The sequence below is a fragment of the Symsagittifera roscoffensis genome, chromosome 2 (genome assembly GCF_963678635.1).
Source record: "Symsagittifera roscoffensis chromosome 2, txSymRosc1.1, whole genome shotgun sequence".
In the NCBI taxonomy this organism is placed as follows: Eukaryota; Metazoa; Xenacoelomorpha; order Acoela; family Convolutidae; genus Symsagittifera; species Symsagittifera roscoffensis.
In genome coordinates this window covers 15,447,230-15,519,318 of record NC_087063.1, presented here as the reverse complement: position 1 = coordinate 15,519,318, position 72,089 = coordinate 15,447,230, and the positions used below count along the sequence as shown (strand labels likewise).

Genomic DNA, 72,089 nt, shown 5'->3' with positions numbered 1-72,089 from the left:
TTTTAAATTTAAAACTATGGCATACCCTGAATTAATTCGTAAGCGCCCTAGAAAGTAAATTCGAATTAATTCGTAGCAGCCATAGACTCAAATTTGAAGCTATTAAAATCAGTTCTTAAATCATTTCTTTACTAAATTTGTGGATTTACTCTTTTACAATTTCAAATTTGATTGAAAACGGCCATTTTGATTTTTTTAAAATAAGTTTTCCTATGTGTATCATAAAAAGGGTTTTCGGACCCATTCTGCTCTTAAACCATTCTGCTTATTGATCCGCCTCCCATAAATAATTATTGATATATCCCAGCAAATCTTTGTAGCCGTGTCAAAAACAGTCATGCTTGCGGCTTAACGCAACCAAATGGAACTGTCAAACCAATAATTCGACTTGTTAAATTGCATAATTAATTAACAAAATGCCAAGGGATAAAAATTTTTTAACAATGTTGTTGATTTTGGTTTATGTATTAGCTGTTATTGTAAGAACTGATTCCATTTTCATTAAAGGATGGATTAACAGTGAAAACTAATCGTAGTTTTAAATTTTAAACTTCGGCATAATACGAATCACTTCGTTAACGCCCTAGAATGGAGCAGAGGACGGATACGAAGACGCGGTGATGGACTCCTGTTCAGATTCGGACATCCGACTGGCAAAGATTATCTATGGAAATCGATCAACCCCAATCTTCTCCTCAGATTCAGACATCCCACTTGCAAGGATTACCCATGGAAGTCGAGCAACCCCAATCTTCTCCTCAGACTCGGGCATCCCACTGGCAAAAACTACCCATGGAAGTCGAGCAACCCCAATCCCAATATGTAATCGGAAACGGCCTTCTCTAGCGAAATTGGCCACTGCTGGAAGTAACCTTTTTTATTGTATTGGAAAATCGTATTTTAATCCATTTAAGGGAGGCGATTGTTGATTCTTTGAACCACGCGGTCACTTTGGAAAATGGACATATTTAAGCCGGAACGAGGAAATCATCCCCTACCCAGAAATCAATCAGAGCCAACCCTCAGAAAAAAACACCAGTGGGAAGTTGACTGGCGGAAACCCGACGCTCATACAAACGACCACAAATTCGTCGACAGAAGTTATCGTCATTCCAGAAATCCCTCAGAAATCGTCTCAAGACAGCAGTCTTCCTGAACCATCATCATCCGGATCCGCTTTAGAGCCAATTTTGCTGGACAGCACACCAGAGGAAACGCATCCTGTTGCCACACAGCCCAGATCTACAATCAGACCGCCTACTTTCTTGTGCTGGTCACCTTCTGGTTTCCTCATTCCCCTCGCGAAATTGGGGTACGTTCAGATATCGCGGAAGTCTTCCATCGGGAATTCACCCATCAAAGTCGCAGAGCAAGATTCCGGGAGCGAAATATTGTCGACGATAAATCAGGGCGTACAACAAGCTTTAGAAGAATTTGACGCCGATGCGTTTGTCCAGATGCCACCCTCATGATTACTCGATGTGTGGAAACAGATCTTCGTAAAATGGCACAAAAAATAATCGATGATATGCATCCTCACAAAAAGTTTGCCGTTCAGCGCTTTGAGGAAAATTTGACCAGACGTGGGGCGAAAAAGCCATTTTTTCATTTCACCACTGTCTCGATAGGAGGAACAGACAAAGCTGGCAAAGTGGTTGCAGTCTCCCTTTCTGGAATCTGTGCGCTGACTGTCATCGCTGAGAAGTACGAAGTGAAAGAGGCTAGCACAGAAATTGAAGATCTCTTTGAAGTAGTAAGGAAAAAAGAAGTTGTTGTTCGCCCCAAAGAAAATACAGATACGTCCGCTAAGTCTGTAAAAGTGCTACAAGCCATCTACCCGAGTCTCGTCTCAAATTTCCTGGAAAGACCCTCGGGTGCATCACCACTAAAGATGCCAGTGAACTTTTGAGAAAGAGCTCGAATGAATGCACGCAATTACTAAGAGCAAGAGGTGATTTTAACGCTATAGAGTACAAAAAATGGGCTGAAATTTACTATCAAGTTTCAGTGCTTATCTTTGGAGAACAAGGATTGACTCCCTACAAACTAAAATTACTCCTAATGCCACAGCTTGTAGTAGACAATTTTATACGAAGTCCCTGGGCACATTTGTGCGAAGCTCTCGAAAAATCCAATCACCATGCGAACAAGGACTTTCAAAGAAGGACACTGCGAGGCGGAGGAAGATTGCATAACCAAGGCACATTATTCCTCGAAATGTTTTTTTTTCATTCTGCAAGTTCATCAAATCTGACAAGTGCACATGTAGTTTTCTAAACAATGCGGGAGACGTCTTGGGAGGAACCAGTCCTAACCCGTCGTAATTACAAATATGTCAAAAAAATCTCGAATTTCGGAAGTTGCCGTCGGTGATAAGCGTCCATCTAGTCTGCTGCTTTTTGGTTTGCGATTTTATGTGTTGGGTACTTTCGGATGTACAGCGGCAGCAGATGCGGGAAAGAAAGCAAAACCGAATCTAGCACCACAAGCTTTGGTGGAAAAATGGATCCATGATTTAGGAGGTACTGTCCTAACCAAAGACAATGCTCAAACCATTCTTTGAGGACATTCCAAGACACCTAACTGCTTTCTTCTGCTGAAAGATGACAAAGATTTGATCAAAGGAACGATGACTGTAGAGGAACGGTTGCAAAACCGAGTAGCTTAACACGAGTCAACAACTGATTTGGAATTTAGTGATACTGGGCATCCGAGCTATAAATTTTCAGCTACATTTCGTCAATAACAAGCGACCACTTTTGGTGAAGCAATGTCAAACTAGCAATGAAAGTAAGGTTTCTGCAATTGTGCCTCTAAGGAAACATGAAGCTGAAAAATCACCGCAGATTCTAAATACTGAACCCCAAGTACTCCCGTCGTGTAGCTGAACAAACTCAGCTCACATAGTACTCAGCTCACAACAGAACAACCAAACGAGAGATCAATTTCGACGAGTTCAGTGTTAAAACGACGTTCAAGTAACCCACACTAGTGGTATGCCCTACATAACCCGTCGGGGGCCTTTCTTGGGATCCTTTCGTGGGTTCATGGACAACAAGTCGACGTGACTTCAAGCCGAACGGACTTCAGGCCGAAATTGAAACTTTACAAGCACCTCAAATTGCTATTTGAATTATCCGGCTTGAAGTTTCTAACTTTATGTTTCGGCTTGAAGTCCCATCGGCTTGACGTCCGGCACCCCTTTCGTGAACCTTAGTATCTTACTTGTACTTGTGCTTTTTCGGGCGACAATGAGTCTGGGTGGCTCCCAGATGATACCCTCAATGCCGGTTCGTTCTCACCTCTGGAAAAGGTGGGGGGACCCGCGCAGCTAATTTATATGATCTCACGTAAAATAAATTTGTATTTGAGGTTGACAGTTTGTTTTTATTGATTCCGCAAACTGATAGCGGATTCCGCAGATTGTAAGTGAGATATCCGGCAATAACCAGCTTTAACAGGACATCTAGGACAACGAGCTAGGACAACGAATGCGGAAATTACCAATAAAAACTTAACCATTGTCTGTGGAATCCACTCGCTAGGACAACGAATGCGGAAATTACCAATAAAAACTTAACCATTGTCTGTGGAATCCACGAACAAATCTTAAATCATTACTTAAATAAATTCCTGGATATACCCTTTTAGAAATTGAATATAAAATTAGAGATCTGAAAGAAATGGCCATTTCGATTTGTAAATCCGTAATTTGATAACCCAGCAACCTTGAGCAATGAATATAGCTAGAAGCTAGAACAACGAATGCAGAATTTACGAACAAAGACTTAACTATTGTCTGTGGAATCCATGAACAAATCTTTAATCATTACTCAACTAAATTCGTGAATATACTCTTTTAGAATTTAACTTCTTTGTAGCCATGTCAAAAACAGTCATGCTTTTGGCTTAACGGAACCATCTGAAACTGTCAAACCAAATAATTCATTTAGTTAAATTGCATAATTAATTAACAAAATGCTTAGGGATACAAACTTTTTTTAACCATTTTGTTGATTTTGATTTAACTCGGCCAAACAAAGTTTTATGTATTAGCTGTTATTGTAAGAACTGATTCCATTTTCATTATAGTAAGGATTAACAGTGACAATTAATCGTAGTTTTAAAAATAAAACTATGGCATACCCCGAATTAATCGTAAACACCCTAGAATGTAAGTTCGAATTAATTCGTAGCGGCCATAGATTCAAATTTGAAGCTATTAAAATCAGTTCGTAAATCATTGCTTCACTAAATTTGTAGATTTACCCTTTTAAAATTTCAAATTTGATTAAAAACGGCCATTTTGATTTTTAAAATTAGTTTTCCTATGTGTATCATAAAAAGGGTTTTGGGACCCATTCTGCTCTTAAACCATTCTGCTTATTGATCCGCTTCCCATAAATAATTATTGACATATCCCAGCAAATCTTTGTAGCCGTGTCAAAAACTGTAATGCTTGCGGCTTAACGCAACCAAATGAAACTGTCAAACCAAATAATTTGATTTGTTAAATTGCATAATTAATTAACAAAATGCCAAGAGGAAAATTTTTTTAAACAATGTTGTTGATTTTGGTTTAAATCGGCTGAAAGAAATTTTATGTATTAGCTGTTATTGTAAAAACTGATTCCATTTTCATTATAGGATGAATTAACAGTGACAACTAATCGTAGTTTTAAATTTTAAACTACGGCATAATACGAATCCCTTCGTGAACGCCCTAGAATGCAAATTCAAATTGGTTCGTAGCAGCCATAGATTCAAATTTGAAGCTATTAAAATAAGGCTTAACGTCAACTTTTCATAGGAGTTAAACGTCAAAAACATAGCCTATGCCGAATTTCAACGTCAACTTGCACAATTGATCCCTATGAAAGTTGACATTCAACCTTGTGGTAGATTCTGGTTGAAATTATGGTTTTCACAATTGTAGCCATCGCAGCAATTTTCCCATTCCAGCTCTACAGTTATATTTTCTATTAAAAAACGGTCAAAAAAACTGGTCGTTTTAAATAGAATAAAATTAGACCGACCGTCGGTCGCTGTAAATTTAATTGTAAACACTTTTCTCCCGTCGGGAACGAGTAATTCAAGCGACGTGATTGGTCATATTCGATTCGATAGCTCTTTAGCTCATTTAATCATTTAATTATTGCTGCTATTATTTACCGCTAGATAATTCGCTTTTCAGCTAAACAATCTTTTCGTTTTCGGCCCTACTATAATTCATAATGCTGAACGATAGTTTGCATCCCAAAAAGATTGAATACCACGGGAACTTCATCATCGAAACTTTCTGAACCTTTAGTAATCGTGCCTGATTGGTCTGCTAAACGACCGGTCCCCGTATCAGAGGAACACAATATTGCTTTGAAATTTAAAGACGACCTACTTAACAATGACTACTTCAACTTATTGAAACACTACAAAGCTAACTTATCTTTACCTTCTTCCCCAATTATACCAGAAAATCATTGCTCCAAGAAGTTACTACAACTAATGACCAAGGATGACAAAGTCTTATGGTATCTAATCACAACAATGAAGACAGGACGCCCACTGGAATTCATGGATTCTACATGAAAAACTATCAGAAGGACCTGCACACAAGAGATGATCTACTTTTCCTGGACAACAAAGTAATAATACCAGCTGCGACACGAGGCGCATTCAGCTCGATGTTACACGAATCCCATCCAGGCCAGTTTGGCATGTAGTTTCTGGCTGAATTTATCTGTTGGCCACATTTTTATAGGGAAATATATCACCACGGCAAATCTTGCAAACAATGTTCAAAAGCCGGTAAGAACCTTAAGGTGTTGTTGGGATCGGAGCAAATACCGGAACTTTCCTTAACGATAAAAGATTAATTGAGATTTCGCCGGCCCTTTGGACTCTTTCTGATCTATTTTGATAATCGTTTAGATCAAGGAAAGTCAATCATATCAGACCGCCGGGCAAAGAGTTGGGAGCTACACGATGGAGCAGAGAACGGACACGAAGACGCAGTGATGGACTCCTACTCGGACTCGGACATCCCACTGGCAAAGATTATCTATGGAAGTCGAGCAACCCCAATCTTCTCCTCAGATTCGGACATCCCACTTGCAAGGATTACCCATGGAAGTCGAGCAACCCCAATCTTCTCCTCAGACTCGGACAACCCACTGGCAAAGATTACCCATGGAAGTCGAGCAACCCCAATCCCAATCTGTAATCGGAAACGGCCTTCTCTAGCGAATTTGGCCACTGCTGGAAGTAACCTTTTTTTATGTATTGGAGAATCGTATTTTGATCCCTTTAATGAGGCGATTGTTGATTCTTCGAAACACGCGGTCACTTTGGAAAAGGGACATATTTAAGCCGGAACGAGGAAATCATCCCCTACCCAGAAATCAACCAGAGCCAACCCTCAGAAAAAAAGACCAGTGGGAAGTTGACTGGCGGAAACCCGACGCTCATACAAACGACCACAAATTCGTCGACAGAAGTTATCGTCACTCCAGATTCCCCTCAGAAATCGTCTCAAGACAGCAGTCTTCCTGAACCATCATCCTCCGGATCCGCTCTAGAGCCAGTTTTGCTGGACAGCACACCAGAGGAAACGCATCCTGTTGCCACACAGCCCAGATCTACAATCAGACCGCCTGCTTTCTTGTGCTGGTCACCTTCTGGTTTCCTCATTCCCCTCGCGAAATCGGGGTACGTTCAGATATCGCGGAAGTCTTCCATCGGGAATTTACCCATCAAAGTCGAAGAGCAAGATTTCGGGAGCGAAATATTGTCGACGATAAATCAGGACGCACAAAAAACTTTAGAAGACTTTGACGCTGAATATATTTAAAACTCACTGAGGTCATTAAAACTCTACTTTCCAATTTCTTTATTTTACGATTTGTAGAGTTTTTAGACTTCGTTTTAGCTAATTTAGCACTAATTAGATACGTGCTAAGTATGTTTCTTATCGACCATCGGTCGATCATTCACTTTTTAATGTTGCTTTAGATTAAGACGTTCGTAATTCATTCTTAATTATGTTATTCTCTCAATTTCTTAGTCGATCAATTTGAAGCGTCGATCAATCGCCCTGTAACATTTTTGGGCGACAATGATTTTTTATGATCTCACGTAAAAGTTACTAATAAATTTATATTGAGCGCGACGGTTTGTTATTATTGCTTCCACAAACTGTTAGCGGATTCCGCAGATTGTAAGTGAGATATCCAACACTAACCAGCTTGAACAATGGCTAGCTAGAACAACGTATGCAGAAATTACAATTAAATGTTGGAATCCGCTAACAACTCTTAAACCATTACTTAACTAAATTCAAGGATATACTCTTTTAGATTTTAAACATTTGATTGAAAACGGCTATTATGATTTTTCAGTTTAGTTCGATCATTCACTTTTTAATGTTAATTCATTCCTGATCACGTTTTTTTCTCATTTACTTAGTAAAAGCACATAAATGTATATATTCAGGGTTTATTATTAGAAAATTTAATTTGTAAAGTTGAACAAAAATTAACATAGTTTCAAAATATGAAATCATGAACACAAACGCACTCTTATAAATTGTAAATTGATTCGAAAATTGATAAAACAATTCCCGGAGCGAATTGAGTGTTCAAGTTTTTTAGAATACCCAAAATCCATTTAACTGCTGTCGTTAAACAACGCTTGAGCAATTTTTTCTCCATAGTCAAAGCGCAGTTGCTCGAAAGGTGCAATGACTCTCCTGGCTTTTAGGATGACTATTTTTTCACCTATGCTGGAAAGTACAACTTTTACCATCTTCATATTGGCCTCCTTTTTCTTCTTGGTGGCGTGGTTCGCTGATCGATCCAGGCAAATGTTCCATTTGTGTAACGGGCCTTCCTCATTTGAAGCGTCGATCAATCGCCTAGGAGGAGCCGCAATTTACAATACGTATTCACTTAGAACTCCTGGTTGGAGACATTAATGGTCGGCATTGATGTTGGTGACTATTTGCCGTCGTCATAATACACCGACACCTCATGTTTCTTGAACGTTTGCAAAGCAATCAGACCTAGTAAAAAAGTAATCAATGATTGAAAAATGAACTGATTCAAAATTTACTGATTCAAAAACGAAATTTTATTAGTATGATATATTTATCGAGTTATTAAAATTAAAAAAGTACATCTTCCAAAGACGGGAAATATCACATTACATAGGCCGACCCAGCTCTGGGTCAATGCACGACTCTGCAACTCTTCCTGAGCCTCATATAGAAAACTCTCAATGTCGTTGGCGGTATTTTCAAGCGGCTGGTTTTCTCAAGCGGCTGAAACTTTCTGTTTGATCCATCATTGAACAGCTTCGCCACATGGGTTGAGCATCTTCAGGTCATGGGTTGCCCACTTCTACTTTGAGTAAAAGTTTGTAACTTTACTTGGCAGCTCATGGGAAGTCGTCATCTGCTGAACAAAGAAAACGTTGAGGATCTTGTTGGGATTGCACTGCTAACAGAACCTCTTCGTAGGTGTATTCGTCCAATTTCTGGTGAACTTCTGAAGCTTGCCTCTTCAGCTTTTCCATCTCGAACGTAGGGCTGGTAGACAAAGGCATAAGCTTTGCAACCTTACGTGCAAATTTTGATAAACAAGTCCCTTTGGAAGACATTGAAACTTTATATCGATTGATCTACCTGGCGTTTGAACTGATCAACTAGTGAAGCAACCCGGAACACCGAGTTCCCAAATGAATTGACAAAAAACAGTTGAGTCGTCACCATGTTTTTTGTGTCCCGAAAAACCCACTGAACACCTCATATTGCTCCTCTTTAAATGGGTTCTGGCCTCTGTATAAAACAATTTCATACCCTGTACTAGCCAGACTGGAATTCTGTGGGAGGCGCGAGAAGTTGACACTATAAAATTGAGTCATCAAATTGAGTCATCAGTGTTTTTTCATCAAATCGGTGTTTTAGATTCAAAAAGATACTTACAGGCTGCTAGTTCTATGCTCAGCTCCACGGTACTGTCTTCATTTTTCCTCTATGTAGACAATCGCCTGGACGAAAGCATGAAACGTGGTGTTGATGATCATTTTCTCGAGCATTCATGTGCACGTGAACAGAAACGTGACAATGGCCTTGAACAAGGTCAATTGTTCATTGTGGGTCAAGGTTCCGTTCCTTTTATCGCCGCAGTCATTCGACTTCTGGACATTCTGTAAAATGACTTCTTTCAGAGTCTCGTTTTATTATCGGATTTTCGGCTCGGGAGGCTTTTCCAGATTGCTAAAATTGAATATGATTTAATTTCAATATTTGGTTTACCAAAATTTTTAGGCTTGTGTAATGTGAAGCTATTTCTTCATTTTACAGTTTCGCCTACATTATCTGGCTCTGCATGATCTTTTTGCGGCTTTCTGTGGGCTCGTTGTTCATGTGGTCTTGTAATTTTGTGTGATCATGGGCTCGTTGTTCCGTGGGAGTGTAGGTTCGCCTCTCATGGTCATGCGGTTGTCTTTCAATTTCTCGTTAGTGGGGAAAAGCCGATGGCCATGGAGAATTCGTATACGGTGATACCGACATGTAGGAATCAGGGGTGTCGGGTTTTCGGCTCGGGAGGCTTTTCCAGGTTGCTAAAATTGAATTTGATTTAATTTCAATGTTTGTTTTACCAAATTTTTTAGGCTTGTGTAAAGTGAAGCTATTTCTTCATTTTACAGTTTCGCCTACATTATCTGGCTCTGCATGATCCCTTTTGCGGCTTTCTGTGGGCTCGTTGTTCATGTGGTCTTGTAATTTTGTGGGATCATGGGCTCGTTGTTCCGTGGGAGTGTAGGTTCGCCTCTCATGGTCATGTGGTTGTCTTTCAGTTTCTCGTTAGTGGGGAAAAGCCGATGGCCATGGAGAATTCGTATACGGTGATACCGACATGTAGGAATCCAGGTAGGCTGGATATGTCTGATACTGCTGAGGCCGGCACTGACGTGCCATCGAGGGGCCTGATGGGACATGGCGCAGAGGGGTATGTGGTTGCCCATTTGTCGGCGGAATTGGTTGGCTAGGCAAAAGGTCGCGGGGTTTCTCGCAAAGGGTTTACCGGTGTCAGGGGTGCAAATGATGTCGTCTCTGGAGCTGCGAGTGGCGACAGAGGCACAGGGATGTTAGAAGGCACTACAAATGGTGATAGAGAACTGGAAGGCATTGAACATGATTTTTCAGCGTTGGGCATTTACTTTGAGTCCGTAAGTTTTAACTAGATTGGGATGAAAAATGAGAGATGCAACCAATATTGAGCTCAAGATGAGGATAAACTGACTACAATTTAGCGGCAAAGCTTCCATCGAGCTATTAAAAAAAGATACTTCTTCCAAAGACGGGAATTATCACATCGCATCAAATCGGTGTTTCAGATTTAAAATGATACTTACAGGCTGCTGGTTCTATGCTCAGCTCCACGGTATCGTCTTCATCTTTTTCCTCTATGTTGACAATCGCCTGGACGACAGCATGTACCGTGGTGTCGATGATCATTTTCTCGAGCATCCATGTGCACGTGAACAGAAACGTGACAATGGCCTTGAACAAGGTCAATTGTTCTTCGTGGGTCAAGGTTGCATTTCGTTTATCGGCGCAGTCATTCGACTTCTGGACATTCTGTAAAATGACTTCTTTGAGAGTCTCGTTTATTATCGGGGGTTTTAGGCTCGGGAGGCTTTTCCAGGTTGCTAAAATTTAATATGACTTAATTTCAATATTTGTTTTACCAAAGTTTTTAGGCTTGTGTAATGTGAAGCTATTTCTCCATTTTACAGTTTCGCCTACATTATCTGGCTCTGCATGATCCCTTTTGCGGCTTTCTGTGGGCTCGTTGTTCATGTGGTCTTGTAATTTTGTGGGATCATGGGCTCGTTGTTCCGTGGGAGTGTAGGTTCGCCTCTCATGGTCATGCGGTTGTCTTTCAATTTCTCGTTAGTGGGGAAATGCCGATGGCCATGGAGAATTCGTATACGGTGATACCGACATGTAGGAATCCAGGTAGCCTGGATATGTCTGATACTGCTGAGGCTGGCACTGACGTGCCATGGAGGGGCCTGATGGGACATGGCGCAGAGGGGTATGTGGTTGCCCATTTGTCGGCGGAATTGGCGAGGCAAAAGGTCGCGGGATGCTCGCAAAGGGGTTACCGGTGTCAGGGGTGCAAATGATGTCGTCTCTGGAGCTGCGAGTGGCGACGGAGGCACAGGGATGTTAGAAGGCACTACAAATGGTGATAGAGAACTGGAAGGTACTGAACATGAGTTTTTCGGCGTTGGGCATTTACTTTGAGTCCGTAAGTTTTTACTAGAGTGGGATGAAAAATGAGAGATGCAAATAATATTGAGCTCATGATGAGGATGAACTGACTCCATTTTTGCCGCAAAGCTCTCATTGCTTATCAGCGCCAATTTATTCAAAACACCAGGATATCAAGATAAGAGTCCACCAAGGAACAGTTTCAACACTTTCCACTCTTTTTACCACACCAGATGACAGTAGCATCTATGCAATAACTACTGCCTAAAGAGTGCAGTTCTTATCAGTAAATCCGTCATTATCAGGAAAAACGGTCATTAGTAAATTCTTGAATCAAGGCTCATTTCATTTCAATCGTTCAATCGCTCCTCAGTTCAGCCATATATTAGAGTCTTTCATCCATGTCATCATGCTTAGTAGAATTTTTTGGGTAAAGGAAAAAATACAAGTCCTCGATGCCGTCACGTCCATCTGGGAAAGCAAATGTATCATTAATCATCGATTAGTGCGCAAAGATTAAATGGTCTGAGTGGCCGGGAAGTGCCATCTTTAAGAAAATTCCACGAACACAATGATACTTGTGTCATCAGCAGAAATCGGATTTCGAGAAAAGATAAATTATCGTTCAACCCCAGACGGCTGCACAGGGAATCGATGGTCTTTTTTGAACATACTGGGAGGGTCCCAGTGCACAGGTCGTTTGGTCGACAAACCTCAGGATACTACGAGAAATGGACCATCATGTAGTAGTAATTTATACGTTAGTCAGTCCGAGTTGAGAAACGAGTCACAAGGCGAGTCAAGGAAATGAGTCGCCGGAGAATCACTGCCATACAATTTCAAATAATTCATGATTACGGATGCTGAGAAATCTAGACCCGAACAAAAACCCTCAGAGCCCAAGGCCAAAAAAATCAAACAAGAAGGAACAACCGCAGGAAGATATTTTGAGTCGCCTTCTTTATTTTGAGTTGTCAGAGAGTGAACTTCCCTTGAAGTTTGCTCCATGCATCAACGGTGTAATACAGGTGAAATTATCTAATAACCAATCAAATGTGTAACTAATCTACTAATTAATCACATCCAACTAACCTTATATTCTGTATGATCATCGATTTCATCTGATATCCTGAAAATTGCATTTCCGGATGCAGCTGATTCTTATTTTTATCGGTATTTAAGTTACCGTATTCTTTTTATACACCGTATTCTATTTTGAGATTTTAGCTAGGTAGTTTTACGGTATTCTAATTATACACCGTATTCTTTTTTGTGATTTTAGCTAGGATCGACTATCTTGCGCGCCGGACAAAAGTTTTGTGTTGGTTATTTGTAATTCGATTGTTCGAAAAATTGAGCATTTGCTGGAATGAGTTCCATCGAAAATGCGGATGTCACCCCGAGAATTTTTTGGTCTGTGGCTGTTTAATTCATTTTTGTTGTTTTTACAAAAACAAATATGATTCATTCTTTTTTTCTCTTGTGCTTCGATTTAGAACAATTTTAGCTGCGATCTGAGTGATATTACTCACCCAATTGGCCTAACTTTTACGACATTTCCGGCAATAAAAAGATGCTATGGTTTGATGAGGAAAAAAAACAGGGCAAATTTTCATATTGGTTCCAGCTACACCAGTAACCAGAAAGGCCATTGGTTTGTGAAAGGCCATTGGTTTGAGTAAACTAATTTGAGTAAATCCATTTTAGATAAAAAAATATTAACAAAACTTGAACAACTACAGCAAAAATAAGTGGTTAATTGCAAAAAAAAATGTTCCCGAATATTTTGCCTTATCAAACTATATTTGAAAACACCTTAATTATTTTAATTGAATTAATTGATTGAAATGAATTGATTAGTTGTGATACGAGGTAACTCCATAAGTTTGTTCAATTTGCTCCTTTCGCAGGAATTGAGATTTATGGCAGGAATTGGGTTCGAAGTTAGGTTACAGGAATCGAGATCGAAGTTTGGTTTTAGGAATCGGGATCGAAGTTTGGTTACAGGATTCGGGATCGAAATTGGGTTACAGGAATTGGGATCGAAATTGGGTTACAGGAATTGAGATCGAAGTTGGTGATGAATTTGGTCAGATCGAAGTTGAGATCGAATTGAGACTGGTAGACGTCAGGTATTGTTGGTGAACTCTTGTTGGTGATCACCTGTAGTAAATAAAAGATATAAATTAAAACGTAACCACATATAAACATATATGTAATTTAAATCCGCAAACAAAATGCGGATTCCGTTTACAGTTTGCGGTTTCCACTTACAATTTGCGGATTCCACTTACAATTTGCGGATTCCACTTACAGTTGCGGATTCCACAACAGCTCAATGAAACGATACAAATGTTTTATCATTTGTTTGTGGATTCCACAAACTGTTCTGGATTCTACAAACACTGTTGCGGATTCCGTGAGTTCGCCTCTTTTTGGAGCGATTTTGAGCGGTACAATGATTTAGGTATTTGTTTGTGGAATCCAAAACAGCATAGAAGATCAAAGAAAAGTAGCAAAGTTGCGGATTCCGCGACAAATCTGATTTTGACCTGTTGCGGGTTCCGTTTACAATGCAGAGAATGCACAGTTTGGCCTCGTAATGAATCAAAATTATTTATCCAGAAAGGTAAGGACCAACATAGAAGCTATTCAGCTCATCGTGGATAACCGCCGGTGTGCCGCTGCTTAAGAAAAACCTACATGCATTTTTTGGTTATTTTATTGAATTGGATACCATTGCCTCACCCTCAAGCAACGAGCGTGGATCATCCGACTTTTTTTTGATTGAAAGACGTAACCATTTCACCTCTGCTTTCCAATGTTGTCGGATCCTATGATTTTACTTGATGTTGTCGGATCCTTCTGAAATATTTTCTGTGCATAGGAACTGGCTATTCATGTTCTTCTTTTTGTACAGTAACAACTGTGATTAATTGTGCCGTTCTTAACTGTGCTACCCGTACCCAGGGGATTTTCTGTGCAAGATCTGATATTCTTTATATCTTACATTAATTGATTCTCAGATCTGAAATTCTTTATTTTAAATCTTGATAAATGTTTGAAAACTTCACATCTGAAATTTGGATCCAAAATAAAAACTTGCAGATCTGAAATAACCTTGAAAAACATATTTTCAGATATGAAATTAGATCTGAGAAACTTTTTGTTAAGCTATACTTTATGCATTTCGAGCAAACATTGAGTTTTTTTTCGATGTTTCTGCAATACGCAATTATGTTTAGATCAACAAGCGGTAAAAAAAACTTCCGGATAATTTCTCAATTTTTTTCGAATTAACTTTTTTGTTCAACTGAGATGAAAAGTTTTCCAAATCTGTCAGAAGACCTATAAATTTTTTGGTTTAAATGCCCTACTTATGCATTTCCAATTTAAAATCTAAGAATAAACTAATCTAAGAAACAAAGAATTTCAGATCTTGTTTAGAAAGTACGTATGGTACGGGATATTCTTGCTACTTAGACAGACAAGCTTCGTGGGTAGAGATGATAGCTCAATTCAGATGCCGAAGCTGTTTTCATCTATTTTAATTACTTCTTTTTCGCTTGACTGGAGATTACTAAAATTTGGAAAATTTTGGAATCAATAGATTTAAATTTTTTATAATTCATAATTTTCACTAATATATACAAGAAAAGTTAACGCTTTTGGTGCAAGTTCACAAATTTTTCAGATGATTTTAGCAAGCTTAAGATTCACAGCAGAGAGAGAGAATGAATTTAAGCCTTCAACTAATTGTTCGATAACGTTATGTAGCATCAGAAAAGACGACTTGGAGAGGACAGACATCGAGATCGTAGAATCCACCAAGCAGGCTTTCAATGAGCCAAATAATTCATCATTTTCACGCATTTATAAATTGATCATTTTGTTCAGTATTTTGTTCTCATTTTTTCTAACTGTTCATTTTGTTCATTTAATTTGTTCTCGATTTCTTAGCCATGTCAGTTTGTTCACTTTCAAATTCTGTTCAGATCAATTGCGAGCAGGTGTTATGTACTCGTTGCGCACGCTCGGCTTTCGTCCCTCTTCTTCCTCTTCGTCTTGTCCATCCTCTTTCTCATTTTTCTTCAGATTTTCAACGTCATCGTAATCCTGCTGCGTAATCTTCTTCATTAATTCGGCCATAAATTTTGTAGTAAATTCGAATTCCTACGTTTTAATTTCCTATTTCCTTCAATTTTTCTTAGTTTTTGAATCAAATTTTCGGCTCTAAAGAGCCAAAGCGCTGAAATAGAATGATATTTGCTTGAGTATAAGGTAATTTTAAAGAAAAATCAATTCACAGTTCACAATAAAAATTAACAATCAATTTTGTGGATACTGTTTTGAATTATTTTTGTCAATATAATTTTAATTTTGTTTTGAAATTTTAATATTGTTTTCCAATAAAATAAACTTTTAGGGCAACTTATTGACATCTAAAAATTCTTCGCGTTTATGAAAATACAGTTTCACAATATTCTTTTCTTGAAATTGTTGTTTAACTACAATAAAAGGTCGATAAATTTGATTATGGACTGAACCGCATTTGAATGAAAAATATTCTATTCCTGAAATTCTTCAAAAATAAAATGTTGACAAAAAAAGAAAAGCACATCAAAAGAAAAACTTTGAGTGAAACCAGGCGCGGATCTAGAAATTTCTCAAGTGAAGGGCGGATTTTCAAAAACATTTTGAAAATTTGGCGACCTTTTTTTAAATCCGCTTCTGTGTAAAACCCTAAATTGTTTCAGATGTGAATTTAACAAAGAAGACTGTCCTCCTGGGCGATTGGAATCAAGTACTCATTTGGCTGTGATGCCGGCTCGTTCTTTTGACCTTTGATTTCAGGTTCAAGGTATTCGTTACTCTTCAAAGGCAAGCATCCATCATCGTCAGAGTTATACTCTACTTTTTTATCCATTTCCTCATAAGCTTCGTTCTCGTAGATACTATCCGCGTCGCTCTTTAGGTCGGGGTTTACGTAGGCGGCCAATTCAACTCCTTCTTTCACTTTGTACTCGGCATATGGCTCATCCTCCCTATAAAAATTTTGAAACAGTAAACTCGTTGGAAAAGATTTTTTAAATAAGGCTATAAATATCTGCAAGCACCAATAAACAAAGCACTATTTCATGCAAAATGTACTGGTCTGAATCTAAATTTAAAATGGTTGTTCGGCAAAGGGTTAATCGTTGCTAGTGCAATAGAGGCCCGTGACTTATGCCCAGAATTTGACCAAATGTGGCATTTCCAGACATTCGCGGGAATGACACTGGCACGAACGAAAGTGCAATAACAAATTGAAACTCTCTCAAAACTGTTAATTTTTGGCAGATATTTGTATTTTTTGAGTGTGTTATGATTTTTTGAGTAAGCAATTTAAAATTTTGCTAACTGAGATTACGGCTAATGACAAGGAGCCCGCGCCGAGCGCCCATGGATCAGAATTGCTTATAGATTTTATAGAGTTTATAGATTTTAATAGAGTTGTTTATAGAGTTTATAGATTTTAATCTATATGGTTTGTCGATTTCAAACCATATGGACTATAATCCTAATATTTTATAATCCACTATTATTTTAAATAATAATAATCTACTATGATTGATAACAGACGCTTATGATGGATTCTTTGAGAGGTTGTTGATGAATTTTACCATTTGTACATAATTCATCTCATTTCCATGTTAAGGCATAGTTTTTAGGTAAACATTTCAAAATTTCTTATCTTTCACATTTATTTTTTTGAAAAGATTTTACAAAGTTATATATTTTGCACTTTTTCAATTGTCAGTTCATGGGAGCTTAACATTTTATTTAGTTTTTCTTTTTGCCAAAATCACGGGGGAGGTGGAGGGGCGTTTAATGGCGGTGGAAATGGGGGGGGGGGGGTGGGGGAAGGAGTTCAGGACTTAAGCGAGGGTTATGTAAACTGAGGGGTGGGGGTCGAAAAGTTTTTTTTCGAAAATTCGAGTCGATGCATTCATGACTGATTTTCTCGCTTCAATTGATTATCAGAAGTCAAAAACAGAGCAGCCAAGTTGACAATCGCGTGAAGTTCGGGCTACTCGCAATTGGCGTTTCCAGATAAATTCGAGAGAGTAGAGTTGTCTGCTTATTGACAGACAACATCGAGAGTGGCTACCATAGTGAACTGATGTAGTGTTACAAACTAGTAGAGCAATTATAAACTTCGTGAGTTAGCTAGTTGTCTTGATTTTGATTGAATTGCATACTGCAGTTAATTCCAGAGCATGCCCATCATGTCTTGAGTCATTGAATTGAATTATTACAGATTGTTTTGCCTGATTATGTTGAGACATGGTGAGTTGCTAGATTGATCCAACTAAGATGAATCCAACACACACTGTATAGTAAACAATACTAAAAAAGACAAAGTCCCGATCCTGTTTTTAATGGCGTTTGCGTGTATTAGTAAATTAGAGACCTGGCTATGGAGGCGTTCTTTTTTTAATTTCTAGATTGGGTTGTCATTTTGGTACTAGGCTTTTTAGTTGTCTAGTTGAATAATCTAGTTGTCTAGCTGAGTTCTATGTCTAGTTGAACTGTTCATTCGCTCCGACCGATTGAAATAAAAAAAGAACAAGAGATAGTGTCTCTGGCCCTTAAGCCAATGGCGTTGGAGCCTCTCATTGTTGATCTCAAAAGTGACATAAGCGAACGACTGTTACAACACTTGAAGACAAAATTAATCTAAATGTCTGGTTCAGTGTCGTACGACGCTGGTATCACAGCGAGTGTCGGTGTAACTAAGAAGTTGGAAGCAAACAAAGTCAAACTTCAAAATTTTAATTACTTCTCTATATTATAACACCTTGAAGTAGTCACAGTTTTTTACAAAAATTCGATATGAAATATAAAATGATTAAGGTGAGATTCGGTTGTTATTGAGTGGTCGCCAACTGCTTTTGGGAGATTCACAATTTTACTGGTTGTCCCGGGTTTCCCTATTTTCCTCTTTATTATCGCTAAAATTAGCTGAGCAAGATTTTGCATCTTCTCACCTTAGTTTCTATAAGCTTGCCATAAAAGCATGACAATTGTATACAAAGCATTTCTACCGATGACAAGTCGTTTGTCTTTTGTCTTTATCGTTATTTTTTGATGTCATTTTGTAAGCATCATATATTCTCAAATAAACTTCAGCTCTGACTTTGACTTTTCCTTAAAATAGTTTTGGGTTATGTTCTTAATTAATTTCAATTTCTTTGTGTCTCTACCAAACTTGGTAGAGACGCATATCTTGCTCAAATTGTCTCTATTGCTCATGCTAGGCTTCAACGCAATGTTTTTTAACGCTATGTTCGTTCACGCACATGGAAGAATTTGTCAAATTTGGGAGAATTTGTCGAGATTGGCTCTAGTGAGGTCGACTGTAATATTTCCGATGCGATTGAGTCGGTGGATAACTAAGTTAGCGTTGTCTCAGCTACCAGCGGAGGTTTGGGGGCACAATTGGTAATGGGGTCAAAAAGTCTGAAGGTGACAAATACCGGAAGCAGGCTGGAGATGTGATGGCTGTGGGGCTGCCGACCAAATGTACGACCGTGTGCTGCTCGAGAGGTTGCTTTTCGGATGCCTGGTGCGACTCGACATGCAGTAACAAGTAGAAAAGTGCTCAAAGCTGTTACATTTTGTCAGCTTTTTTTTTTTTTTTGCAACGAGTAGAAAAAATATTCCTGTGTTATGACTTTTTAAGGAAATAAATTTAGGTTTTAAGAAAAAAGATAACTTTTCAATTGATTTTTTCCTAAAAATTTCCTGTTTGTTTGTTATAAGCAAATTTTATAGTTTTTGAGCGTTGAAGGGTGCATGGAATCGCCCTCAATATAAAGTTTTGGCTTACTGCTGCAAATTTTTGGGCTAAACTATATGAATTTTGTTGCCAAATTTAGTTTGTTGCTACATATATTTGTTGCTATTTAGCTTGTTGTACACACGCGGCGTTTATGATGAAGTCTAAATTGAAAATTGCCATGCGCCAGAGATGCCATGTTTCTTGTTTATATTAATGCCAAAACGGGCAATAATTCTTGCTCTTAACAGTTCGATCATTTTTGCGATTGGGCATTTTTCAAACCTCCCAATAACACAGACGCGTTTTATTAATGACCTTATATAAGGGATATAATGATTTTTTACGAGAGAGGAGGTGGGTTGGAGCCGTCTAAATCTATTTCTGAGCGTCCGTCCAAAATTGTTTAGGTAATGTATCGCTGATTTTTTTCGAATCTTTTGAATGAAGAACATCATGTAAGAGCAGTGAACTTACCAAAAAACCATGTTTTGACACGCGGAGTACTTATGATGATTTTGTTTCAAAATAATTGTGTCTTTGTGAACTTTTAAGGTGAAAATTTGACCCAACTTAAATAAAACAGTAAAAACACAGTTTATACAATCTCTAAGTACTTTAACAAATCATAAAATTCTCAATTTAAAAACGTTTTTACAGCCATCCATGTCATCACAAAGATTGTAATGGAAAAAAAGGGTGCTGCAACTATTGTTCAGCTCATTCTTGTAGTTTTGAGAAACTTTAAAATAATGGGAACTAGGAAAACAAATCTCTATGGCTGTCAATTTTCAAAACTCAATCAGCAAAAAACGAACTAGTTGGTTAAAGTGGAAAAATTTCCATGTTTTATGGCTAATTTTACTAATAAATGATCAAATTGCAAAAAAAGAACAAAATGAAAAAATGAGTTTGACTGTTTCCATATTTACCCGCACTGTCAAAAATGGATTAGGATCGATTTTAGTATGAAAAAAGTACGTTGATTAAATTTAGATCGATTTTAGTATGAAAAAAGTACGTTGATTAAAATTAGATCGATTTTAGTATGAAAAAAGTACGAAGTTTAAATAAAAAGATGAAGATTGATTTGGATTGACTTAAATTGGATTTAAATTGATTTTAAATCCCAGCTAAAAAAAATTGATCTAAATCGATTTTAAATAAATTTAAATGCATTTTTTCCAGTCTGAATTTGTTTTTATTTTCTTCATTCAGTTTAGATTCTTCATCATTTTAAATCAATTTAAATGCATTTTTTCCAGTCTGAATTTGTTTTTATTTTTTTTTTCATTCGAGTTTTATCAGTTATCAAATTTATATTGCATTTCAAATTTTATCAAATTTTTATTGCATTTAATTCTTGCCTATCATTTTTCATTTTACATCCATAGCGTTTTGTAGCACAAAAAAGACCAAATAGAATGACCAAAATATCGATAAAATTCTTTGAATTTCTTGAATTTAATGAGTTCAAAAACTGATCTATATTGACCCTTTTCGTTTTTCGTTTCATAAGTTGTTGCTTAAAATCTGATTTAATTTCAAGACTTTCTATGATTTTATTAATATAATAATATCATAATCTGATTAACAATAGTTTTCTGTGATTTTATTCCAAATTTTTGTATTTAAAACCTGATATATGTGGATCATTTTATTGAATTATACAACATCTGGCACGAGTATTTATGTTTAAAAAATCGAGAATAAAAATTTCCAACAATTTTTTAAAGGGTATATTTTTTTCGCCGTGTTTGCAAAAAAATCGATTTGAGTGTGTCGGAAAATCCATCGAAGTCGATTTAAATCAATTTTTTAGACACTTAAATTGATTTGAAATTTTCAAAAAGATCGATTTAAATCGATTTAAAATGGATTTAAGCGAGATTCTGATGGATTTAAGTAAGATTCGGATGGATTTTAGTGAGTCAAAAAATCCATCGAAATCGATTTAAATTAATTTTTTAGACACTTAAATCAATTTAAGATGTTCAATCAATTTAAATTGACCAAAAAAAACCATTTCTGTCAGGGCGGGTAACTATTGATGTTCAATTTATTAACAAAACATTTTTTTGTTCTATTGCTGAGATTAATTAAACATTTGAAGTTTTCAATTTCAACATTTACCAAGAAATTACAAAAACAAAAAAACTGATACAATTAATGATTGAAAATGTTTACACCCGGAGGAATTGAATCAAATTTTAAAAATAAAAGCTTTTACACTATCAAAATTACCTGTTTTATTTGCAAACTGTGAAAACCAAGATGAAATAATTGCCAAAGTTGGTTAAATCTGGTTGATTTGTTATCCAGAAAAGAAAAAGTTTGTTGGCCGCAACAATTGGCATGCTATCAAGTTGAACCATATTAATGGCTTTTGCTCAATGGATTTCAATCAATTCAGATAGCCCATGACTGCCCTTCACTTGCTTATGAAAAATTCTCAACAATTGTGAGCTGGTATGTAAAACTTTATTAAAACAAACTTATGGCTACTTCATAATTCATCCGTATTTTTAACTCACAAGTGGACAATTAAATACAAACTCAGTTTTTTCCAAATTACTTGTTTTTAAAGATTTTCTGAGACAGCTTTCGCTGCGTTACGATGTCTGTCTGTGCAGTCGAAAGGCACAGTTTTTGGTGAGTTTAAAACACTGGAATCCAGAGACAAGTCTTCAATTATATTCCAAAAATTAAGTGGATTACAGGGGACCTAGGAAATTTGACGATAAGCAAAAAAGACGAATGCTACAAAAACGAAATTGGACGAAATTTTGGTTTTACAGATCTGTCATTTAAGACTTCACTGCTACGAAAAAGAAAGGCCAACAAAATTTTTTTTAAGAGAAAAGTTGCACAAGTACAATATCTATAATGTCAACTAAAAAGAATTGACACAGAAAAATACAAAAATATGTAGGGCAGAATAGAGATATGTCTTTTTCAATTTCTATGATGTAGGTTTCCCGATAATTTTAGTTGCCTAAGGGGAATTGATCCTTCGCGAGCTTTTATTGAAATAAATTTACGCCAGAGTTTTTACCGGTCAATTCAAGTGATGTCTGAACCCGAATATGCTAATAATTTCTGCAAAGTTTCCACGATTTTTTTTTCCACAAGTTCATTTTCCGCTTTTTAAATTAAATTTATTTTATCTGGTACGGTTGTTTGTTGACTTGCATGGGTTATTGTTTGCATGAAACATCTTTTATTATAATTGAAAATTCTGTAGTTTTTTTTACCAACTCGATTTGTTAAATTTTATTTGTTTTCCTTTTTTCGGCGTAATATATCTAAACGAAGATTTGTGCGTGTGTGTTTTGAGGGTTAGGGGAACTTAATAATTTTTCATTATTCTGAAAATGCTTTCACAGTTTTAAAATCGTTTTCCCCTGCCTACTTGATAAGTCATAAGTCGTAAGTCACCTAAATAAAGTACAAAAAGATAGATTTCGTTCCTTGTAACAAATCAATTATGGCAAATAAGCTTCGTTCAACCAATTTGAACGATTTATAAGACGGATTAAATCTCGCATACGCGTTAATAGCGCGAATTATATTGCGCGTTAATTGTCCCAAGTTGGTCAAAATGGCCGAAATGGCAATCTTTAAACACTCATAACTTTATGAAAATTGATCACAGGTGAAATATCTTTTCAAATTTAAGTTCAGGACAAGCATACCTTTTGAATGATATTTAAAAAATCCGTCAAAAGTGGCTAGTTAAAAAGTCGAAATTTGTCTGAAGAAAAAAAAACCCAACCCGAGCACAAATATTCCGTTACTTTCGTATCGGAAGTCGGAACAATAAATTTCAAAGTTTGCAAACCTTCAATTAATTGCAATTAATTGGCGGATTTTGTCACTAGTCAAAAATTGGAAAAACAAAGAAGTCAATTAATTGCATCCAATTATTTGCAATTAATTTAGTCACCAATCGACTTTTACCAAGCCCTGCATAAAATGTCAATACCTTATCAAAACAATTAGGTTAAATGAGCTTAAAATGTCAAATCCGAATATTACAGGAGAGTTTTGAACTGAATAAGTTATGCATGATTGACATGTAAAAAAATTGATTTGAGTATGTCGGAAAATCCATCGAAGTCGATTTAAATCAATTTTTTAGACAGTTAAACTGATTTAAAACTTTCAAAAAGATCGATTTAAATCGATTTAACACGGATTTAAGTGAGATTCTGATGGATTTAAGTGAGATTCGGATGGATTTTAGTGAGTCGGAAAATCCATCAAAATCGATTTAAATTGATTTTTTAGACACTTAAATTGATTTAAGATGTTCAATCAGTTTAAGTCGACCAAAAAAACCATTTCTGTCAGTGCGGGTAACCATTGATGTTCAATTTATTAACAAAAATTTTCTCTTCTATTGATGAGATTAATTAAACCTTTGAAGTTTTCAACTTCAACATTTACCAAGAAATTACGAAAATAAAAAAACTGATACAATTAATGATTGAAAATGCTTACACCCGGATGAATTGAATCAAATTTTAAAAATAAAAGATTTTACATTATCAAAATTACCTGTTTTATTTGCAAACTGTGAAAACCATGATGAAATAATTGCCAAAGTTGGTTAAATCTGGTTGATTTGTTATCCAGAAATGAAAAAGTTTTGTTGACCGCAACAATTTGCATGCTATCAAGTTGAACCATATTAATGGCTTTTGCTCAATGGATTTCAATCAATTCAGATAGCCCATGACTGCCCTTCACTTGCTTATGAAAAACTCTCAACAATTTTGAGCTGGTATGTAAAACTTTATTAGACAAACTTATGGCTACTTCATAATTCATCCGTATTTTTAACTCACAAGTGGACAATTAAATACAAACTCAGTTTTTTCCAAATTACTTGTTTTTAAAGATTTTCTGAGACAGCTTTCGCTGCGTTACGATGTCAGTCTGTGCAGTCGAAAGGCACAGTTTTTGGTGAGTTTAAAACACTGGAATCCAGAGACAAGTCTTCAATTATATTCCAAAAATTAAGTGGATTACAGGGGACCTAGGAAATTTGACGATAAGCAAAAAAGACGAATGCTACAAAAACGAAATTGGACGAAATTTTGGTTTTACAGATCTGTCATTTAAGACTTCATTGCTACGAAAAAGAAAAGGCAACAAAAATTTTTCTTAAGAGAAAAGTTGCACAAGTACAAAAAGAACATAAAGTCAGGGGTTGGTAAAAATCAATTGGTAGACAAAAAGTCAATTACTTGAAAAGATTGTCAAAAAGAACGATTTAAATCGATTTAAAATGGATTTAAGCAAGATTCTGATGGATTTAAGTAAGATTCGGATGGATTTTAGTGAGTCAAAAATCCATCGAAATCGATTTAAATTAATTTTTTAGACACTTAAATCAATTTAAGATGTTCAATCAATTTAAATTGAACAAAAAAAACCATTTCTGTCAGGGCGGGTAACTATTGATGTTCAATTTATTAACAAAACATTTTTTTGTTCTATTGCTGAGATTAATTAAACATATGAAGTTTTCAATTTCAACATTTACCAAGAAATTACAAAAACAAAAAAACTGATACAATTAATGATTGAAAATGTTTACACCCGGAGGAATTGAATCAAATTTTAAAAATAAAAGCTTTTACACTATCAAAATTACCTGTTTTATTTGCAAACTGTGAAAACCAAGATGAAATAATTGCCAAAGTTGGTTAAATCTGGTTGATTTGTTATCCAGAAAAGAAAAAGTTTGTTGACCGCAACAATTGGCATGCTATCAAGTTGAACCATATTAATGGCTTTTGCTCAATGGATTTCAATCAATTCAGATAGCCCATGACTGCCCTTCACTTGCTTATGAAAAATTCTCAACAATTGTGAGCTGGTATGTAAAACTTTATTAAAACAAACTTATGGCTACTTCATAATTCATCCGTATTTTTAACTCACAAGTGGACAATTAAATACAAACTCAGTTTTTTCCAAATTACTTGTTTTTAAAGATTTTCTGAGACAGCTTTCGCTGCGTTACGATGTCAGTCTGTGCAGTCGAAAGGCACAGTTTTTGGTGAGTTTAAAACACTGGAATCCAGAGACAAGTCTTCAATTATATTCCAAAAATTAAGTGGATTACAGGGGACCTAGGAAATTTGACGATAAGCAAAAAAGACGAATGCTACAAAAACGAAATTGGACGAAATTTTGGTTTTACAGATCTGTCATTTAAAACTTCACTGCTACGAAAAAGAAAGGCCAATAAAATTTTTTTTGAGAGAAAAGTTGCACAAGTACAATATCTATAATGTCAACTAAAAAGAATTGACACAGAAAAATACAAAAATATGTAGGGCAGAATAGAGATATGTCTTTTTCAATTTCTATGATGTAGGTTTCCCGATAATTTTAGTTTCCTAAGGGGAATTGATCCTTCGCGAGCTTTTATTGAAATAAATTTACGCCAGAGTTTTTACCGGTCAATTCAAGTGATGTCTGAACCCGAATATGCTAATAATTTCTGCAAAGTTTCCACGATTTTTTTTTCCACAAGTTCATTTTCCGCTTTTTAAATTAAATTTATTTTATCTGGTACGGTTGTTTGTTGACTTGCATGGGTTATTGTTTGCATGAAACATCTTTTATTATAATTGAAAATTCTGTAGTTTTTTTTACCAACTCGATTTGTTAAATTTTATTTGTTTTCCTTTTTTCGGCGTAATATATCTAAACGAAGATTTGTGCGTGTGTGTTTTGAGGGTTAGGGGAACTTAATAATTTTTCATTATTCTGAATATGCTTTCACAGTTTTAAAATCGTTTTCCCCTGCCTACTTGATAAGTCATAATTCGTAAGTCACCTAAATAAAGTACAAAAAGATAGATTTCGTTCCTTGTAACAAATCAATTATGGCAAATAAGCTTCGTTCAACCAATTTGAACGATTTATAAGACGGATTAAATCTCGCATACCCGTTAATAGCGCGAATTATATTGCGCGTTAATTGTCCCAAGTTGGTCAAAATGGCCGAAATGGCAATCTTTAAACACTCATAACTTTATGAAAAATGATCACAGGTGAAATATCTTTTCAAATTTAAGTTCAGGACAAGCATACCTTTTGAATGATATTAAAAAAATCCGTCAAAAGTGGCTAGTTAAAAAGTCGAAATTTGTCTGAAGAAAAAAAAAACCCAACCCGAGCACAAATATTCCGTTACTTTCGTATCGAAAGTCGGAACAATAAATTTCAAAGTTTGCAAACCTTCAATTAATTGCAATTAATTGGCGGATTTTGTCACTAGTCAAAAATTGGAAAAACAAAGAAGTTAATTAATTGCATCCAATTATTTGCAATTAATTTAGTCACCGATCGACTTTTACCAAGCCCTGCATAAAATGTCAATACCTTATCAAAACAATTAGGTTAAATGAGCTTAAAATGTCAAATCCGAATATTACAGGAGAGTTTTGAACTGAATAAGTTATGCATGATTGACATGTAAAAAAATTGATTTGAGTATGTCGGAAAATCCATCGAAGTCGATTTAAATCAATTTTTTAGACACTTAAACTGATTTAAAATTTTCAAAAAGATCGATTGAAATCGATTTAACACGGATTTAAGTGAGATTCTGATGGATTTAAGTGAGATTCGGATGGATTTTAGTGAGTCGGAAAATCCATCGAAATCGATTTAAATTGATTTTTTAGACACTTAAATTGATTTAAGATGTTCAATCAGTTTAAGTCGACCAAAAAAACCATTTCTGTCAGTGCGGGTAACCATTGATGTTCAATTTATTAACAAAAATTTTCTCTCCTATTGATGAGATTAATTAAACCTTTGAAGTTTTCAACTTCAACATTTACCAAGAAATTACGAAAATAAAAAAACTGATACAATTAATGATTGAAAATGCTTACACCCGGATGAATTGAATCAAATTTTAAAAATAAAAGATTTTACATTATCAAAATTACCTGTTTTATTTGCAAACTGTGAAAACCATGATGAAATAATTGCCAAAGTTGGTTAAATCTGGTTGATTTGTTATCCAGAAATGAAAAAGTTTTGTTGACCGCAACAATTTGCATGCTATCAAGTTGAACCATATTAATGGCTTTTGCTCAATGGATTTCAATCAATTCAGATAGCCCATGACTGCCCTTCACTTGCTTATGAAAAACTCTCAACAATTGTGAGCTGGTATGTAAAACTTTATTAAAACAAACTTATAGCTACTTCATAAATCATCCGTATTTTTAACTCACAAGTGGACAATTAAATACAAACTCAGTTTTTTCCAAATTACTTGCAGTATATCTATTATCAAGTTCAACTATAATATCTATAATGTCAACTAAAAAGAATTGACACGTAAAATTACAAAAATATGTAGGGCAGAATAGAGATATGTCTTTTTCAATTTCTATGATGTAGGTTTCCCGATACTTTTAGTTGCCTAAGGGGAATTGATCCTTCGCGAGCTTTTATTGAAATAAGTTTACGCCAGAGTTTTTACCGGTCAATTCAAGTGATGTCTGAACCCGAATATGCTAATAATTTCTGCAAAGTTTCCACGATTTTTTTTCCACAAGTTCATTTTCCGCTTTTTAAATTAAATTTATTTTATCTGGTACGGTTGTTTGTTGACTTGCATGGGTTATTGTTTGCATGAAACATCTTTTATTATAATTGAAAATTCTGTAGTTTTTTTTACCAACTCGATTTGTTAAATTTTATTTGTTTTCCTTTTTTCGGCGTAATATATCATTCAAGTGATGTAACTTTTGTCGGCACATCAGCAAACGTAAGTGGTCTCCACAAACTTGTAAATTGATTCTTCAAAAGTAAGGGTATTCTGCAATTTTATATATTATACACTGAACAAAAGCAATTTTTGCGAGAAAAAGTAAATGCTACAGTATAGCAAAAGTACACACTATAACAAATGCGGAACTTAAAAGCAAAGGTTTTTGTCCATGGATTCCAATGATAAATCTTAAATCATTGATCAACAAAAACCGAGGAAGTACCCCAATGGTGTCTATGATATAATTTCCAGTTAGTTGTTTTTTTTTTCATTTCCCAGCAAGCCATTTTTTGCACCATGTATTTGGAAACACAATTTTTTCAAACTGATTAAGCCAAATTGGTTATTTAGATTAGCATGCTTTGGTTATTTGCGTGACTTGGTTATATTTATATATTATAAAATTGAGTGGCATTTGCGATGAGGATCCTTGAGATTGAGTTAATTTTAATTGCTGATACGATGACTTTAATTGCAGTTGCTGATGGTGACTGTTATATTAAAATGGCGATATTCATTTGAATTAAGTATACGTTGACTTTCACGCTGATTGCTGAAACTCAGAGATTTTTTCTCAACAATGCTCTGGTGGTTTTCAACCTAATTCAACTTTTCAATCTAAAACCTAATATGAGGAAATTTATTGAAGATATGAAAAAATATATGTTTCTGAATTTGGCTAAAAAAATTGCGGAATTCACATAAAATTTGTGAATTCCGGTTTCAAATGCGGATTTCGAATACAATTTTCACCTCACGACAGAGCTATTTTACTATTCACATGTATTTTTATTGGTATATGAATTCAACAATAAACTCCAGATTTCCGCAATACCGGCTGATTTTAGGGCGATTTTCAGAAATACAGTGTTTTAGATATTTGTTCGTGGAATTCAAAACAGCAAAATGTAAAAAAAAACGTAACAATTTTTGCACCACACCCATACCAGTAATCTGTTTAAATCAGATCTGAAATAATCTTTTTCAGATCTAAATTTCAGGTCTGAAATAGATTGTGAAATGTTTAAATAACGCTTGGATACTTTAGGGGTTGGTTGTTTTAGATCTAATTTCATTTCTGAAATTTTGTTATTCTTGGTTGTTTCAGATCTAAAAAAACCTATTTCAGGTCTAAATGCAGATCTGCAATTTAATTTTTCTTGGTTATTTCAGATCTGAAAAATCAATGACTACGGCACAGTTTTTGCTATTTTTGATTTTTTTTTGAATTCGATAGCTTCTGTTAGCTACTTGCTGGTACTCAGCAAAGTCTCAAGTTAGAGACTGCCAGAATATGTATCCTAAAGCATGAGGAAAACACTAGAAACGCATAAGTAGCGCATGAAAATCAAATATTTGACAGGTGTTCTGACAGTTTTTGAAAACTTTTTAACACAGTTGAACAAGAATTTTAGTTCGAAAAAAAAACTGAAATTATTTGGGAGTGGTTTTTACCGCTAATTAAGCTACCATTATTGGTTAATGCAGAAAATCAAAAAAAAAACTCAATTTTTTGCTCGAAATGTATAAATTATAATTTAACAAAGGGTTTCTCAGACCTGATTTTAGATCTGAAATTTTGTTTTTCAAGGCCATTTCAGATCTGAAATTCTTTATTTCAGATCTCAACTTCAGATTTGAGATTCGTAATTTCTGATCAGGATCTGAAACAAAGATTTTCAGATCTTTTCAGATCTTGCACAGAAAATTCCCTGAGTACGGGCATCTATTTTCAAAAGGTTTTTAAAAGTTTTAACAAGACTGCTCTTATCAGGGCGAAGCCCTGAAAGTTCCGACTGCCTTTTAACGTTTATGGAGCAGTCATAACATAAACAACATAAAAAATTTAAATGAAAAAAAAATAAAATGAAAAAAAAAAATTTTTTTCTAAAATTTGAAAATTTTTCTATGAAAATCATCACCCCACACGCCATATAAAGTACAAAACAATAGATTTCTCTCCTTGTAACAAATCAATTATGGCAAATAACCTTCTTACAACCAATTTTGAACGATTTCTCGGACGGATTAAATCTCTCTCCGCTTACGCGTTAATAGCAGAATTATATCGCGCGTTTATTGTCCCAAATTGGTCAAAATGCCCAAAATGGCAATTTTTAAACCCCCATAACTTTACGAAAAATGATCACAGGTGAAATATCTTTTCAAATTTAAGCTCAAGACAACAATACCTTTTGAATGATATAAAAAATTTCCGTCGAAAATGGCTAGTTAAAAAGTCAAAATTTGTCTGAAGAAAAAAAAACCCAGCCCCGAGCACAAATATTCCGTTACTTTCGTATCGAAAGTCGGAACAAAAATTCTAAAAAATTCAACTTTTTTTAAATGAAATCATCCACCCACACGTCATATAAAATACAAAAGAATAGATTTCGCTCATTGTAACAAATCAATTATGGCAAATAGGCTTCCTTCAACCAATTTGGAACGATTTCTAAGACGGATTAAATCTCCGCTTACGCGTTAATAGCGCGAATTATATCGCGCGTTAATAGTCCCAAATTGGCCAAAATGGCAACCTTTAAACCCCCATAACTTTACGAAAAATGATCACAGGTGAAATATCTTTTCAAATTTAAGCTCAAGACAACAATACCTTTTGAATGATATAAAAAAATTCCGTCAAAAATGGCTAGTTAAAAACTCGAAATTTGTCTGAAGAAAAAAAAACCCACCCCGAGCACAAATAATCCGTTACTTTCGTATCGAAAGTCGGAACAATAACTTATTTACGTTGCGTTAAAAGTTTAGACTATAGAAACGGGCATATGGGACCAGCAATAAACTAGTGATAACTTAAGAAAATCATAAACTTTTTTTGGTAAGATTAGCTGAGAACCTTTGATCTTGATGTATAAAATTTAATGGAAACGTTTTTTTGAATGTTCAATTGTTGATGTTTTTAGCAAGTATTTAACTTTAATTTTGTTTGTCAGCAAGGGACTAGTTGCAACATAGGAAAGACTGGGATAGTATATGTTATCAGGTTTACTAAATTTTGATCGACGAAAATCAACCTTTTAAAGTAACTATGCCTTTTATTTACCAATTTTGATCGACCACAATCAACATATTAAAGTAACTATGCCTTATTTATCAAATTTGATCGACCACAATCAACATATTAAAGTAAGTATGCCCTATTTATGGAAATCAGTTCAAGCTTGTACTGCCTCGGAATTGAGCATAAAACAGTAGCAAATATTGGCTCTTGGACGTTAGGGAAGAAAAACTGATTGTCCAGATACTTACGTTGACTTCCATTTATTGTCTGGTGGTTCGTACTCAATGTCTGGTTGAGCTGGTTTCACATATGTATTGTCATTGAACTTTCCAAGTTCTCTATGATTCCTAAAGCAACACACTTAAATAATCAAAAATTCACCAGGAGTATAACAAGACTGAATCAATCATTAAAAAAAACATTTTAGGGTGAAAATCTGGTTGTTACGAAGGCCCTTTACCGTATCTAGTATAGTTTTTAGCAAAAATTTTATTTCGAAAACCAAAAGATTTGAAAACTTTTCCATTGTTTTGGAAAACTCACTCTACAAGCAATATCAAGTACAAAAAATGATAATACTTTTCTCTATATTAACAATCTTGCCTGCGTTTCGACAAAGCGTTGTAGATGAGAAAATTTTAATTTTAAAGGACAGGGCTTCAAATTTTCTGAGACTACATAAAAATTGTGTCAAAAGTGGCTAGTTTGAAAGTCGATGGTTTTGTTTAAAAAAACCATAGCGAACATGATAAGTTCATCGGAAAAATAGAAATTTTGGCATTTTAGACTTTACTTTGCCAAAAAAATTCTGAGCTCTGCAAAATTTTCCGCAAAAAAACTACCAAAAACGCCGTTTTTTAGCAATTGATAAAGGCTTGTCAAAGGAAGTTTGCGAAGTGACTAGGAAGATACCTGAAACAAAAAGTTTGGGAATTTTTTAATCAAAACTTGATGTCATTATATATTTAAATAGTACCAAAGTTCAAGCGGTCAAAATTAGTATATGTTGGTGCCATAGACTTTTTGGACAAAATTTAAGACTTCTTTGAACGAAACTTGATGTCTTAAAAATACCAAAAGCCAGGAAATAAAAATTAGATTATCTTGGCGCCCTAAGGGCCTTTGGAAAAAAAATCAGATTTGTTTGATCGAAATTTGATGTCGTAAGTAATAACACAGGTCCAGAAGTCAAAATTAGAAAATTCTGGCCCCTCAAAAGTTTTTCAAAAAAAAAGAGATTTGTCGGATCAGAATTTTATGTCGTAAAATACTACCAGATATCAGAGGGTCAAAACTAGTAATATTTGCTTGTAGAAGTATTTATTAGAAGTGTTCTTGAGATCAAAAGGTGATCTAAAAGTAGTACCATAGTCAGAAGGACAAACAAGTAGATGATGTTGGCGCCCTAGGTGTCTTTAAAAAATTTAAGGGCTGTTGGATCAAAACTTGAAGCCAAAAATAGAACCGAAGGTCTAAGGTCAAAATTAGTATATGTTGACTTTTCAAAAATTCTAACAGTTGCATCAAAACTTGATGTCGTAAAATAAAATCAAATGTTAAAAGATCAAATTTATTAAATAATGGCGCCATAGGCGCCTTAGAAAAAATTCTGGAGTTTCTGGATCGAAATTTGATGCCAAAAAGTATCATAAAAATCAGGATGTCAAGATTAGTTTATGTTGCCACTATAGATATCTTCAAAACTATTTTGATGTTGGCTTCATATGTGTATTTAATGAAAAAACCGTTGGGTAAAAAATTGATGTCGTGAAGTAGGAACAAAAATCAGAAGGTCAAACTTTTTTTTATATTTTGGCACCAGGGACGCTTTAAGAAAAAAAAATAGTAGTTTTTGGATAAACAAACTGATGTCGTATAAACGTAGGGGTCTTTAAACGTTGGTGCCCTTGGTGTCTTTAGAAAAATTAAGGGCTGTTGGATCAAAACTTGTTGCCAAAATAAGAAGCAAAGGTGAGGATTTCGAAATTAGTAAATGTTGACTTTTCACAATATCTAACAGTTGCATCAAAGCCTGATTTCGCAAAATAATATTAGATGTTGAAAGATCAAATTTAATGAATAATGGCGCCATAGGCGCCTTAAGAAGCAAAGGTCAGGAGTTCAAAATTAGTAAATGTTGACTTTTCACAAAATCTAACAGTTGCGTCAAAACCTGATTTCGTAAAATAATATCAGATGTTGAAAGATCAAATTTAATTAATAATGGATTTTCTGGATTGTATTTTCTGGATAAAAATTTGATGCCAAAAAGTATCACAAAAATTAGGATATCAAAATTAGTTTATGTTGCCACTATAGATATCTTCAAAACTATTTTGATGTTGGCTTCATATGTGTATTTAATGAAAAAACCGTTGGGTAAAAAATTGATGTCGTGAAGTAGGAACAAAAATCAGAAGGCCAAATTTTTTTTATATTTTGGCACCAGGGACGCTTTAAGAAAAAAAAATAGTAGTTTTTGGATAAACAAACTGATGTCGTATAAACGTAGGGGTCTTTAAACGTTGGTGCCCTTGGTGTCTTTAGAAAAATCAAGGGCTGTTGGATCAAAACTTGATGCCAAAAAAAGAAGCAAAGGTGAGGATTTCAAAATTAGTAAATGTTGATTTTTCACAATATCTAACAGTTGCATCAAAGCCTGATTTCGTAAAATAATATGAGATGTTGAAAGATCAAATTTAATGAATAATGGCGCCATAGGCGCCTTAAGAAGCAAAGGTCAGGAGTTCAAAATTAGTAAATGTTGACATTTCACAAAATCTAACAGTTGCGTCAAAACCTGATTTCGTAAAATAATATCAGATGTTGAAAGATCAAATTCAATTAATAATGGCGCCATAGGCGCCTTAAAAAAAATTTGTATTTTCTGGATAAAAATTTGATGCCAAAAAGTATCACAAAAAGTAGGATGTCAAAATTAGTTTATGTTGCCACTATAGATATCTTCAAAACTATTTTGATGTTGGCTTCATATGTGTATTTAATGAAAAAACCGTTGGGTAAAAAATTGATGTCGTGAAGTAGGAACAAAAATCAGAAGGCCAAACTTTTTTATATATTTTTGCACCAGGGACGCTTTAACAAAAAAAATAGTAGTTTTTGGATAAACAAACTGATGTCGTATAAACGTAGGGGTCTTTAAACGTTGGTGCCCTTGGTGTCTTTAGAAAAATTAAGGGCTGTTGGATCAAAACTTGATGCCAAAAAAAGAAGCAAAGGTGAGGATTTCAAAATTAGTAAATGTTGACTTTTCACAATATCTAACAGTTGCATCAAAGCCTGATTTCGTAAAATAATAAGAGATGTTGAAAGATCAAATTTAATGAATAATGGCGCCATAGGCGCCTTAAGAAGCAAAGGTCAGGAGTTCAAAATTAGTAAATGTTGACTTTTCACAAAATCTAACAGTTGCCTCGAAACCTGATTTCGTGAAATAATATCAGATGTTGAAAGATCAAATTTAATTAATAATGGCGCCATAGGCGCCTTGAAAAAATTTTGTATTTTCTGGATAAAAATTTGATGCCAAAAAGTATCACAAAAATTAGGATGTCAAAATTAGTTTATGTTGCCACTATAGATATCTTCAAAACTATTTTGATGTTGGCTTCATATGTGTTTTTAATGAAAAAACCGTTGGGTAAAAAATTGATGTCGTGAAGTAGGAACAAAAATCAGAAGGCCAAAATTTTTTTTATATTTTGGCACCAGGGACGCTTTAAGAAAAAAAAATAGTAGTTTTTGGATAAACAAACTGATGTCGTATAAACGTAGGGGTCTTTAAAAGTTGGTGCCCTTGGTGTCTTTAGAAAAATTAAGGGCTGTTGGATCAAAACTTGATGCCAAAAAAAAGAAGCAAAGGTGAGGATTTCAAAATTAGTAAATGTTGACATTTCAAAAAATCTAACAGTTGCATCAAAACCTGATTTCGTAAAATTATATCAGATGTTGAGAGATCAAATTTATTAAATAATGGCGCCATAGGCGCCTTGAAAAAATTTTGTATTTTCTGGATCGAAACTTGATGCCAAAAAGTATCATAAAAATCAGGATGTCAAAATTAGATTATGTTGCCACTATAGATATCTTCAAAAATTTTTGATGATGGCTTCATAAGTGTGTTGACTAAAAAGCCGTTGGTTAAAAAACTGATATCGTGAAGAAGGAACAAAAATCAGAAGGCCAAATTTTTTTTTATATTTTGGCACCAGGGACGCTTTAAGAAAAAAAAATAGTAGTTTTTGGATAAACAAACTGATGTCGTATAAACGTAGGGGTCTTTAAAAGTTGATGCCCTCGGTGTCTTTAGAAGAATTAAGGGCTGTTGGATCAAAACTTGATGCCAAAAAAAGAAGCAAAGGTGAGGATTTCAAAATTAGTAAATGTTGACATTTCAAAAAATCTAACAGTTGCATCAAAACCTGATTTCGTAAAATTATATCAGATGTTGAGATATCAAATTTATTAAATAATGGCGCCATAGGCGCCTTGAAAAAATTTTGTATTTTCTGGATCGAAACTTGATGCCAAAAAGTATCATAAAAATCAGGATGTCAAAATTAGATTATGTTGCCACTATAGATATCTTCAAAAATTTTTGATGATGGCTTCATAAGTGTGTTGACTAAAAAGCCGTTGGGTAAAAAATTGATATCGTGAAGTAGGAACAAAAATCAGAAGGCCAAATTTTTTTTATATTTTGGCACCAGGGACGCTTTAAGAAAAAAAAATAGTAGTTTTTGGATAAACAAATTGATGTCGTATAAAAGTAGGGGTCTTTAAATATTGGTGCCCTTGGTGTCGTTAGAAAAATTAAAGGCTGTTGGATCAAAACTTGATGCCAAAAATAGAACCAAAGGTCAGGAGGTTAAAATTAGTAAATGTTGACTTTTCACAAAATCTAACAGTTGCATCAAAACCTGATTTCGTAAAATAATATCAGAAGTTAGAAGATCAAATTTTTTAAATAATGGCGCCATAGGCACCTTAAAAAAATTCTGGATTTTCTGGACAGAAATCTGATGCCAAAAATTATCATAAAAATCAGGATGTCAAAATTGGTTTATGTTGCCACCATTGAAGTTTTCAAAACTATTTTGATGTTGGCGCCATAAGTGTATTTATTAAAAAAATTGTTGGGTAAAAAATTGATGTCGTGAAGGAAGTAGGAACAAAAATCAGAAGGCCAAAATTTTAATATTTTGGCACAGAGGACGCTCTAAGAAAAAAAAATAGTAGTTTTTGGATACACAAGTTGATGTCGTATAAGAAGAGGGGTCTTTAAATGTTGGTGCCTTTGGTGTCTTTAGAAAAATTAAGGGCTGTTGGATCAAAACTTGATGCCAAAAATAGACCCAAAGGTCAGGAGGTTAAAATTAGTAAATGTTGACTTTTCAAAAAATCTAACAGTTGCATCAAAACCTGATTTCGTAAAATAATATCAGATGTTAGAAGATCAAATTTTTTAAATAATGGCGCCATAGGCGCCTTAAAAAAATTCCGGATTTTCTGGACAGAAATCTGATGCCAAAAATTATCATAAAAATCAGGATGTCAAAATTGGTTTATGTTGCCACCATCCAGTTTTCAAAACTATTTTGATGTTGGGCCAGAAGTGTATTTATTAAAAAAATTGTTGGGTAAAAAATTGATGTCGTGAAGTAGGAACAAGAATCAGAAGGCTAAAATTTTTATATTTTGGCACAAGGGACGCTTTCAGAATAAAAAATAGTAGTTTTTGGATAAACAAATTGATGTCGTATAAAAGTTGGGATCGTTAAATGTTGGTGCCGTTGGTGTCTTTAGAAAAATTAAAGGCTGTTGTATCAAAACCTGATGCCAAAAGTAGACCCAAAGGTCAGGAGGTCAAAATTAGTAAATTTTGACATTTCAAAAAAATCTAACAGTTGCATCAAAACCTGATTTTGTAAAATAATATCAGTTGTTAAAAGATCAAATTTATTAAATAATTCTGTATTTTCTGGACAGAAATCTGATGCCAAAAATTATCATAAAAATCAGGATGTCAAAATTAGTTTATGTTGCCACCATTGATATTTTCAAAACTCTTTTGATGTTGGCGCTATAAGTGTATTGATTAAAAAAATTGCTGGGTAAAAAATTGATGTCGTGAAGTAGGCAGAAAAATCAGAACGCCAAAATTTTTATATTTTGGCACAAGGGACGCTTTAAGAATAGTAGTTTTTGGATAAAAATTGATGTAGTACAAAAGCACCAAATGCTAGGAAGTCAAAACTAGTGTATACTGGGGTCATGGATTTGCTTTAAAAAATCAGTTTTCTTGGATCCAAAAATGATGTTGGAAAAATACCGAAGTTCAGGAGGTTAAAACTAGTGGAGCTTGTCACCATAAGCGTCTTTAGAAAAATCTCAGAGATTTTGGATCAAAAATTGATGTCGCAAATTAGTATCAAAGCCAGGAGGTCAAATTCAGTATATTTTGGCGCTCTGGGCGTCTTTAGAAGAGTTTTAAGAGTTGTCGGAGAAAAGTTTGATGGCAAAAACTAGTATTAAAAATCACAAAATCAATTTTAGTTGGACTAAAAATTGATGTCGTTAAAAACATTCCAAAGGTCAGAAGGTCAAAATTATCATACGCTTGCGCCAAAAGCGCCCTCAGAAAATTTTTACGAGTTGTTGGATCAAAACTGGATTCGAAAAAAGTTCCAAAAATTAGCTTGTTAAACCTAGTATATGTTTGCGGCATAAGCGCCAGTAGAAAAACTTAAAATTTGTTGAATTAAAATTTGTTGTCTTAGAATAATATCAGGGGGCATTAGTTCGATAGTTTTATTTGTTGGCTCCATAGGCGTCTTTAGAACCACTTATGGAGCAAAGTCCTATGTCGTACCAAAAACTAGGAGATCAAAATTTTTTTATGTTGACGCCAAAGGCATTTTTAGAAAAATTTAGAGTCATTGAATCAAAACTTGATGACGTAAAACAGGATGACGTACCATTCAGGAGGTCAAAATATGTTTATATTGGCGCCATGTTTTCATTTTTTTCATAAGAAACTATTATTTTTTATTCGAAAAAGTTTTAAAAAAGTAAAGTTTTAAAAACTAAAAGCAAAATATTTATGGATTCCTTTTTAGTTTTTCGTCAAATTTGTGCATGCGGGGAGGGGTTACATGATGGGAAGAATTTTTAAAAACACGCTGAAATTGTTTCTTATGATTCTGATGTTTTTGGCGATACTTGTTTTTGCGTAAATAGCCCATTTTCCAAAATTGCTGCCCCACCACATGGTTATACAGTAATGAGTAATTCTCAAAAAAACTATCTTTTTTTTTGTTTATCACCTACGAAGAAGAATACGGATGGTCTATCAAGAAAATCCGGTCGTTAAATTTGAAGTTGACTTAAAACAGATATTCTCACCAGTCATTTGCTTTCTCTTTTTGTTTCCGCAGGCACAATACAACAACCACGAACAAGGAAAGAGCAATAATCACACCGGCCACGACCATTATTATGACTATGATAGTCATACTTATCATTGAGTCATCGCTAGGGACTGAAATATAAGAAAATACGATCAGAGGTAGGGTAAAAAAAATCATCAGTTTTGCAGTTAAAAGTATGTTTGGAGCAATAATAGTCAATTTGAAATGTCGAAAATCAACCGATTGAAGTTTTTTTTTGATGTCAGTTCAATCATAGACAATTTTCGCTCAATCTTTCGAAGAGAACGAAATATAGCTTTGCTCAGAAGGTTTTTTCGGTCAATTTTCGATTTTTCGACTACGCAATTTTAACGGAGTTCTTATAGCATCTGAAAGATATGGTTATCTGGAGCTAAAATTTTTTTTCCTTTGACTGTTTTTGGTGGCTTGAAAATTGATAATTTGACCTAATTAGTATGATTAACGCGCGATATTTTGCATTTTTATATCACGCGTAAGCGGAGACTTAATGCGTTGCGAACTGAATTACGGCAAACCAATTGGTTTTATCATGGTTCGGGGAAAACAATGCATTATTGATATTGATTAGTTTGGCACCGATTAGATTGTCAATATAATCATTTATAATCGATTTTTTCTAGACCTAAAATCTATTAGAATCCATTATAATCGATTATAATTCATCTCATTTTTAGTTCTAAAGTTGGTTATTTTCATAAATAGTTTACAGAATAGTTGCAAGAAGATTTAATTCAAGTCTCAACAAAAACAAATATAATAAAATTCCTTTCAAATTCTCAACACTAAGCGCCCTACGTATCTACGTTCAACCATTAGCCCACCCAGTAGAGGATTTTGGAGGGCGGTGGGAGTGGACGCCTTCCCCCTCAAGGATATGACCCTCTGCTGACCAAAATCTCTATCTTTAATATTATTTCAGTACCTCTATTGTAGCTCACCTACCTTAATGCTGTTCTAAAGGAGCCTTAGACTTCAATTAGACCTCACTAATTTTGAGGGGGAGCGCGAACCTTTAAGAACGCGTTTTAATTGCACAAGAGATGTTCAAATTAGGGTCCTATGAATGGTTTCGGATAGCACAAAGAACCAATTGGACGATCTGAAAAAAGGATGGACAAAATTTCTTTGAGATAATTTTAAAACATTTTTATAAATTTATTCAATAACTTCTACCCAGAAATCCATCTTAATTGATTATAGGCGATTATTATGGACTATATTGACATAATAAGTGTTAGGTTTATATTCTAATGGGTTATATCTATCTTTTGGAACTTTATGAATACTGACTATAGAATGACAATATAATCAGTTATGATGAAGGGTCGCTCGGTGCGGGCTGGATTTCATTTTTTTTGTTAGCACCATTTAGGTATAAATAACTTTTCTCGACGCTTCAATGTGTATGAATCACCACTTGAACGGTCGCATTTGTGAAACCGCACAGAAAAAATAGAAAAATTATCCTTAAAAATTCTAGTCCCAATTATCTTTAAGAAACATTAAAGGTTTCTATGTCAATGAAATGTCAATCAAGTTACCTGGCACCACAAATTGATTGGTCCTTTGAATCGTGGCAACTTCTTCGTCGTCGAATTCGATTCGAATCAGCAGTTCGTATTCACCTTCGGCCAGTTGCAGATTGAGATCAAAAGAGCACGACCCGATCTTTCCAGAGCATTCTTTTCCATTGACTGTTCCAGTTTCATTGGCTCCGGCCACCCCCAAATTGATTATCTGCATATAAGAGAAAAAAATTATACCAAAAAAACTGCGTGGAACTATAAAAACGAAACATTTTTTAGATAATTAGGCCAGAACTTGTAGATTAGTCTCTTTTGGGAACAGGTTTAAAAAAAGTTTAAGAAAGTTGAAGGCGAGAAATTTAAAGTTAGTAGATCGAATGAGTCATTGAGAGAATGGGTCATTCTACTTGCCACGTAACGAATTTGGAACGAAAATCTGTCCATCATTTTGTCGTCTTCGGCTGATAGGACAATTGTGCATTCGGCTTGACCGTCAATCAGCTCACATTCCACCTTGATGGGATCGGAAGGATCTGCCATTGCTGAAAAAATTGAGGTTTAAAGGCTGTCAATAGGATTCTGAACTCTCTGTACTCGTATGGTTTTTTGTTCATGTTTTTCTCATGTTTATTTTAGTGTTTTCATACATTTAACCAAAAGCATCGAAAAACTTTTGCCTGAGGGTGTTCTGAAGTCGTCGTAGGTCGCAAAGGGCAGTTCGTCGTTGAATATGCTTGGTGTCAATTCGATTTCGTATTTTGTATTCGGTTCAAGGTTTTCCACCAAGTAGGTACATGAATCCTGTTCTGCGCTGCAATCCGAGCCGCGGAACCGGCCGGAGACTTTGACATTTTCAGTGTCATATTCGAAGACCTGATTCAAAAAAGTTGTGAGTTCAAAATTCGAATCTTTGAGTCTCAGAATTTATTTTATTAACTCATTTTTATAAAATATTTAACTTAGAAAGAAAACTGAGATAGAGTTATATACAAACTAAAAACGATCAAACTAAATGGAAACAACCAATAAAAAGCTTCGTGACTTGTTTTAACGAACTACAACAGGGGCGGATTTGGGGTTGGGTAGGGGGAGGGGGGTGTATGCTTCCTTTCCCCTCAGGGATTCGACGCCCTGCCGACCCAAAGGGTCCCTCTTTGAACTATTTTAAGATATCCATTTTTGACTGACGGACCCTAAAAACTTCCTTCGGCGCCACTATATACTAATTTTGAGGGGGGAGCGCGAGCCAAAAAAACACGATTTTTTGGTCAAAATTTTTCGAAAAGTGGCTAAAAACACCTTTTTTGGCCTGTTTTGCTGGCCTGTTAATAGCTAAAAATAGTTATGCTAGATAGATGTAGCCTAAAAATCAAAAAAGTATAAAATATCAAAATAGTTTCTACAACTCTATGGTTACTCAGCACTTTGTTTTTTTATGGTTAAAAATCAACAACGAAGAAGCATTTATGCTATGCATCATACTATAAATTCGACAAATATGTCAAAAAGCTCTAAAAACAGGTCATTAATAAAAATGAATTATAGATTATTGCGTCTTTAGTTCGTTTCTTCTGTCGCTTAGAGCTGCCAAAACTCATGCCTCTACATAGTCATTCAAGAATTCAATTGAAAGATTGAACAGTTTTTCACACAGTAACATTTTACGCAACAATAAATGATAATTAAGGCAGAAATTTGATTTTCAATCAACGACCAGCTGCTTAAAACATCCCGTACCGAATTAAATGATAACAAAAGAATTATCTTCAGCTTTTTTAAGAAAATCGAGATCAAAATATGAAAAGCATAGTTCAGCTTACATATAAAAAAAAGATTTATAGTTCTATTTGGTTCGAATTGAAAAAATATTTACACATCACCTGAAATGTTGAAAATTTCTAATTAACCTCAGAATTATAATTTCACTTCACAATAAACATTCACATAGGAGCCGAGCAAGTTACGTTACACTTGCCAGCTTTTCAATCATAAACAACGATAAAAACATTTTTCACACAAAACAAAAGAATCAAGGACGACATTTGGTAGAAATGGCTAATTTCCTTTCGATCTTTTCAGTTTTCAGAAAGAATCCAACAAAGTAACAAGAATGCTCGTATGTCAGGGCAAAACCATGAAGGTTTCGAATGCAATTTAAACCCAATTTAAAAACTGGTTGAAAGTTTGTTTAAATAATTGAACTTTTTTTTTTCTTTTTTCTTCTTTTTAACCCCCATATACGTTACAAAGGTACAAAGGGATGTGTTTAGCGTCTTTTATCCCAGCGATATGACCAAATCTCTGGCCTCCATTTAATTTGAAACAATTTGATCTACCGCTGACTCGTGCAATAAAAACGCAAAACATCGCGCGTGGATTATCACAAACTGGTGAAGTAAGCAATTTTCAGACCTCTATAATTTAAAAACTGTTGAGCTCAAATTTTTTGAATATGATTTGAGCTTCAAGTAACAATAGTTTCCCAATCGTATGAAAAAATTTCGCCAAAAATCCTTGATTATGAAGTCAAAATTGGCCAATAAAAACAAGAATGCTCGTATGTCAAGGTAAGTCAGGGTAAATCAAGACTTTTAACTAGTCTCGTACAGTTTTTGATAAATCAAAGATTGACAATTTATGAATTGTAAGCTGATAGTATCGATTTTAAGTGATAGTATTTGAGTCGTATATGGAATTAAAACGACCAACTAGTTTGCCTCAATTCAGTTTGGAACAATTTTGTACTGCGGGATTACTCACCATGTTTTATTAATTTCATCATCAAATGGTAGAACGAGCAGTTTAGTTACTTTCGTTAGAGAGCTACCGTAGAATCATGTCCAGGGATCGAACCTCCCACACAGAAAATTTTTCTTCTGTCTGAATAAAAAAACCACCACAAGAGTTTACATTTCTAACTCTTTTCAAAAATTCGGAGCAAAAAAACCCACCCCAAGCATAAATAATCTCGCAATTTCTGCGAAACTTAAAAGAATAATGTACATAGCGCCGTAATGACATTTTTCTATATGTTAATAAATTAAAATCTAGAAGCCAAATTTATCACCAAAATATAAAAGGATAAAACTAAGAATCATGACAAGACTCAACCTTAATGAGAAAATACTGAGAACCAATAGCCCAATATATTTTAAAAAACTTTCTTTTGCTTATGAAGCATCTGTGATTAATGAACATTTTACCAAAAACAAGAATTAAAAGCTGTTATAGAGGCCGTAATTTTTCTATAAAATGCTTAAAACTTTCAAGCAAAAAAGTGATTACAGTACCTGGTAGGTGAAGTCAAACTTCTCCTTATATGGCAACTGACTCGCTCGTATATTGACCAAACATGTGTCTGCATCGCAGTGAGAAATATCCAAGAGCACTCCAAGCCCAGCGTCTGCAAAAATTATACAGCTAATTTGAACTCATCTAATCAATAGATTTTGTCGAGAAATTAGATACCACACCAAGATCATAATTTTTCAATCGAATTTTTCAAATGAAATTTTGTGCTCTTTTTTTACTTTGCTGTGATCTTTGTGACGCTGATTGTGATACTTGAAGTATCGTGGAAATCAGAAGAGAATGCCCAGTTTTTGTACAAATAATTGTGTTTGCACCTCAAAAATTTTGTTTGATAAGTTTTTGCTACTCACGTTGGAAGAAGAGGTTTCGGTATCCGGGTGGAGAGTTACTGAACAGTTGGAGATTGTCGTATGACACCTTGCTCGTCAATTTAACAGAAAACATTTGGGATCTCTCAAGCGCTGAACTGTGAAAGCATTCGAACCCGGCATCTTGCTGAAATTTCAGAAATTCCGTTCCTAAATTTTGAATCTTTCGAGGGCTTTCCAAACAAACGGTTTGTGTATTTTTAATTCTAGTCAAAATTCGAGCGAGTTTAAGCAATCTTTATAAAAATTCGGTAATTTAGGGCAAAAACTTTTAAAATTACTAAAAAGAACTTGCTCGATTCAACATGGATTACTATGGACCAGAAGAAACCCCTTTAAAAAGAATACACCGGGACGCTTAAATTTTTCAAAAATGATTTTTTTTAGTTCACCGTGCTCAAAATGTAATCAATCTTGTTCCGATATGGTTGATCGTGTTCCAGCAAATTTAGCATTTAAATCCAACGTCTAATGTTTTCTTGAACTGGAATTTTATGGATAATAATCAGTAATATAGGGTTTTCATCGTCAGTCTCAATAAAAAAAGGAAAAACAATCGATTAAAATTGAGTTCAAAAGGATATTAATATTACTTTTTTCTGGGCAAAAAAATCTTTCTGAATCAGTTTCAGTTGAGTATAATCAAACTAATCCATTCTAATAACTTATAATACCAAAATGCCTAAGTGTTTTTTTGCTTCTTTTAAAAAAATATTTTGTAAAGAATCAAGCTGAACGTTTCAACTATTTTGGCTATTATGTAGCATTTTTTGCGTGCTATTGGAGTTTTACCCCCACATAATCGATGAATGTTTACCCCCACCCCCTCTCAATTCTCCGGTTAAGTCTCGTACTCTTTAACGCCCCTCCCCTCTCTCCCCCATGTTAACACACCCAAGAATCCCCACATGTTTACCCGTTTACCAATCCCCCCTCAAAAACTTCCACAACTGCCGCCTATGCTTTCCTGGAGGGGGAGGGGAGTTAACCTGACGGATTGGTTTTTATTCGTGAAAGTTAGAAATTGAAGTGATTGATTTCAAAAAATTTAAACTATAGCTTCATTTCCTCACAGCCTATGTCTTTATCCTCAGAAGTAGTTGAAATTGGGTGTGTCTGCATTGATGAACTGCTAACGAACTAACTTTTCGCTCAACCAAACTGTCTAAATCAACAAAAAAACAACTGATTCAAGAGCGGGTGTAGAAAACAATGGTAGAGGACCAACAAAAAACATCAATCAGGTAAAAAAAAAACAATCGCGCTCCAAAAAAAATTCCTGGATCAACTAAAAGAAGAAAATGGCAATCTACAGGTCTTTTTTCTTTGGGTCAGCCAAATTGATTTTCGAAGCTCTCCTAAAACACTAAAAAGACCAAAATTTCAGCACCGCAAGCAAATTTAAAAAAAGAAACAGGTCAAAAAAGCCGTTTTTGAGCATTTTTGGAAAATTTTCACAACAAAAATAGCGTTTTTTTGGCGCGGGCTCCCCCTCAAAGTTAGTATATTTTGGCACTGAAGGCGCTTTTAGACAAATGTTAGGTTTCGTCACCAAAAATGGATTTCTTAAAAAAAATACCAAATGGGGACCCTTTGGGTCGGCAGGGGGTCGAATCCCTGAGGGTCTGTATGTTGCGTCTGTATGTTCCTGGATTCCAGACAGAAGTCATTAAACATGGTAAATTTGTGTCGGAACGATCAAAAAATTGAAAGAACAGAAGAAGAACGAAAAAGAACGTCTTTGCTGCGGAATCCGCTTAAATTTCCCAAAAAAGCAAAAAAAAGTGAAGGCCTCGTTTTGAGCAATTTATTGAAAGATCCGACCGCCAACCCAATTGAATTCCACAGTCTAGTAAGATTTATCATCCGAAAATAATTCCCCTGTTCTTCAAAACACTGATAATATCAGACAGCACGTTCAAAAATGTGAAATCAACAAATATATTGAACAAAACAACTATACAAAGATATCCATCGGCAACAGTTAAAGATCTTGAGGGCGTTATTCAACGATTTTGCGCAGGGGCTAAAACGCAAGCCTTGATAATGCATGTACAATAGAACATTCAATGTTCAAAACAATAGAAAAAGGTATATCAGCAAATGAAGTGGCACAAAAATTACGTGACACGGTCTCAAACTATATCGAAAAGCTTAAGCCATACCATGTTGTGAAATCACAGATACCACTATTTAAAATGGGTTTTCGAGAAGGAATCAAACAATTTACTATTGAATCTTTCAATGTGAAAATACCAATAGTTGCTATTGAACTAGATGAACTACAGTTTGCCAAAAGTGGAATGTATATCTCGGAAACATGACAGCTTGATATATCGGATGATGGTGTTCATTTGAACATAAGCGGCACTCAGAAATGGTTCAAAACTTCAGCTCATTTTTCAAAAGCTAGACAAATGGGCATTTCTTCGGGGGATCTACAGAAGATTCAGAGTCATAACGAAACAAAATGGGGGATATAGTTCAAATCTTGGACGTATACCATTGCAAAACACTTATCAACCATACCCTTATGAATCAATGCAGTAAGATTTCAGTTGAGAGAAAAAATACGAAGTTAACAGGAAAAACTAACAGACTTTTAGTTTTTGTTTTGACATTGATAAATTTAAGAACTTGTATAGTTTAAATAAACTTTGGCCACTCATTTCAAGAAACAAACGTTTTTGAATGTTATTAAAAAGTTATAGGCATCTATTATTTGTTTTCTAGAAGTTTCTACCAACATAAATGCTCCAAATTATCAGGAGATTTTGATGTATAACGAGGCTAACCAGATTCCAGCGCTTTTAAAGCTCGCTGAATCGAAAACGAATGGAAAAAAGTGTCGATTTTTCTAAACAAAATGTCAGAAGTTTCAAAATTTTTTTTAATGAAATACAAAACTTTCCGGAAAACTACCGGAGACAATTTTTTTCATGATTACTGATATTTGGCAAATCAAAAGTCAAATAACAGATAAAAACTTTTCTTAACCCCAAACTTAATTTTTACTACACATGCAGAGCAAAGTCGATAGGAGTTAGCATGGGTGAATGGGCCCCTGCAATTTATAAAGTGAAAAAAAGGTTACCTAAACACCATGAAAAAAGTTTTCTGAATCAATTTGGTTTGAAATTAGTCAACCATTTGACAAAAAAAATACTTCTAAATATTTTTCATTGTCTCAATGAAGCCTTCGTAGAGTTCTTCTAGATGATCTTACATCTCAAATATCGGCAGCAAACCAACTAAGATGAAATTTTCCTTTTTGGCGACTCAAATGCTTATCTTTGAAAAAAATTGTGGCTAATAACGGAACCAAATTTAACAATCGTGATACTCCCAGAAGGTGGAACACATCTTACTTGCTCATTGAACAATGCGTTATGTCAAAACAAAAGATCCGTAATTTAAAATGCTGTGATTTTTCAATTATTAATGATCCTTTTTTGCTAAATTACGAATCCTAGCGATCTATCAGAAATGGCAAAAAGCGAAACTTATGTTTTTCAAGGATCAAATTAAACCGCTTACCTTCAAACTTCAACAAAATTTTAGCAGGTTTTGACAGGTGTATAATGTATCAGCAAATGAAAGCAGAGAGCATGTTTTCCGTTTTTTTCGATATTTTAAAATGTCATTCGGACAAACTTTCTTTTAAATTACGCAAAAAACTGGATTGAAGATGGTTGGAAAAAAATCGTGGTTAACAAAACAAAACACCTAAAGGAGATGATCATTGAAAAACATCAGCTTATTAATAATTGGAAAAATGATCAAACAGATGCAAACAATTTTAATCTTAACAATCAAACACACCTTGTTAACAGAATTTTGGAAAACGCTGAGACGAGTTATCAGAAAAAAGTTATCAGAAATTGATAAAAAACCAAAGAACAATGGATTTTTTTAAACTCAAAATTAGGAAAAATTCAATACACACGTAAAAATACTTTAGTTATTTTATTCTTCAGGCGAACAACTCAATAATCAATATGATATAGAAAATGCCCTAAGTCGAGTAATCGCAGAACTCGGAAAATACAAAGCTTTGTTCGGACTTTGCCACGATTTGATACAAAGAATGCTACGAATCGGACTTTGTTCGATGGTCAGTGTTAAATGTTGGCTCTGTTAAAAAAATCGATTTCAAGCAAATTACCAGTAAAGAACTATGTCTGTCAATTGATAGTTTACAAAGTAAAAATGCTAATGGTCCTATTAAATTACCATCCTGGAGCATTAAATGCTCAAAACTTGCAACGGCTAAACACCTAGAGTTCGTAGTAAATGAATGCATGAAGTTAAATATTTATCTGCAAGAGGTAAGAAAAGCGTATTTACAACGATTTATAAAAACCAAAATATAGACTAGCGGAAAAAAAATTGGCCATTTTTGGGACGCCATTTTTGCTAAGTTTTATGGAAGAAAACTACACATAAACCGTTTTGAATATATAGATAAAAATAAGCCCTCAAATATAATGCAATTCGATTTTTAGAAAAAAACTTTCCCTTGACGCTAGACTTTCATTAATGGAAATTATACGTTTTAATGATCGCAATGAAGACTTGCAGTAAAAGTGGAAAAGACAATATAGGATTGCGAAGTCTTGAATCGACAAGTTCCACAAGTGACAGATCCCGGTAGAATAATTTTCTTTCTCTATCTATTCAGTTTGCAGACAGATCAAACCAGTCTGATAGTAAGCCAAAAATTTCAAACTTATTGCAAGAACACATTTAAAAAATGCTTTATGACGTCGACGCTTAGATGAAGAAGAGTAGTCTCTCTTTGAATTTCGATAAAACGGGAGTTTCATCTATTGAACAGTGAAAACAGTATATACTGAGTTTTTCATAATAATCACGAAAGTAAAACTTCGAAATCAAGCAGTTATCTAGGAACTTTTCTTGCAACAACATTTAAGGTTTGCAAATCAAGTAAACATTTCATGCAAAATGGCTCACGGAGTCCGTTCACTATATCTCATCAGGAATGTAGTTCCCTTGAGGGTTCGGATTATTTTATTCAAGTCCCAGGTATTATCCCATTTTTTATTTAGCGCAATCTTTTCAAAGAAACTTCACAAAATTCACAATTGGATAGAAAAAATATGCAAGTTAACTGGGTGTTACAATTCTGTTTTATACGAAGGAAAAAGGATAAAGCACGTGATCTACTGATAAAAGGCTGAATACTTCCTCCAAAGCAATTGATAACGAAAATGACTCTTCTTGAAAGTCAGAAATGGGTTTTTTGGAACACTCTTATTGCATCAAAGTACAGGTAAAACACCAGAGACGGTCAAACTGTTTTAATATGCTACCTTAAAGGTTATCCACAACCTAAAGAAATCAGACTCGTCACATCTCGCAAAAATCAGAGAAAAAATAAAGACATACCACTCGGTGGATTCAGATATTACTTTTACCAATAGTCTTTATCCTAGAAGGCTAATAAATAAATAAAAAATTAATTGTTGCATGTGCAGTTTATTTTTTTTAAATGTTGTGTGTAAAATTAATCATTCCTAAACATGGTTATACAAAATTAACATGTTTAGCAGTATAATTTTTTTTCTGCAAAATTTATCCTTCTCATATTGCGTTTCTGCGAATTTATGCTTGCAGTTTTGAAGAAAAGGAAACGGAATAAAAGAAACAAACTGTTCTTCAGAACAAAAACGACTATAATGGACTTTTGTTGGCAAAGAAATTTGGTGTTTTCGGGAGGGAATCAAACAATTTTACTGTTTGAATCTTTCAATGGGAAAATACCAACAGTTGCTATTGAACTAGATGAACTACAGTTTGCCAAAAGTGGAATGTATATCTCAGAAACATGACAGGCTTGATATATCGGATGATGGTGTTCATTTAAACATAAACGGCACTCAGAAATGGTTCACAACTTTAGCTCATTTTTCAAAAGCCAGTCAAATGGGCTTTTCTTCGGGGGATCTGCAGAAGATTCAGAGTCATACCGAAAAAAAATGGGGATATAGTTCAAATCTTGGGCGTATGCCATTGCAAAACACTTATCAACTATACCCTTATGAATCAATGCAGTAAGATTTCAGTTGAGAGAAAAAATACGAAGTTGACAGGAAAAACAAACAAACTTTTAGTTTTTGCTTTGACATTGATAAATTTAAGAACTTGTATAGTTTAAACAAACTTTGGCCACTCATTTCAGGAAACAAACGTTTTTGAATGTTATTTAAAATGTTATAGGCATCTATTATTTGTTTTCTAGAAGTTTCTACCAACATAAATGCTCCAAATTATCAGGAGATTTTGATGTATAACGAGGCTAACCAGATTCCAGCGCTTTTAAAGCTCGCTGAATCGAAAAAGAATGGAAAAAAGTGTAGATTTTTCTAAACAAAATGTCAGAAGTTTCAAAATTTTTTTAAATGAAATACAAAACTTTCTGGAAAACTACCGGAGACAATTTTTTTCATGATTACTGATATTTGGCAAATCAAAAGTCAAATAACAGATAAAAACTTTTCTTAACCCCAAACTTAATTTTAACTACACATGCAGAATAAAGTCGATAGGAGTTGGCATGGGTGATTGGGCCCCTGCAATTTATAAAGTGAAAAAAAGGTTACCTAAACACCATGAAAAAAGTTTTCTGAATCAATTTGGTTTGAAATTAGTCAACCATTTGACAAAAAAAATACTTCTAAATATTTTTCATTGTCTCGATGAAGCCTTCGTAGAGTTCTTCTAGATGATTTTACATCTGAAATATCGGCATCAAACCAACTAAGATGAAGTTTTTCTTTTTGGCGACTCAAAAATATGAAAAAAATTGTGGCCAATAAGGGAATCAAATTTATCAATCGTGATACTCCCAGCAGGTGGAACACATCTTACTTGCTCACTGCACAATGTGTTATGTCAAAACAAAAGATCCGCAATTTAAAATGTTGTGAATTTTCAAATAATATTGATCCTTTTTTGCCAAATTACGAATCCTACCGAGCTATCAGAAATGGCAAAAAACGAAATTTATGTTATGATAAAAAGCTAAATACTTCCTGCAAAGCTATTGGTAACAAAAATGACTCTTCTCAAATCTTTTGGTTGCTTGAAAAAATGAAATGTTTTTTTTTGGAACACTCTTTTTGCATCGAAGTACAGCAGGTAAAACACCAGAGTCGGTCAAACTGTTTTAATACGCTACCTTAAAGGTTATCCACTACCTAAAGAAATCAGACTCGTCACATCTCGCAAAAAATCAAAGAAAAAATAAAGACATACCACTCGGTGGATTCAGATATTACTTCTACGATAGTCTTTTTCCTAGAAGGCTAATAATTAAATAAAAAATTAATTGTTGCATGTGCAGTTTAATTTATTTAAAATGTTGTGTATAAAATTAATCATTCCTAAACATGGTTATACAAAATTAAAATGTTTTGCAGGATAAATTTTTTTTTCTGCAAAATTTTATTAGTCTCATATTGCGTTTCTGCGAATTTATGCTTGCAGTTTTGTAGAAAGGGAAATGGAATAAAAGAAACAAACTGTTCTTCAGAACAAAAACGACTATAATGGACTTTTGTTGGCAAAGAAATTTGGTGTTTGGTAGATTTAACCATGAAACTCCAGTGCGGGTTAAAACATCGTCGCAGAAGCACATAATAATACTACTTCGATTCGAGAGCCTGTGGATAAATGGTCTTAACTTAACTTACTCGACTCAGTATATTTTGGTTGAAATTCTGTTAGATGGTTGGTGGTATTCATTTGCATCGTGAATCATCTAATGCAGGTTATTGCCACAAAATCTAGCAGGCTCAAAAAACTTAGTTTTTTTTTATTGCGATTGCAATGTATTTCTCATTTTGATTTGTTTTTGATTTTTGAACTATTTTTGATTTTTTTAATATCATTTTTTTGAAATATCAAATCTAAAAAACTAATTAATATTTTCAATTTCTATAAAAAAATTTCAAGTATTGATTCTATTTTATACATTTGCTTATGTCTACATAGAGGTATGAAATAGATTATAAGCAATTCTTCTAATACATGAATTGTCTCAGAAACCATTCTTGCTCCAACCTTCAATTCCGTATCCTAAATTTGACAAGAATCCAAAGTTTTGCGAGAACTTTTTCAAGGATCTTCCTTTTGGCGCTGTTTCAAATAATGAACTTTGAGCGACCAATCATAAGTTTTTTGGGGGCCGATTACTATAATTTAGGAGGAGCGTGCTGTTGGGGGCCGATTACTATAATTTAGGAGGAGCGTGCTGAAACTAAAAACTACATTTTTGGTCAAAAGCTTAAGTGGCGTTTTTTAACTTTAGTTGTTAAACTTTGCTATTAACTCTAAATTTCAATGAAAAAAAAATTCTTTAAAAAAGGAAACAAACAGATAAGAATTTGAAAGAGTGAAATTTGATCGTAAATATGTATTCGAATCTGTTGAGTAAATAGCTTGCGATCTCTAAATAAAACAGTATTTAAAGATTGCGAAGGTTTTGCTCAATAAGTTTGCTTCGTGCGCCTCAGCCATGATGTTTTTTTTTTCAGAAAAGGGTGACTTTTTAGTAAATTGAAGCAGATTAAACTCTTTTTTTTCAGGGAATCGGATCTTACGTTTTCTTCCACATTCTTGGCTTTTGTATCCAAAGAAGTGTCAGGAGGCTGCATCAGGGATGTTTCGATTTCATCATAGTGGGCATCGTCTTTGGGTGCAATCCACACAATACACAGCAGAGATTCATTCATGAATATCACCTCAACGTCACTGTCAATTTTTGGCGGCTCTGAAATTGATGTTGTTTTTATTACTTCAGGTTTATATCTAATGAACAGGAGATAGTTCAAAGAATAATCCTGTTCTTGGAAGTCTTAGACTTCTCTAAAAATTAGTTGATCCTGGCGCCAAAAGCGCTTTTTGTAGTTTTTTGAGACCAGCTAGTCAAAATGGTTGGAATCAATATTACCAATAGGTCCTTTAGTACAGTTTGGAACTGAGAACGGAGGGCAAGCGGAGGGGCGATTGACCCCTTTCTATCCCCTAGACACGCTACCCTTCATTATAGCGTGCTATTGTGTTATGGATATAATCTTTTCCCTGTTTTGCATTTCATTTTTTTGATCTTTATTTAAGTCTTTTTTTTTACTAATAGGCAAATTGGGTAACTAAAAATTTCAAAAAGCTGATGCGAGTCTTTTTTCAACTATCTTTCAGAGCATTAAAATCACTCCCAGAGTATTAAACTAACATAAATTATAAGGTTGTTCAAAATTTGAAAGCTTGGGTTGGAGCTTTGTAGAGTTAGCTCATCTTGTCACAGTTTGGAAAAAATATTCACTAACCCGTCACAAACTTCTCTTCATAGAAGTCTTCACTTTTTAGGAGGGTCCCGTTAGAGCAATTAACCACCGTGTGGACAAATATCTCATACACTGTCCCGAACTTGGGCAAATCCACCGAAACATCCGTTCCCAGTTCAACATGCTCGTTCGCGTAGACTTGAACTTGCTCTTCGAAGTCCATGATATTTATTTCGAAGTGATGGAACTCGGCAGGAGGGGGATTCGAAACTGAGACCTTGACAAAGGATCCATCGTCTCCCTGCCAGTCAGTTGCAACAGAAACAGTCGTCGGAGCAGTGGGAACTGAAAAAAAATGCTTATGATTCAAAATGCTGTTGCAATGATAAAAATTCACTCTTCAATCCAAACACAACGAAGAATTTGCCTCCCGATAAATCAGTTAGTTTTTGTTTGCTTCGGAAAACTTGAAAAAAACAAGAAGGACAAAAATAAGATCAAAGATTGACGCCCATAGTTCAGAAATAATTAACACCATGACGAATTTCGTTTTTTTGTAAATGTATTTTCAACATTTATGCATTTATTTAATTAACAATAATTTAATTAATGCATTACTAAAATTACAATTCAATTAATTACTAAATTTAATTAATTCATTACTAAATATTGGCAACTTAATAATAGTCTATTTTCTCAAATCAAAATTCGATAAATGGATTAAAATTAGGTACTCAAAACCAGGCGCGTTTCTAGAAATTTCTCGTAAGGGGGCAGAATTTCTCGAAGGGGGGGGGCAGCAGATTTTTACGTTTTTCTCGACCTTTTTTTCTAGGTCAACAAATTGATTTTCTGAGCTCTCCCAAATGACTCTAAAGACCCTATATTGGCCAAGTTTCTCTGCTCCTCAGGTAATTTTTTCAAAACACAGGCCAAAAGAGGCACTTTTTGGAAAAATTCGACCGAAAAGTTCAGTTTTTTTCGGCGCGCACTCCCCTTCAAAATTAGTATATATTGGTGCCGAAGGCTCCTTTAGAAAACTTTGAAGGTCAGTCATCCAAAAGTGTAAATCTCAAAATATTACAAAGGGGGGCCATTTGGGTCGGCAGGGGGTCGAATCCCTGAGAACCCCCACCCCGACCGCCACCTCCCTAAATGCGCTACTGCTCAAAACTAACCTTGACATTGTTGAGTAACGTGCAATAATGACAAGAAAACCACCGCACGTAGTAGACTTTTGAAACCTGAAACGACAAAGTATTTATTTCTGTTAAAATGTGATTTTGCTCTTTTTACTCCCCCCTCGAATTTTTAAAAGTCATATCTTTATTGAACTCGTCCGATTGCTGGCCTGGTAAAACCACTCGTAAACACTATAAAAAAATACTATGCGAAATGAGCGGAGGAAAAATAGCTGGAAGTTAGTATAGAAAAAAAGATGGATGTCAAAACCTTACCTTTCATACGTGTTTTCTTCTTCGTGTTTTATGTGTCTTCAGTCTGATCAAAACTGAAACTGAATTAACAAAAACAGAAAAGTTGTTGTTTGTGATATTTTTAGCCTGACTGATTGAATTATAACATCTGTTCAGATGGTTAAATTCTGGCCAATTTAATAATTCTTTGACCAGAACAGTATAATTGTTATGGTAAAAAGTGATTTTATCGAGCCAGCATTGTTAAATTTTGAACAAGTATCTGTATCTGTAATTTTCTAAACACGACCAATATTTGCATGATAGCCGATTTTAACTTCATATTGATAGATACTTATTCACTAACATTGTTGTCAAAAAATGGACAAAAACTGAATCTGTCGTACAGCAAATACTCATTAACGATAGACTCTTATGGTTAAAAAATGAACAAATTTTACAGCCAATACTCATTATTATTCGGTTTTTTCTCTAGTCATTAAAAAATACAAATTATCTACCAACCCAGTCAAGGCGCGCCAAGTTTTTTTCAGTTTTTTCAATTGAAAGCTGGTTTGTCTTTTTGCTCGAATAAGCAACGTTGCTTGACCTCGATAAATTTTTATTTTTTTTTCGGAAAACAGAGAGTTGAGTTGTTTTTCTGATGATGCCACTATTGTAGCAAAGTCATCAGAAGACATGGGGAAAAATAGACTATGAAAAAACCTGGAAAATTTCTTTGTACCAATTCCATAATCAGTTCAGTGTCCTTTTTAAATACATCATTACGAGTCCAACTGTGCACTGGAAAGGCGCAAAATTTCTTGTCTGCAGGTCACTGGAATTCATAAAACATGTCTCAAAACATGTTCCAAAATATCAGTGGAATCCACTTACAAATGTTTCGTGGATTCTGCGCACAAATACCTGTAACGTAATTTTTGTGGGTATATTAGTTTCATCGCAGATTTCTAACAAAAGAATGTAACCAGTTGTTCCAGATTTCTCAAATATACGCGGATTTGGCAAAGATAAACGGCTGGCCACTTAATCAACAAAATCAAAAACAAATTTGTTCTCCATCTGTCTCAGCTAGCAGTAGAGCTAAATGTGACCAATTTGAATTTGTTTTCTGAATTCAATTTGATTTGTTTTTTTTTTTAGATTTTATAATACATACGGCACTGGCACGATATTAACTTTAGTTAAAATGAAATTTTCAGATTTTCTCTGAAGCGACTTTTGTTTCCCCGTATTTCGGGAGCGTAAAGCCATAATGTATAATGGTGGTAAACCCCTCCAATTTTAATGACCTTTTTTGCCATAAAATAAACGTATCATAGCTGAATATTCGATAAACTTATTAAAACTGCTCCTACTATACAACATACAAGCAAAAATATACAACTAAACTTCGTCCTATCTTTGACATTGGCCTGAAATATCCATTGTAGACCATCCCACAAAAGTTTCTCTATCTTAGAAGTTTTCATAAGATTTGTAAAAAAAATCCGCTACCCTACAACTGTCTTATATGAAAAATTCTAAGATATCAAAAAAATCGGCAAAATTTAGCTAACTGTGTGTTTGCAAAAACCTTAATAACAATTGGATACAAACTTTCAAAGTTTTTTTTTCAAATTTGCGCATGTAAAGAGTTTATGTGGTTATACTGTATGAATTTCACACTGTGGTTATAATGTTTAAAATTTTCTAATTATACGTAATTGGCCCTTCAAAATTATTTTGCAGACAAAAAATCAACTTCGATGAATCAAGTCATGTAGCTGCGTAAGTGCTGTATGTCTGGTTCATGAGTATATTAACAAATTTTCCAATCACCAGCAAAAAACTAACTCTCAAAAATTAGTTAGTTTTTCGGCATTTTCTAGTAACAAAACGAGTCGTTGGCCTGCAAAATTCCATTGTACTCTGGGACATCGGAGAACTTTTAAACTATTTGAAAGGAATTTACCGGATCAAGTATTAGGAACTCTTAATTTGTAGGCGTGAAATAGCCAGGCTTGGTCAATTTTTTTTATATAATCAATCCTTTAATCGTTTTTCTTCTTTTTTAAAAAAAAAATACTACATGTTTTTGAAATTGAAAACAACTAAAGAGACTTTATAGGGCAAACTATTACAATTGATTGATTGATCAAATGATTTTATCAATTATTCAAAATAAAAAAGATGGCTCACTCGAAAGTAACCGAACTCAATTGCCATGGCAATAAATCGATAACGGAAAAGAGGAATTTTTTTATCATTTTGAAGACAATTGTGGCTCACTCGTAACTGACCAAACTCAATTGCCATGGCAATAAATCGATAACAAAAAAAGATTTTTTTTTCACATTCTCAAGACAATTGTGGCTCACTCGGAATTAATCTAACTCAATTGCCATGGCAACAAATCGATAACAAAAAGAAAAAAATTTTTTTTCCACTCTCAAAACAATTGTGGCTCACTCGGAATTAATCCAACTCAATTGCCATGGCAACAAATCGATAACAGAAAAGAGGAAAATTTTTTTCTCATTTTGAAGACAATTGTGGCTCACTCGTAACTGACCAAACTCAATTGCCATGGCAATAAATCGATAACAAAAAAAGATTTTTTTTTCTCATTCTCAAGAAAATTGTGGCTCACTCGGAATTAACTTATCTCAATTGCCATGGCAACAAATCGATAACAGAAAGAAAAAAATTTTTTTTCCACTCTCAAAACAATTGTGGCTCACTCGGAATTAATCCAACTCAATTGCCATGGCAACAAATCGATAACAGAAAAGAGGAAAATTTTTTTCTCATTTTGAAGACAATTGTGGCTCACTCGTAACTGACCAAACTCAATTGCTATAGATACAAATCGATAACAAAAAAAAAGATTTTTTTTTCACATTTTCAGGACCATTGTGGCTCACTCGTAACTAACCCAACTCAATTGCCATGGCAACAAATCGATAACAAAAAAAAGAGTTTTTTTCTCATTCTCAAGACAATTGTGGCTCACTCGGAATTAAGGAATTAACCTAACTCAATTGCCATGGCAACAAATCGATAACAGAAAAAGGAAATATTTCCCACTCTCAAAACAATTGTGGCTCACTCGGAATTAATCCAAATCAATTGCCATGGCAACAAATCGATAACAGAAAAGAGGAAATTTTTTTTTCTCATTTTGAAGACAATTGTGGCTCACTCGTAACTGACCAAACTCAATTGCTATAGATACAAATCGATAACAAAAAAAGGATTTTTTTTCACATTTTCAGGACCATTGTGGCTCACTCGTAACTAACCCAACTCAATTGCCATGGCAACAAATCGATAACAAAAAAAAGAGTTTTTTTTCTCATTCTCAAGACAATTGTGGCTCACTCGGAATTAAGGAATTAACCTAACTCAATTGCCATGGCAACAAATCGATAACAGAAAAAGGAAATATTTCCCACTCTCAAAACAATTGTGGCTCACTCGGAATTAATGCAACTCAATTGCCGTGGCAACAAATCGATAACAGAAAAGAGGAAATTTTTTTTCTCATTTTGAAGACAATTGTGGCTCACTCGTAACTGACCAAACTCAATTGCCATGGCAACAAATCGATAACAAAAAAAGAGTTTTTTTTTCTCATTCTCAAGACAATTGTGGCTCACTCGGAATTAAGGAATTAACCTAACTCAATTGCCATGGCAACAAATCGATAACAGAGAAAGGAAATATTTCCCACTCTCAAAACAATTGTGGCTCACTCGGAAATAATGCAAATCAATTGCCATGGCAACAAATCGATAAAGGAAAAAAAATTATTTTTCTTATTCTCAAGGAAATTGTGCGGTTTCTATGCTCATGTTGATCGCTTTTTTTTTTAAATAAATGGCTGTTTAAACGATCGGCTATTACTGATATGTTTTCATTTTCCTACCATTTGGTGCCAGTGAAGTCTTTTTTTTATAATCTGGATCGGTGCGAAGGCAGAAAGCTATTATCAAGATTTATATTGAGTTAAAATTTTCAATGAGAGCGATAGATTGCCTCGAAACTAGTCCATTACTCAAGTCGTTTCCACTGGGAAATTAGACATGAATTAAAGATGTGTCATGTCGTTAACGACCAAATCTAATTCTTTTGCATGTTTCCACAAGTTAGCAATCATAAGCTAAAATGTGTTGACATATGTAGCATCGACTCAATAGATAGGATTGACTAACCATAATATCACAAAAAAATTTATGATTGACAAATATGACTGTTTGTTGAGCTCGAAATGATAATAAAGAGGAAGTATCAAGTTAACATCCTACCGCCAAACCAGTTTAGGGGGAGGATGTTAACTTGGCTTCAGATCAAAATGATGCTATTTTCCGACCAATCAGAATTGAGAATACAAATAAAAATTTGTTCAAACGGCAAAGTGGCAAGTAAACATTTGACCGCTTATTTAACCGATTGCGCCATGAGTTTCAATGAGCAGAGTCTCCCTTGTTTGACAAATATTGAACTTTGTATACACACATTTAAAACTCTTGGCATATTAAATCGACAACAGAAACGCCCTAGTTTCAAAAAGACTATAAACTCGACAAAATATAAAAAAACTCCGGATAAATATGCCTGGAAAGGCCAAACAATCTCGCCAAATGGTTGCATATAATTTATCTTTGGAGCATACGAACACGAAATAGGCAAACTTTCCTTCAAACTGGCATATCAAAAACAAGTATTGTGAATGCCTTTGCTTGTCTTAGAGAAATTTGTGCTCGTTACTTACAAAAACACCCAATTCGACTTGGCGGGCCGGGTATTTTTGTCCAGATCGACGAAAGTTGCTGCTCTGACAAGCCAAAAAATCGCCGTGAAAGGGCGCCCGAATAAAAAGTTTGGGTATTTGGCATTGTGGACACGAGCTTCGGGCCTTCGGTTGGATTTATGGAGATTGTGAGCCACCGATACGCCGAAACTTTGTTGCCCATAGTTCAATCGGTCGTCGAACAGGGCGCAATTGTTCATTCTGACGAATGACGTGCATACGGGGCATTGCATAGGAAGGGATATACCCACAAGACCGCCAATCATTCGATTAGTTTTGTGGAAAGAGAAACCGGTATCCATACTAAAAATGTTGAATCGTATTGGGATACCAAAAAACCTTTGATAAAAAAAAATGATCGGACGTCATCGGGCTATTTTGCACTGGTATCTTTAAGAATATATGTGTCAAAATTGGTTCTATCGGCTCAATAACTGTTTCGATAAAATTTGCCTTCATATCAATAAATTTTTTCCAGTAAATTCTTAATTTTGTCAGTTAGAGTTTTAATTTTGATGAATTCTAATGTCAACCCGTACTGAGAAAATTCTTTAATTCTGTCAAGAAATACTTAATTTCTGATCTCAATTTCTGGTCAGGCATTCTTTGCAAAATGTTTAAATAAAGCATGGATTTTCTATAATACTTTATTTCTAATCCAATTTCTGGTCAGAAATTTTCAAAATCTAGGCTATTTCTAATCAGAAAAAGCTTTTTTCTAATCTAATTTCTGTTCAGAAGTTTTCTTAATCTGGGCTATTTCTAATCAGAAAAAGCTTTTTTTCTAATCTAATTTCTGTTCAGAAATTTTCTTAATCTGGGCTATTTCTAATCAGGAAAAACTTTTTTCTAATTTAGTTTCTGTTCAGAAATTTTCTTAATCTGGGCTATTTCTAAGCAGAAAATCCTTTTTTCTTATCCAATTTAAGGTCAATAACTTTCTAAATCTATGCTCTAGAACAGAATAAAAAACGCTTAAATAGGTTAAATTGCATCAATTGTCTTGATTAGAAACAAAAAATTTCATCGTTGGTTTTGTGTAATAGAGTTGCGCTAATTTAAAGTCGCGTCCAGTTTCTTTCTTTGCCAAATCCAAACTCTGCCAAACCCACACTCTGCCAAACCCAAACTTTGATCGATCTTTATTTGTTTCTCATACCAACAGCGTACAGCACATCCACTAAACAGTTGCTCACTACCCGTTTAGCCATCAGCCGAATGTTTCCTGATTTCTAAATGTGCGTTTCACCTTTATGCGATATATGACCTGAAACCCAGATTTAATTAGTTCAATTTCATTCAACACAACACGACAATGACTCAGAATTCCGTCAACTTAGACCTTTTTAAGCACTGGGAATCCAATAACAGTCCCAACGAAAACCACGCAATATGAGGCCATTAGGCCAACTTATCAAAGGCAAAAATTTTTAAGCGGAAAAAATGTAAAGAAAAAAAAAGAAACAGCTGAAAAAAAATTATTGCCATGAAAAACTACAAGGTTTTTTGGTTTCATTCAGAGTAGGAGCATAAGAAATATGTTTAAACTGAACGACTCAATTACTCAAATTTAAATCACTAAGCGATAACAGACAAGCCGAAATCATTTGAAAAGAAAAATTTTGAATCGAAAATTTGTGTTAACACAAATTTGGTTTTTTATTTAAAGTTTCACATTTGAAAAAGCGGGATTAAAGAAGGTGTGTTATCTAGGCCTCACTTAGAGATTTTAGCCAATCAAAATCGATTAGCTTACACGCAGTGCTAGAAACTTTATAGCTGAAATGACGGGGTGGTCGATTTTTATATGATCCAAAAAGTGAGATAATAACTTAAACTTCAATTCATTATGCAACTGAAAATGAACCTGAAAGCACGTAAAGAGCAGCAAATGAAAACATAAGAGTCTTTCCGTAAAACTTTGATTCTCTGCGAAGCTCGATGCCAACTATTAAATGTTTCAGCGGAACAAAGTTCGAGTTTCTTCATCTGCCGAAAAAAGTTGAAGGGATAATAATTTGCCACTGGTCGTTTGGAATAATCTTTTGAAGTGGCACTTCCAGATTGCCTGTTTCGTCATTCAACAAAAATCTCATATCCCACATTAAAACGTCTTATAGAATGAGCTTATACTGGTACTATAGTTTCAAACTCCATATCCTTAGGAAAAGTAATATCACCAGTGAAACATTGCTCTGAATTTGAGCTCAAGGCAACAATACCTTGAAAATGTTCCATCAAAAATTGATAGTTAAAAAGTAGAAATGTGTCACGAGGAAATAATACAGCCCGATTACAAACATTTTGTCATTTTCTTCGAAAGTCGCGGCTTACTAACAATTTTTTTAATAAATGACATTTATAATTTGATCAACGAAAAAAACTACAACTAAAAAAAACTATCTAGGTTGTCATCAAAAAAACTTTTTGCGTTGTTTAAATTAAATTTTAATTGCTCTAAAATAAAAAAAAACTTTGCAAGAAAACCAAAAACAATTCATATACACCGATTGGAATTACTTTTTTTAGAACGACAAAGTTTTTTTCAATTGCTTAAATTTATCTATCTAAAAATGAGTAAATTTAATCATTGAAGACACAAAATTAAAAAAGAACGTATTGCAACATTTTGAGATGATAGGTTGTCCTCATTTTGTTTTTTTTTCTACATTTTTTCTATTTAGGAATCATTGGATTCTGCTCGACGACGATTTTTAAAGCTCATTTGTGCTGTTTTCAAAGCTTGACAAGAATCGGTAGATGAGCCGGTTGATAGTAACACATCAGGTTTGCATTGAAAAGTCATCAGTTACGGGTTTCAGACACAATACTGCACACTCTTATGTGTTGCATGACGCAATCTCGCATCTTTTTGGCAAGATTTTGCCATATAAATTTGTCGACCACAATTTTAAAAAAAAAGATAGACGTAAATTTGAGTAAAATTTCCAGCGAACGGGATTTAAATCGTAAATATAGCAATATTTCGAGGCAGTTTGGCTAGAACAATGAAACAACCTGTGTCGAGGTCCCCGATTTTAAAAAACGATGCGATCCAAAAATGGAAAATTTAGGCTGCCTTATTTTATCTTATAGTTTTTCAAAAACGGCGCGAATGAAAAAAAAAACAACCGATGCGATCCAAGAAAATGGCTCAAAATAGGAAAGTGGTGCGACCAAAAATTCCAAAACTTGACCGCCGGCACGACCGAGAACAAACAGCCACGACCATATCCCTGAGTCTTTTTGTTTGGTCGGCCTTAAGTCGAAGCACCAGTCTTTTCCTAAGTCGCTCCGCCCGTATTTTTTAGGTTGCGCTTTCAGTCTTTTTAAAAGTCGCGCCAAAGGTTACACTAAGTCTAGGTAATATCCTTTCACCTAACATTTATTAGCTTCGGAAACATATCGGACTTCAGAAAATAGTTTGAGTCGCGTCACGACTTAGAAAAAGATTTTGATGCGCAACCTAATGTTTTTAAGATCAGACTGGGGGCTCGACCTCAGAAAAAAAGACTGACGGTGTGACTTGAACACAGATTTTGGAGGCGCGACTCAAGAAAAATATGTGGGTGCAACTTAAGAAAGACTGACGGTGCGACTTGAGAAAAGATGGACCAAAAATCAGTAGGTTTCGACCGTATCAATCAAATTTTGGTTTGTTTCAACTTTCTCGACCAAATTTTGGCATTTTTGACTTTCTCAACTCAACAAAAAATGTGTTCGACTTTGTTGGACCTAGTTTACATATGTTTCTCGACCAAAATTCGACATGTTTCAACTTTCTCGACTTATGTCCGATATGTTCCTCGACTTTCTCGACCTATGTTTTGACTCTCTCGACCAAAATTGGGTATGTTTCGACTTTTTGCTCGACTTAAGATTGCTTTTGGACCGCGGAATTTCAGTCGCAAACCTGCACTTGCTCGAAGTCGAAACATAAGTCAAGCGCCTCCAGCCGGGGTCGTACAGTAAAGAAGACACGTTAAAATTGCAGGCATTTTTGTTGGTCATAGCAGAGGAGCTAGCAAACAATGTTCCGTGATGGTAGATAACTTGCTTGTAAAACGAATCGTACACAACGTCGGATGCCTCCACCAATGCTGAAAAAGCATCATGACTGATTCATGAGGGTGCTTGCAATAAATTAGTAATTGAAAACTAGTCCGTTTTCCGCTAATTTTCTATATTGTTCAAAAAAGCGTATAGAATGTATACGAACAAATATCGAAGCTAGAAAATTTCCAAAAAGCAAGTTTTCAGTTGTCCTAATAATATTTTTCTTTCAAATTATTTAATTAATTTTAGCTCGATCTTCATATGCTTAATTTTTGGTCCAAGGCTTTCTTTTTTTTGGGTAGGATGCAGGTTTGAATGGGACCTTTTTGCTGAAACTCTATTTTGCTTTTTATTCAATTCTTCCTTAGATTACCTCTCATTTTTTTCTTTGCCGTCAAGAACTAATTGCCTGACTAGTTTGCGTTTGGACTGTAAATTTTTTAGTTTTGCAACACCTGTCATTGTTTGCTAACTCCTGAAACATTTCAAAGCACTTAAGTAATTGTTAGTACAAATCAACTTTGCTTCATTGTGTCATCAGATGATTTAATTTTTCAAATTTCGAGTTTCAGGAAGGTCAATGAAGTATAGCAGTAAAACCCGCTTTCCAAGAAATCAGACCTGCAGAACAACGTGTCTTATGCAGCATATTCGAGTTGATTCAAATTGAGGATGTGTATTGATTGGTATCCTTTTTCTTAGATATGACTGAAAAGGATAATAGTGTAGGCAAGGAAAAGTATATGAAAAAATTAGCAAATTGTAATAACTAAGGTTATCAAACTCTTTTTTGATTTTTTTTGCTGTAAATGTATCGTGGATGCATGAAAAAGTATGATTTCTAACTCCAAAGGTTTCAGCAGCAAAAACATGAACCTAAATGTAATAAAAAAAAACGAAACAGTTTTTTTTCAACAGTTTTTGCTCATTGTTAAGAGTAGACTACTTTGTCTGTGATTATTTGAACCTCGCAAAAAATTGTTTCATTAAAATGCAATGAAAAGAGCTCTTTAGCAAATACCTGGATAATTTTTACACACTATTTTTTTATTAAGCAGTTTCTGGAATTAAACTTAGCTGAGTTTATTTTTTATGTCATTATGAACAGTAGGTGAATTGTTTTTTTATTCAAAAACATTAAAAGTTTCAATTTTATGTATAGTATAAAAAAAAAAACGATTTCATTTGACGGGAGAAAAAATTGCTGTAATTATCATAGTTGAGCACTGATCAACAAGGTGCCCCGAGAGATGAAAACAAATACAATTGTGTAAATTCCTTCAAATGAGCTTCAAAAAAATTTCAGTTTGTTTTTTTTTGTGAAAAACTCCATTACAAGTGAGTCAGATTTTTGAAAACCAAAACTTTATTCTTCAAAACAGCTAAAGCTCTGCGTCAAATAAGTTATGAATCAAGAAAAACTAACACAATCTAATTTTAGTTCATTTAAACATTAATGCAATTAATATAACATCAAAAAAGTTTTCGAACAACAATAACCGAAACTATTAGAAACAAATTACAATATTACCTAATGTATTACCTCATATTACCTTTATTAGGAAAAACTGGGTCCAACAAAACAAACAGTAAATATTGCAGTATTGAAAATAATACACAGACAAAAAACCATTGTCTTAATTGTTTATTTAACGACCCAATTCTAAATTGGAGCGTGCCATTTAAATTAAAGCCTCTTTTCACTAAATCAGATATTGACTGATTTACTCTTATTAGGACTATAAAATCTTGTTTTGAAAATCCACTCCTTTTTAAATACTTGTCCATATTTTCTCATTTTTTCATGCTCACTATTTTAAAAGGGCGGCGATTATTAACTTTTAACTTCCCTTTTAACTTTAACTTGAAACAAAATGGATAAATTTTTAGCAGACTTGCCGGCTGCACTGAAATTCTCCTTGATTTGATTAAGCAGAGATGCACCTGCAATATGATGCATCAGAGAGAGTAATATGAATTTTTAATCAGAAAAACTGAAGGCTGCGGTTTTAATCAAAGAGTACTAATAAGTTAAAGATATTTGATTTGAAAATATCAAATAAAAACTAGTTAAAAATTCCCTTATAAGAAAGGGAGAACAAAGGAGCAGGTGAAACTTGAATCATTAAAGATTGAATCAGCCGCCGGTTTATGCTTACGAGCAAAAGACTGGCCTGAAATTTTCAGTGTTTCTTTTTGCTCAGTAAGCAGCAAGTTAGATCTCTTCAGTCAGACCTTTTCAAAATAAACATCTTCTCTTTTCTGCCTTCACAATAAATTTAAACTAGCCTTTTTTCACAAATAAAATAGAGAATAAATTCTCATTTCAAGTTCGATAAAATTATAAATCGAGATACTCAAGATACCCACACCTGAGGAAGTCTGGACTACATGTACCAAAAGGACTACGGCAAGACGATACTGACGACCAAACCAGAAGTGCCGAAGTGGACACAATCAAGGGCGACCCAAGAATACTAATCAGCCATCGATCTTAGTAAGAAGATAAAATATTGATGAACAAAATAAGATTAACTCAACCTCCCCTCATAGGTAAATTTCTTTAAGCTGTTCGATTCGTTTATATAATCTAATAACCCAGTGCTTTGTATTTAACCAACTAATTAATTCGTAACTTTTCTAATTATTGTTTCTACTCTAACTTTTGTCAAGACAACTTGACGATCTAAGGTGAGACTTATAACTTAGGATAAAATTACTAAGCATTCAACCAGCAATGAGCGCTTAGTCAAACTGGTGCGACCGCAGCAGAGAACTACTCCTTAAGAAAATCTTTTTCCAACAAACTCGAAACAGCTTTCAAAATTCAAAAAAATATATTAAAATTAGGGTCTGTGAGTATTTGTCAGATTAGTTGCCAACATCAAAAAGCCAGAGACAATGGGTATCTTTCGATAGAAACACAATTTCATTGTCTTCTATTTGACAGATATTCCTAGTAGGGTTGTTGCGATAAGTATCCCCTGCGTTAACAGTCGCCCACGATATTCCTCCATCTCGAGGTCAATTAAACGGCTTTCTAACTGACATTAGCTCATGAACTTAACTTTTATATCTTATTATAATAATATATAAAATTTCTGAAAAAATCGTTCTCTGCCTAAGTCCGCTAGTAAGATATACCCGTTTTGTCCAATAATCCACTAAATTTATGCCGAAACTTCAGTTTACAGTTTTCATCCATAAAATTAATGAAATTCCGTATTAAACCAAAGTGCTCAAAAACTCATTAAATATCTTCATCTATTTTTTCGAGGGGGTTAAGTGGTCATATGTGCAATCTAAGAGAACCCTAAATTGTATGAAAAATTGAATTCTTCATCACATTTTCTCAAACCACCCACGCTTGTTGCTATTTATTCTAATCCTTCATCATTTCTCGAGACTTATCCTCAATTTTTCTTAAACTAATTTTAATTCTATCCACCTTAACGTAACTTAAACCTAAATCATCCATCAGTAAAGCTACCAATTACTGGAACTAAGGAACAAAATAACAAAAACCAAGAAGGAAGGAACTGATTTGGGTGTTTTTTAATAAATCATTGGTTTTTTATGACACAGTTTAAATATACACCTAAAAAACAATAAGAATACGCACTAAAATCAATCTTCAACGCTAACCACATAACACCAAACACCAATTTTTAGTTTCAGCACAAAAGTTTCAGGTTTCACAACAAAAACTAAGTCTAAAACACTGACACATCCACTTTATTTTGATAAACTAGGTTTCATATGATAGCCTAAGCACTAAAAAATTGATTTTTACCAGCCAAAATTTTTGGTTTCAGTCTAGGTTTCAGTTATAGGGTCAAACGTTTCAGTTAAAATAAGTATAGTTTCCGGTCACAATTTTAAGTTTCTGTAAACGGATTCGGGTAAAACAGCAAAAGTTGAACAAGTCAAACCCAAAATTGGAAACCATAAGTCAAAAACCTGGTCTTAAATGGTAAGTTTTTGTTAGTTTCAGGTTTCAGAACACAAAAATTGAGTTTTTGGTCTCAAAATTGAGCTCCGAACGCCGAATTTTGACTTTCTAGAGAAAACTAACGGTGTTAAAACCCACCAAACCAATTTTAAAATTTGGTTCCCAAGGCTGAAACGTACGTTTCAGAATTGGTGTTTTTGGTTTCGGACCCGAAAATTTTGCTTCCCATGTAAAATTTTTGTAAAATATTGAAAGATAATAGGAATCCTTAATACACTAACCAATTTTTAAACTCAAAAAACCTCTAGAAGGTGTTAGTTTGAGCCCTCAAACTTATAGTTTCAGAAAACTAAAATCGTCGTTTTAGGCTAAAATTCTCATCTTTTTGAGCAATTTTATTGCTGGAATAGAAATATATTAGAGAGATCAACCTAAATTTCCAATATCAAAACTCTAAAACCAAGTGGTCAAACCATAGTTTCAGTTTTAGAAATCATAGTTTCAGCCCCAAAAACTTAGGTTTCCGCAAACAAATTTTTGATTTTGAAGTTACAAACTTGTTCCAAATTTTAATTTACACTAGACCAGCTATCAAAAACCAACTTTTTATTTTCATGCATCGAGTTTGAGACAGTTTAAGAGTTTTAGGTTTGAGATTTCAAAAACTAAGTTTAAGATATCAAAAGATTCGGTTTTCTCCAATTTTTTTGCAAGATAAAGCATAAACCAGATATACTAAAGCTTTTAGACAATTTTCAGATTAAAAAAATTCAACTTCAGCTACCATAGTTTCAGGTTTGTAACATTCGTCTACTGCAGTCACACATGAGGCTTAAGAAAAATAGGCCCTATAACTATTGGCTCAAGAGTCAGGGACACTATCTCTTGTGTTTTTCTACCTCAAATCAGTCGGAGCCAATTCGGTTCGTTTGCGACATGAGACTACGACCCGTTACAGCTTAAGGCTACTACTAAAATATCCCCCCACTCTAGAATTAAGAACGTCCTCATACTTAGGTCTCTAGATACCCAAAATACATGAACGCCGTTAAAAACCGGGTTGGAACAATCCGTTACGTTACTTTTTATTAGACAGTGGAACTTTGATCCATTTCAGATGGATCAACCTAAAACTCGCCTTACCTCAACATAACAATTATAAAACACACTCTAGAAATTTAAATTAGTACTCACATTGTAGCACGCTCAAGAAAGGGAAGTACTTCAGTCGGTAATTGACTCGAGAATTAAATAATGTAACTAAAATGAGTTTAATGTTTGTCAGTTTTAACAACAAGAACAAGTTTGTACTCCAGACTATAGTTTCTCGTGAACCATTGGGACACTCAAGCTGTCCACCTTTCCACCGAAGGTTCACTCTAGTCCAGTTTAGAATAATACTCCAGTCAAGTCACAATAATCCAGTTCATGGGAATACGCTTCTTTCTGTTTCGAATGGGACAGCTCTACTCTAGATTATTGCTGTGACGGAAATTGCGAATAGCAATTTCCTACTGATTTATCTTGCAACTTTCCCGCGATTGTCACTCGATTGTTCTGACTTCTCTTTTTTGACTTTCAGTTATCGCGAGAAAATGGTGCATGACAGGCTCCATTCGAATTTTTGAAAAATTAAATTTCACCCCAAAATTAAGTGTTTTTTGCTTCTCTCAAGGTCAAACTTCCAAATATGACCGACTGGCACATACTCCCCGGACTCGAGATCGATGTCCTCATCGCGTGCTGTCGTCTGCCAGTGAGTCCCAGAAAATCAAGTGTTGCTCAAGGTACAGTGCCAGTGGTCATTTACAGAAGTTCGCAGCAGACTTAAGCTTATCTACACCCCAAAATTCACGGCCATGTAAAAATTTCACACTATCGCTAAACAGCAATCAAAATCTGCACACACCTGCACCCTTGAATTCTTGCTTTTTAAGCCAATCATTTAAAATTTCTTTTGTCCCATTCAATCAGGAAATTGTCATGCAGCATTTTGATTTATATAGTAGATATAGCATATTAATAACAATATTTGATTCGTTAAAATTTCTTTTTCTGTGAACCCAGGTTTCACCCGGATCCACACTCAAGCCCCCCTTCCCTCTCAAGACTCAAGATCCATTCGAACCATCCACTCATCTCGCACTCTTTGCCTTGGAGGTGCCACACCCTGAAGTACTTGATACGGCAAACTGTCTCAACAGTTCTTCTTCATCATCGGAGCTAATCACGATTTCCTCCCAAGCCTTCAGCTGTTCATAGGATCGCATCCATTCTCTTTGCTCCTGCAACCTCTTTGCTTGGTTGGGTAGTGCCTTCACCCTAGATTCCCGGTTTAAACAAAAGGAGTTGTGCAGGCTCAAGCTCACGTTCTTCGCCAGGTCCTCCTCTAGTATCGATTCCCTCGCTTTGGTATTGTCTCTAGACATCTTACCCACTCTCTTCCATCCTGTCGTGATCGCATTTCGGTGGGTCAACAGGGGTCTCTTGAAAACTTCTGGCCCAATCTCGGCCTGGAACTGTCGATACTCCTTTTGATGCTTTCTCATGTGATCTTTCGTTGTCATGTACAACCAAGACGTCAGTGTCGCCCGAAACCATGGAAAGTACCTCAAACGGCTCCATATGTGTCTGACTTCCGTCGGTATGGCGAATACTTTGCACGCAGTCTCAAACAACTCGAGTCTCCTGCTGTAGTCTATCGCATATATTGACTCAGCCGTTGGCGTCGTCACTTCCCGATACTTCGTTATATTCTCTTCTATCCATCTCAGAGCCAACATCGTACTCACTACTAAGAGCGTCACCTTCTGCCGGTGGTCCGGTAGTCCGATCGACCGAATTTCTTCCATATCCCACACCAGGCAAAGGTTCTTGTGATCTGGATACCATACCGTTTGTGCCAAACAGTGGCATGGGCATTCTCCATGGGTGATCTCAATGCTCCTGAGGTTACGCTCCCCCGAGGCTTCCAAGAGAGGCTCAAGCTCTATCATTTTCTCATGCATCGTGTCATTATCTTCCATGTTTGGAGCACCTCCCACAGGTTTTCCGATCACGTTTTGTCTCTCGTGATCGCTTGTGTTCTCACTCTCCAACTTCAAAAGTTCTTCTCCCCAGATTTCACTCAAGTCATCTCTCAATTCTTTTGGTACTGTCCCTCTGATTTTTCTCAACAACTTGTGCGAGTGATGCGATATCCGAGCCAACCTCACGCACTTGGGCACTGAGAAGGCCTTGTCCACCAATATTCTCTGGCTGGATGCTTCCACCATCGCCATGTGCAGTGGGTAGTGGCTTCCGCACAAATTGGCCATCATTGACCCTATCAAGGATTTTGCGTTCAATGGCAGGCCATAAGCTTCGCTCATGGGAGACCCCATTTCCACCTCGAGACCAACCTTCCAGCTCCGGATGTGTTTTTGAGTCACCTGCAACACCCCAGGCCATGATTCTACGCTCAACGCCGTCACTAAATGGTGTTCAGACTCTAGTCTTTCCAGTGACTGCAGACTACACGTTCTCGAGAAGAATCCGAGAGCTGTTGCTATGTTCACCGTAGTTCTCGCGTAACACTCCGCTACTATTTGCACTTCACTTTTCTCCCTTTCCGTGATGTCTTCAAACCAAGTGACCAAGTCTTCTTTTTGAAAGGACAGTATCCTGACACATGACCGTCCATCGCAGGTGTGCTCTCCGTTCCCACACGTCGAATCCAGACAGCTACCCGGCTCCATCTTCTTTGCTGACCCGAGCTTGCTCGTCTTTTCGCCTGATTCCTGCGTCTGAGGTGAGATTAGCTTGTGCAACACACTCAACTTTGCCAGATCTTCATCTTCCGTTGGTGCTAACCTCACTCGCTCGGTGGTTTCCTCGATCAGACTCGCGTGGGGATGTGGACACCAGGAGGGTCTTAATAGCTTCCATACCACCCCCAAGTTCGTGATTAACAAGCCATTTCCATCGCCCATGTGCACTTCAACTCTCTTGTTCGAACGCGGTATGCTTACCACCTCTGGTGTTTTCTCAAGAATCAGGCCCAGGCTCGGCCCCTCTTTCTCTACCGTTTCTATTTCCATTATTCTTTCTGTCCAAAACTTCAGTAGCTCCGCCACCACGTGGTTCCTGTGAGAGCCTCCTGTTTCTGAGTCTAAGAAGGGGTTGTAGGCTATTCCCATCACTCCTGACACGTATTGGTATTCCCCCTTCTCGCTGGGTCTCGAGTACTGCTCTGACGAGGCCAGGTTACGGTGAACATCATGCTCTTCTTCGAAATTCTTATTATAAAATCTCCGTACCTCGTCCAGCTTTCTGTGGTTCTCTAGGGACAGTCTGGAACCATCTTCTTTTTCTATACCAGTACTCTGATACACGATTAAGATGATCGTTGAGACTCTTTTTTCCACGGTTTTACTTCCGCTTGCTCTCTGGTGGCATGCCAAGATGGTACTATCAGACATCATTGACATTATCCATCTCAAGAAACATGTGGCATCCTTCCTCCTAGCCAGGCTCAAGCCTGAATTGTCCCTGGCCACGTGTTGCATCAATGCTTGATACACATCTAGCTTTTTGCTTCCCAACTTCAGCCTGTCATACGAGGTCAATGTCTCCAACTCTATTCCCACCAGACTCCAGGTGAACATTAATTGTCCTGCAGTCCTAACGAAGGGATTCGCCATTAATGGTGGTGCTGATGAGGATGTCCTCATTGCTTCTTCAAAATGATCCTTCAACAAGTTCTGCCAGGACCTCTTCAGCTGATTCGCCACTTCTATTTTATTAACCTCGGCCTTTTGCTGGGTGGCCCAATTGCTTCGCTTGCGAGCTACTCCACTATCCAATTTCTTCAAGCAGTCCTCCATTTCCTTCAATGTCTCGAGGGCCACCCACCACGCCCGGGAGGTGTTCCTCGTCTTGTTCCTCT

The 72,089-nt window shown here is 35.1% G+C and overlaps 2 protein-coding genes across 2 annotated transcripts; one reads left to right on the top strand and one right to left on the bottom strand.

The window, feature by feature from the left end:
• Positions 1 to 15,859: 15,859 nt before the first annotated feature.
• On the bottom strand, positions 15,860 to 54,550 carry LOC134839226 (uncharacterized). Its single transcript, XM_063854707.1, has 12 exons — positions 54,381 to 54,550; positions 54,102 to 54,167; positions 52,966 to 53,268; positions 52,240 to 52,409; positions 43,598 to 43,742; positions 43,226 to 43,338; positions 40,613 to 40,808; positions 40,347 to 40,477; positions 39,951 to 40,146; positions 38,363 to 38,498; positions 31,186 to 31,284; positions 15,860 to 16,323 (listed from the first exon to the last, which is right to left on the bottom strand). Exons 1-12 carry the CDS (start codon positions 54,385 to 54,387, stop codon positions 16,044 to 16,046), a joined length of 1,842 nt encoding a protein of 613 aa, XP_063710777.1. The 5' UTR covers positions 54,388 to 54,550; the 3' UTR covers positions 15,860 to 16,043.
• A 3,894-nt stretch (positions 54,551 to 58,444) lies between these two features.
• Positions 58,445 to 59,986, top strand: LOC134839711 (uncharacterized). The gene is made up of 4 exons (XM_063855333.1): positions 58,445 to 58,488; positions 59,093 to 59,185; positions 59,390 to 59,473; positions 59,959 to 59,986. The coding sequence occupies exons 1-4, from the start codon at positions 58,445 to 58,447 to the stop codon at positions 59,984 to 59,986; spliced, it is 249 nt and encodes an 82-aa protein (XP_063711403.1).
• Positions 59,987 to 72,089: the final 12,103 nt, after the last annotated feature.

What these genes read in the sequence shown, in the direction of transcription:
- LOC134839226 (XM_063854707.1), bottom strand. An exon ending in AGTTTGACTTCACCTACCAG is followed by an intron (nt 40,809 to 43,225) that starts GTACTGTAATCA and finishes TTTTTGAATCAG; the next exon opens with GTCTTCGAATATGACACTGA. An exon ending in GACAATAAATGGAAGTCAAC is followed by an intron (nt 16,324 to 31,185) that starts GTAAGTATCTGG and finishes AAATTTTTATAG; the next exon opens with GGAGGATGAGCCATATGCCG.
- LOC134839711 (XM_063855333.1), top strand. Translation starts at nt 58,445, where the DNA reads ATGTCGTTAACGACCAAATCTAATTCTTTTGCATGTTTCCACAA. An exon ending in TCTTTTGCATGTTTCCACAA is followed by an intron (nt 58,489 to 59,092) that starts GTTAGCAATCAT and finishes TGCTTGTCTTAG; the next exon opens with AGAAATTTGTGCTCGTTACT. An exon ending in CATACTAAAAATGTTGAATC is followed by an intron (nt 59,474 to 59,958) that starts GTATTGGGATAC and finishes ATTTCTGTTCAG; the next exon opens with AAATTTTCTTAATCTGGGCT.